The sequence below is a fragment of the Nicotiana tabacum genome, chromosome 23 (assembly GCF_000715075.1).
Source record: "Nicotiana tabacum cultivar K326 chromosome 23, ASM71507v2, whole genome shotgun sequence".
Classification (NCBI taxonomy): Eukaryota; Viridiplantae; Streptophyta; class Magnoliopsida; order Solanales; family Solanaceae; genus Nicotiana; species Nicotiana tabacum.
The window spans coordinates 33,157,944-33,230,032 of NC_134102.1; the positions used below are offsets into that span (position 1 = coordinate 33,157,944).

The 72,089-nt window shown below is 37.9% G+C and overlaps 2 protein-coding genes and 1 non-coding gene across 3 annotated transcripts; 2 read left to right on the forward strand and 1 right to left on the reverse strand.

Moving 5' to 3' along the window:
• The first annotated feature begins 11,760 nt into the window (after positions 1–11,760).
• On the forward strand, positions 11,761–22,105 carry LOC107774770 (ATPase GET3A). Its single transcript, XM_075246411.1, has 7 exons — positions 11,761–12,281; positions 13,227–13,351; positions 19,696–19,846; positions 20,040–20,150; positions 21,220–21,358; positions 21,469–21,584; positions 21,762–22,105. The coding sequence occupies exons 1-7, from the start codon at positions 12,018–12,020 to the stop codon at positions 21,942–21,944; spliced, it is 1,089 nt and encodes a 362-aa protein (XP_075102512.1). The 5' UTR covers positions 11,761–12,017; the 3' UTR covers positions 21,945–22,105.
• A 12,134-nt stretch (positions 22,106–34,239) lies between these two features.
• TRNAL-AAG (transfer RNA leucine (anticodon AAG)) lies at positions 34,240–34,320 on the forward strand. Its single transcript has one exon. It is a non-coding gene; the product is annotated as a tRNA-Leu (tRNA).
• A 166-nt stretch (positions 34,321–34,486) lies between these two features.
• LOC107774768 (phospholipase D gamma 1-like) lies at positions 34,487–41,742 on the reverse strand. Its single transcript, XM_016594413.2, has 10 exons — positions 39,695–41,742; positions 38,787–38,903; positions 37,984–38,178; positions 37,389–37,637; positions 37,227–37,295; positions 36,998–37,145; positions 36,574–36,722; positions 36,313–36,477; positions 35,818–36,015; positions 34,487–35,056 (listed from the first exon to the last, which is right to left on the reverse strand). Exons 1-10 carry the CDS (start codon positions 41,372–41,374, stop codon positions 34,763–34,765), a joined length of 3,264 nt encoding a protein of 1,087 aa, XP_016449899.1. The 5' UTR covers positions 41,375–41,742; the 3' UTR covers positions 34,487–34,762.
• Between the last annotated feature and the right edge of the window lie 30,347 nt (positions 41,743–72,089).

Below are 72,089 nucleotides of genomic sequence, written 5' to 3' on the forward strand. Positions count from 1 at the left end.
CCCATGCGTTCTATTAAAACATTGGACAAACATTGATATAGTTAAAAAGCCAAAAGGACTTGAAAAATGAACAATGTAATATTATTGTTTTTGATAAATTCAAAGATTGGTAGATTTTATTTTTGGTTTAACAATAAGAATAAATATGTGATTTTACTGAACTTCAACTGTTTGAAACTTGGTAAATTAATAAATTATTATGGTTATATATACTAACGGTTCTACTTCCCTTAACTTTTTGCACAGAGAAAAAAAATTACAACTCAAATATTCAGTCTCAACTAATAGGGAAAACCTTCATAAATTAAAGTTACGTGATGCAAATTTCAAAATGCCTTTGTTTGCATGATGCATTCTATTTTTTTGAGTGATACACATACTCAAATTTAAGTGCATGTATTTTGAACCCAAGTAGTGTATGCAAAATACTCCTCTAATGTATTTCTACTTGTAGGCTCGTCCTGATGGGATAGATAAGCCATTTGCACGGCATAAACAAATAGTTTTGAGAAAGCTATGTATGTAAGAGATGTTATTTGGTCAAATTATATTGTAACTTTTACACTACTAGAAATTCGCTAAAAATCGACCAAAAATACGGACCAACGTTGGTCGGTTATGGCAAATTACCGACCAAAATGCGACCATTACGGTGTGGACGGTGTTTTGATGGTCGGAATGGCTTACCGACCAAAGTTGGTCGAAAATTACCGACCAACTTTGGTCGATATATTAAAACGACCATCTGACAAGTTTAATTACTTACCGACCAACTTTGGTCGGAAACATATTTTATTAATTTAATTTTACCGACCAAAGTTGTTCGGTTTAACTAAATTATATTTTTTTATTAATTATTAAAATTAAAAAAAACCGACCAACTTTGGTCGGTAATTAAAAATATATATTTTTTAAAAATAATTAAAATTAAACATTACCGACCAACTATGGTCGGTAATCTCAACAATGCAAGCAAAATACCGACCAAAGTTGGACGGTAGTGTTGAATTCTGGGAATTCAATGTTCATTAACCGACCAACTTTGGTCGGTATTTTGGAATAATTTATTTTTTTTAATTAAAAATCGACCAACTTTGGTCGATTTTTTTGGGTTTAATTTTGGCATAAAATGCATGTTTTGGCAGCTAAACCACCTGCCAGCAAACACAATAACAACAACAACAACAACAAAAACACAACAACAACAACACAACAACAACAACAACAACAAAAACACAACAACACAACAACAACAACAACAACAACAACAACAACAACAACAACAACAACAACAACCAAAACATTCAATAAATACTTTAAAACTAACAAATTAAAGTTCAATTGAACATAAAAATCCAAAACCAAGTTAAAACTAATTACAACTAGTTCAAAACTGGTTCTATTTGTCTAGTTCAAAGTATATAAAAGTCAAGGGGTGTTTTGTACAATATCATCATCACCGTCTGATGAACTTTCATCTACAAGACGATATAGAGAACGGTCTTATGGAGTACGGGAAGCACGATCACGGGGAGGACGGGAGGAACGATCACGAGCAGGGCGGGAGGAACGATCACGTGGAGGTCGACCCTCTGGAGATGACTCACGAGATCGGGGCAACGGAAAAGCTCCACTAGATAGGAGAGTTCTGATCTGAGCTTGCATGCCAAGGAATTGAGCATCTCTAAGCCTTTCTCTTTCCTTGGCCGCTTCTAGCTCTGATGTGAGCTTTGTCACTGTCTCCCGCATAGCGGAGAGGCTCTCCCTATTAAGTTGCTCGCCTTGCGAGGAAGTACCTATTCCTCGCATTCCACACTTATGGCGATGAAAGTTTTTAGTAGGAAGCCCGTATACCTTCCCCCATTTTGGACCGCCAACAGACTCCAACTATATTCTTTCAGCATCCTCGTCCGAAGGTTGTATTGGCTCACCCGATTCACCAGCTGGATGACAACGGATGAATTCCTCCACGTTACTTTGGTAGCGACCCTATATTATTTTATATTAAATCAGTATTTCAAGTTTTTTATAAAAGTAAATTATAATACTTAAATAAAATTGAAAGCTTACATATGCAGTCGAGGCCCGCTCCTCGACCCACCTATCTTGATCCCCCTATTTCTTCTTCTTCACAATATGTGTCTCCTTGAATAACTTATCATGACTTATTGGACGCCCATACTTCTTTTCCTGAAAACAAATTAATTTAGTTAATAAACATAATAGATATACTTAGAAAAGTAAAATAATTTAAGCAATTACGTACCAATCTTCTTTTTACTGTCCCTAGGCTGATCGCACCTCCAGTGTGTAAGGAGCCTCCCTTCTCGGATGCGCGAGCTTTCTTTCCTTTTTCGCTCCTCTCTAAGAACTCTGCGGTAAGCCATTGCCTTTGCAAATCATTCCACAAATTCTCAAGTAACCAGCCAGGCCTCTTGTTCTTCTTTCTAGCATCCAAGAAAGTATCCACCAATCTCTTGCGAGCTTTATGATGAAAATTTGTAGCCACTTCCGCGCTATAGCGGTCTTCCCATACACACTTGCTCTGTATTTCAAAAGTTAAATATTAGATGGAAACATCATAAATATAAATTATTAAACTGCTTAAAAGAACATTTATACCTTAAATTGATTGAAAATTTGCTCCTTCAGTGAGAATGGGCAATCAGTCCAAGTCGCATAAGGGCCATCATAAAGCTTTCTGATGGGATTGGTGATTATCCTCGTAGTCTTATTACCCGGCCTGAACCTGCAATTTAACAATAAAAATACATTAATATCTTAGTAAAAATGTTACAAATCAATAGATGCAAAAATAATGAATAACACTTACCCATCACCCTCAGGGACTATGATGATCCTGCCATATCGATCATAATGCACTACCTCGTCATCACCATCCGAAGCATGTGTATCAGAGGCATGTGAAGACGGTGTAGGCGGGTCAGAGCTAATGCCTCCCAGGCGAAGGCCTGCAATAGATGGAGTCGATGATGAAGATGGTTGCGATCCCTGTGACTGCGACATAGTTGGATGCAACCCAAGTGGATGTGATACCGATGGCTGTGACCCGAGTGGCTGTGACCCGAGTGGCTATGAACTGAGTGGCTGTGACATGGGTGGATGCGATCCATGTGGCTGTGATATGTAGGGATGTGATCCATGTGGATGTGATGCAGATGGCTGTGAGGCAGCTGGACTGTATGTCGGACGTATAGTCCTGTGGCCCTGTGATGGAAGACTGGGTGTCTGAATGAAGGTGTACGGCTCGTGATGCTGTGGCAGCTCAGTATAGCCGTGTGGTGGAGGATAAGACATAGGCATCTCTGAAAAGGGTGGACAAGAGGGAGTATTATTTTCTACCCTCCTCTTTCCCTTCCTACCCTTTTCTCGACCCCGAGAACTAGTAGGGTCATTGTTACCTTGACCCTTGCCTGCCATCTGCATAATATAATACACATTTAGATTGAAACATATAAGAAACTAGCTATAAAACGAGAGTGCTTTAAAAAACCAACTTTTTAATCCTCATCGACGTATTGTTCCTCGTCCGAGAATTCTTCGTCCTCACTTGTTTGAGCTTCATCAGTTGATTCTTCGTCCTCATTTTCTATAATTGTTACTTCATTTATATCAACTTCTTCCAATATGCGTTCAGGATGTTCCAAATCATTTTCTAACTGATCGTCCACTATTTGGTGAATATTGGAGATATCATTTTGATATGCAACATCTAACACATTCTCGACTTCCACCCTACCTACAGGCTTAGTTTTTATTACAACCCACCAATCGGACTTATTCCGCCGCAATGGATAAGGAGCATAATACACTTGCCTAACGTTATGTGCAATTATGAAAGGATCATAGCGATCATACTCCCTCGTATGATTAACCTCAATTATGTTGTATTGGTTGTGTACTCTTGTACCTCTTGTTGGATTTGGGTCAAACCACTTGCATCTAAAGAGTATCAATTTCTTATATGGCCAACCTGTATATTCTAGTTGTAATATTTCTTTGACCACACCATAATAATCAATATCTCCAACTTGATTGCCATCACCACCTTGAACCCACACCCCGCTGTTGTTGCTATTTTTATTTTTAGAGCAATCCTCTGTATGAAACTTATAACCATTCACTACGTACTTAGACATTGTTGTGACCTGAAGCCCAGGTCCCCAAGATATATCTTTCAAAAATTGATCTACACCATTATTTGGAATATTTACCTACATAGAGTTAAAAAAAAGTCATAAGTTAGCACAACTTATGAATCAATTTTTATACATTCACTACATATGTATGTATATATATATACACACTTACAAACTGTTTGAACCACGTATCAAATCTCGTATATACAGCATCATAGCCAAATTGACCCACGAAGTGACTGTGACATATCAAATATTTTTAGTAGTTGCATCAATATGTAGTCACAGTAAATTTTACATTTTGATAACTAATAAATCAATACTTACTTGAGAAATGGTACAACTTCGGGATAATTTAGCAACACATGAAGTGTAGCTGACTTGTACTCCATATCACTCAAACTTCTCTTTCTAATATCCTTAGAACATCGGCCTGGTTGATTGAATATGGATATTGGTGGATATAATGGATCATTCACACATTCGACCGTGTGCCTATTGGGCCTATTCCTAGAACATGGCACGTTACTCTCAAAATAATAAGAACAAAAATGTGCAGTTTTTTTTGCAAGATAGGCTTCGCATATAGATCCTTCAATCTTATTCCTCTGCTTAACAAATTATTTGCATTTGCCAATTGTCCTACATAATCTCATGTTAGCCAAGAACATTCAAATAAAATAGAATATTATATCAAACTTATAATATTACCTCTCAAAGGGATACATCCATCTGCATTGAACATGCCCTCCAAGTCATGCCTCGTGTACAAGGTGTATTGGAAGGTGTTCCATCACATCAAAGAAATCACATGGGAATATTTTTTCCATCTTACTAGAAATTACACGGATGTTCTGGTCCATCCGAAGTAGGTTTTCTTCCCTTAATGTGGTAGAACACAAGTCTTTGAAAAACAAACTAATCTCTGTGATGGGTTTCCAGATTCTTTCAGGCAAACCACAAAATGCAATAGGCACTAAGGTCTCCATGAAAACATGGCAGTCATGACTTTTCAAATGGCTCAACTTCCCTACCTCCATATCTACTTTTTTTTTCAAGATTCGACGCATAACCCTCAGGCATCTTTAATTTCGTAACCCAATCACAAATTTGTCGTCTTTTCTCCAAAGTGAATGTGTAACTTGCTTTGGGCTTGAACACCTTACCATTGTTTGCTGTCTGCAAGTATAATTCAGGCCGCCTGCAATATTCTTGTAAGTCCATTCTAGCCTTCGGGTTATCTTTTGTCTTACCTTTAACATCCATCACTATGTTGAACAAATTATCAAAATAATTCTTCTCAATATGCATGACATCAAGGTTGTGTCGGAGAAGATTATCCTTCCAATAAGGCAACTCCCAAAATATACTCTGTTTCGTCCAATTATGATTAACACCATATCCGGGGAATCTATAAGGTGGAGCCTCAGTAACTTTACTGAAGTTCTGGACCCTCTCCCAAATTTCCTCACCTGAAAGTATCGGAGGTGGAGAATCATATTCCACTTTATTCTTTTTGAATGCATTTTTCATCCTTCTAAACTCATGATCATCAGGCAAGAATTGACGGTGACAATCAAACCATGATTGCTTTCGGCCATGTTTCAAAGTGAACGCTTTACTATTTTCCATGCAGTAAGGACAAGCTAGCTTCCCAACAGTCATCCACCCAGACAACATTCCATACGCAGGAAAATCATTAATAGTCCACATTAAATTAGCACGCATATTAAAATTCTGCTTGGTTGATATGTCATATGTTTCAGCACCATTATACCACAATTGTTTTAGCTCATCAATCAAAGGTTGCAAATATACATCAATCAAACTTTTCGGCTTACGTGGACCGGGGATAATACAATTTAAGAATATATATGGACTAGTCATACACAACTCAGGTGGTAGATTATAAGGTGTAAGAAAGACAGGCCAACATGAATATGGTGTCGCAGATATAGAATAAGGCGTGAAGCCATCGGCACACAGACCTAACCGAATGTTCCTTGGTTTACTAGCAAAATCTGGATATGTCCTATCAAAGTGCTTCCAAGCTTCTCCATCTGAAGGATGACACATAACACCAGGTGGTTTTCTATTTTCAAAATGCCATCTCATATGAGGAGCAGAACTCATCGACGCATATAACCTCTTTAACCTAGGTATAAGAGGTAAATAATGCATTGCCTTGACAGCGACCATATTCCCGCTGGAAAGCCTCTTGAAACGAGGCTTTTCGCAAAATTTACAACTGTCTAAAGTTGCATCGTCTTTATAATATAACATGCAACCATCTTCACAACAATCAATTCTCATTGACGAAAGTCCTAACTTAGAAACCAATCTCTTCGCCTTATAGAAATCACCAGGTAAGTTGATATTAGGGTCAACTAGTTCACTCATAAGGTCAATGAAATAGTCCATGGCTGCTTGAGAAATATTCCAATTAGATTTGATACTTAGTAATCTAACTGCAACAGACAGCTCAGAGTGCGGACTTCCTTCACGTAGTGGACGACTAGCTTCCTCTAACTATTCATAAAAATGTTTTGCGTCATCATTAGGAGTTTGTTCAACATTTTCATTGGGCTCACCCCCAAAAGCATCCGCAACCATATCCTGAATTCTAGAATCAAGATTTGTATTCTCCACCGACCTACTACTTTCACCAACAACCGTGTTATAAAATATCTCACGGCTACCATCGATCTCTCCATGATTAGTCCACACAAAGTAATTCTCTATAAACCCCTTCCTATGAAGATGAAGCTTAACTTCCTCCGATTTTTTAAACTTCATACAATCGCACCTGACACAAGGGCACCTAATTACTCCTTCACTTTGGTATGGTGGAAGTGACATTGCATGTCTAATAAAATCATCAACCCCTTCTACAAAATCCTCCCGCAATCCTCGCCGATTAGGATAATTTCTATTGTACATCCAAGTACGATGTTCAATCTATACAAATAAAACAAGAACAAATTAATTTATTCTACAATTATAAATTAATTATATCTTTTTTAGTTAATTCAAGATAATTATTTTTTCCTAATTACACCAATTTATATCCTAAAAGTTCAATTCATATCCAAAAGGTCCAATTCATATCTTAAAAGTTCAATTCATATCCTAAAAGTTCAATTCACAAGAACAAATCCTAAAAACTAAAATTTCAATTCATATCCAACGATTTTAAACATAAACTAACTAAACTAAAGAAATTCAACCCATACCCTAAAAGTTCGATTCACAAGAACAAATTAATTTATTCTACAATTATAAATTAATTATATCTTTTTTAGTTAATTCAAGATAATTATTTTTTCTAATTACACCAATTTATATCCTAAAAGTTCAATTCATATCCAAAAGGTCCAATTCATATCTTAAAAGTTCAATTCATATCCTAAAAGTTTAATTCACAAGAACAAATCCTAAAAACTAAAATTTCAATTCATATCCTACGAGTTTAAACATAAACTAACTAAACTAAAGAAATTCAACCCATACCCTAAAAGTTCGATTCACAACAATAAATTAATTTATTCTATAATTATAAATTAATTATATCTTTTTTAGTTAATTCAAGATAATTATTTTTTCCTAATTACACCAATTTATATCCTAAAAGTTCAATTCATATCCAAAAGGTCCAATTCATATCTTAAAAGTTCAATTCATATCCTAAAAGTTCAATTCACAAGAACAAATCCTAAAAATTAAAATTTCAATTCATATCCTACGATTTTAAACATAAACTAACTAAACTAAAGAAATTCAACCCATACCCTAAAAGTTTGATTCACAAGAACAAATTAATTTATTCTACAATTATAAATTAATTATATCTTTTTTAGTTAATTCAAGATAATTATTTTTTCCTAATTACACCAATTTATATCCTAAAAGTTCAATTCATATCCAAAAGGTCCAATTTATATCTTAAAAGTTCAATTCATATCCTAAAAGTTCAATTCACAAGAACAAATCCTAAAAACTAAAATTTCAATTCATATCCTACGAGTTTAAATATAAACTAACTAAACTAAAGAAATTCAATCCATACCCTAAAAGTTCGATTCACAACAACAAATTAATTTATTCTATAATTATAAATTAATTATATCTTTTTTAGTTAATTCAAGATAATTATTTTTTTCTAATTACACCAATTTATATCCTAAAAGTTCAATTCATATCCAAAAGGTCCAATTCATATCTTAAAAGTTCAATTCATATCCTAAAAGTTCAATTCACAAGAACAAATCCTAAAAACTAAAATTTCAATTCATATCCTACGAGTTTAAACATAAACTAACTAAACTAAAGAAATTCAACCCATACCCTAAACTAAACTAATTCATAAATAATTGACTAATTAACAAAACTAATTAGTTAATAAAACTAATTAACAAAACTAATTAAAACAAGACCTAAACCCTAATCCTCAATAAAATGCAATGTTCAAATAATTAAAACACTAATCAATTGAAACTAATTCATAACTAATTAACAAAACCTGGAAATAATAAATAAATGGGTTGTAATTCAAACCTATAATTTTTAGGAGATGGAGAAGGAGATCGAGGGACGGCAGTGGCAGCGGCAGCGGTGACGGCGACGTCGAGGGGGAGGGCTGGACTGTGAGGGGGGGCTGGGAGAAGGAGAGAGGGGAATGAAGGTTTAGAGGAAGAAGAGGGATTTTTTTTAGAGAAATGGGGGTTTCCCCCGTTTTTCACTTCTCTGATTTTAGAATTACCGACCAAAGTTGGTCGGTAATTTTGGTCGGTACATTAAGTGCTGACCGTTTGACCAAAAACCGACCAACTTTGGTCGGTTTTTTTAAAAAAAATTTAAATTCTTTAACCGACCAACGTTGGTCGGTAATTTTAAATATAAATTCTTAAATATTATAAAATATTTTAAATAATAAAATAATTATTAAAATTTAAAAAATTGGATCCAGATTACCGACCAACGTTGGTCGGTAATCCAAAATTTTCTTGTCTGACCAGCTATTGACCAATTTACCGACCAACGTTGGTCGGTATTTAGTTTAAAAAAATATAAATATTTTTTTTCCCCAGTTTGCGTCCAACCTGGACGGTTTTTGGTCGCATTTTTTGACCGACCAACGTTGGTCGGAAATAGTTGGTCGGTTTTTAGCAGATTTTTAGTAGTGTTATTTCCTTTTTCCTTATTTTTGTAAGATTTAATACAACTTTGAGTTCGTACATATAATATTATTTTCAGAGTGGAGTACATTGCATATATATATATGATGAGAATTAGGCTTTGTTTTTCTTGGTGTTGTTGCACATTTTCTATTGTTATTCCCCATGCGTTCTATTAAATCATTGGACAAACATTGCTATATCCTCTCACAAAAGCTCTGCCAAATTAAAGCATCATTTCTAGAAGCGGGATGGAGTTTGAGATTATGAACACGAAACGTTGTCCTTCAACCCCTTTCTCATGAACTATACGTATGGTATGACTTCTATTTTTTTTTGTAGTTCTTTTATCTTTTTTGTTATTAAAAAGTGACATAACTTTATTTTTAGGTATTTTATTTTTATCATGCATAGTTTTGAATCGTCTAAAATGAATTGCATTTTCTGATTTGTTTTAGCTTTGCTTCAAGTTGAACAACATACCGTAGGATAGTATATATTGTAGAACTTTCAATTGCAAATGGTAGCACATCAGTCTATTGAGCTTTAGTTTTCTATTTAAAGGGGGAGTAAAAATTTTAAACGTAACTTCAACGATCTTCTTTACGGAAATAAACTCAATTATTTGTAGCTTTTAATATTATGGAAGTTGTACATTTTAAATTTAGTACAAGGGGTGGCATGGATTTCAAATTCATATGGCATCTTCAAGATGTTTCTTTTGCAATTTTATTGCATGACTTATCTCAAGGCCATGACCGTATAGATTGTATTGTTTTTAGCAGGGGCGGCCGAAGGATAAGGCTACTAAAGCCTTGCCTTAGGCGCCCCAAAACTAAAGGCCCCAAATATATTACTAAGAGTATACTATATTATTAAGCATAACATATACTTAATTTTATATAATAATTATTAATATGAGATTTCAAGTTTTAACAACTTATCTATTTTGTTGAGGTTATAAAGATGAGTTAGAAAATAATAATAAATGTTTTCTCTTAGTAGTTAGCGTATTTTGTCTTCCTCATTTCTTTTCATATTTTTTACTATTTTATTTTCTGACTTTAACTCATGGTCTCTGACTTAGCTACTTTATTTAGTCATAGCTTGATGGATCAATAGATCAGAAGGCAAATTTTTATGTGTCTCATTATTATATGAATTTTACGAAATAAATTTAACAGGCCTTTTAATATAGCTTGGCTTTAGGCCCCTAAATCCGTTGAGCCGCCTCTGATTTTTAGTTTTCTTAGTTAATTATTGACCAAGCGATGTCAAGGAAAAAAATAATGTTCTCCATTTCATTTAGTAACACATTTAATTGATTAGCAAAGCTTGGTTTTGCTTAGCAAAAGTTCTGATATTAAATATTTGGTCATATTTTGATTTCCTCTCATAATCGCGCGAAGCGCGCATATTCACTGGTTTATATATTAAATGTCGAATGTCTTTCGCTTATTTGCATATTAACTTTTTATTTTTATTTTTTTTGTTTCGTTTCCGTCTCTCGGACGTCCTATACCTAGTTTATTAAATAACCATGGAGTATATAATGAATCCATGGCAAAATACAAAATTGATTACTTTACCAAAAATAATTACATTAGTTAGCCAAAAAGTATATATATATATATATATATATATATATATATATATATATATATATATATATATATATATATATATATATATATATATTTATATATATATATATTTTTTAGGGTGGTTAAAATAAATATTTCTCTAAAAATTTTAATCATGTACTTGATTATCAGAATAAGTGTATGATTAATATTTTATTGCTTTGAATACGATAAAGCAGTAATAATTTTATTCGAGTTATATACGATATAATTTAAATTCGACATAACTTATAAATAATTTAGACAACCCTCACAAATATGTCGAAGTAAAATAGTGAAAACGTAATACTTTTTGGAGGTTATTCAAAGAGGGACAACTATATGTTTTACTTTAAGCCAAAGTTATAAAAGGAAACATACACCAAAAATGTCATCTATTTCGGGTCGTGACAGATTCTACCTCACCGAATATTTATATACTATAAATAAGATACTTTCTAACTTAACTAAATTGATCATCTTTGTATTCTGTTAATGTTATTACATTAATTTTTAGCATTAAAATGATTGTTGTATTTTTATTATGTTAATTACTTTATAATGATCATTGTAAGTAATTTGTTACTAAATTTAGTTAGTTGTTCTTTCACCTAAAAGTTTTGACTAAAGATTTACGTGCAACATATATATATATATATAGTAATTAGTATATTTATATTTAGTAAAAGAAATCATGTGACGCTGCTAGGTACAAAGTGTATCCACTTGCGGTCAATTGCCTTCGGAATTTGTTTTGTTATATCGAAAATATATATCCTAATATTTGATTGCATTAATTCTTTTGACACCTCAGACAACCTTTCCATAAACTATTTCCTTTCTTTGCTCCTAGAAAGTTTTACTCCAGTTTAAGCCTCCAATGGAAGGCCTAATACCTAAACATATCCAAGAATAAGAACTTTTTGCATCTGATCTGCAGGATCAATCATAAGACCTCGTATCAGTTTCTCTCTCTGTCTCTCTCTTTCCCCTCTCTCAACAATAATAAATAGGGGGAAGGAAAAATAAAAAACCCAACGTAAACAGTTGTGTGTGTATCAATGGCTTCAACTGATCAAGATTTACCAGAAGGAACAGTAAAGAATGTGCTAGACCAAGATACCTTGAAGTGGGTATTTGTAGGTGGAAAAGGTGGTGTTGGGAAAACAACATGCAGTTCCATATTGGGTATTTTACTTTCACAGGTCAGATCCTCAGTTCTCATCATATCCACTGACCCTGCTCACAATCTCAGTGATGCTTTTCAACAGCGGTTTACAAAGGCTCCTACCCTTGTTAATGGTTTCACCAATTTGTATGCCATGGTAATTAATTTTCTTACTTTGCCCCATGTTAATCTTGTTGTTTGGTCCCTCGGTTATCTGGTCAATTGTAATTTTAATCCTTTTGATATTTGACTAAGCATGTTTAACCTTCAATTAGTTGAAAAATATGTTTTTGGTCCCTTATATAGGAAGTATATTATATTTGGACTACATTTTGAACTATATTACCGTCAAATATGGAGTAACATCACAAACTTAACATAGTCAAATGATGTAATGGTAATTAATTCGTTAAATTTTTGAAGATTCATAAGCAGATGGATTAGAAGTGCACATTTCAATTAATTGAAGGTTAAATGTGCTAGTCATATATCACAACAACAATAACAACCCAGTATAATCCCACTAGTGGGGTTTGGGAGGGTAGTGTGTACGCAGACTTTGGGTAGAGAGGCTGTTTCCGATAGACCCTCGGCTCCCTCCCTCCAAGAACTCCCCACTTTGCTCTTGGGGTGACTCGAACTCACAACCACTTGGTTAGAAGTGAGGGAATAAAGTGAAAATTTCCCTTCTTTTTCTTTTTGGGGAGAAAGAAAGAGAGGTGAAGGGATTGTTTATGTGGGAATGAATTTTAGTTAAACTCTTATGTGTATATCACTGTAGTCAAGGAGTAGGTAACTGTAAGTTGAGAGAATTCTTAGTTTTAACGAACCCCTAATCTGTCCAGGAAAATAAATTGTTGAGTATTGGAATGAAAAGGCAAAAATAGAGCTTAATGATTGTTGAATATTCATACTTTTGAACAAACTAGTTAGCGAAAGAGGTGTAGTTACTGTAATGTGTAGGTCTTGATGCACTATACTCATTGGCTGATGTCTAACCTACTATGGTTATCAAATTTGTAGCATTCTGAATTTAAGGCCAATTTTTTTCCGGATATGCTGTAAGGCATCAGGATTTTATGACTGAAATTCTGTTCTTTAGGAAGTTGATCCAACCGTGGAGAATGAAGACACAATTGGTTCAGATGGAATGGACGATTTTCTGTCTGATTTGGCGAATGCAATTCCTGGAATTGATGAAGCTATGAGTTTCGCTGAGATGCTCAAGTAAGTGATTATTCCTTTGTGACAGCTAAATCCCATATATGGCTTCCGCTCCGAAAAGAATAGCATGGTTTATGAACTTCCTATATCAAGTGTTAAAGATCTTGCTTTCATTAATCATTGTTTGATTTCTAAGCAAGAAGAATTAGCATTGGATTATATGCGGATAAATGAGATAGGATTTGTCTATTGTATGATATGCCATGAAAAATGGTTCTTTGGATGGTATCAGAATAAACGCGGAATGAAAGAAGTTAGCTAATTTTCCATATTAATTGCAGTTATGGCATTAGATTTTAGGTTCAGCAGGAACTTAGTAACTAAACTTGAATGGTTCCTTGGACTTCTATAGTTATTTGGCAAAAAAGCAACTTGAAAAAGGAAGACAGCAGTTATTTCAATTGGTAGTTGCTCATAAGTTGTTACAATTTTGAAAGATCAGGTTCTATTTTCTTGGTAGTTATTACAGCATCTACTGACTTTAGAAATTCAGGAATTCGGCTAGATTATTGTATCATTTAATAAACTCAATCATATAAGGCTGAACTTTTTAATTCTAAATTTAAAGGCGTGAACTAGAATGTGGACTATTCTTACATATTGGTTCTCCCTTTCTTATCTGGATTACAGAGAAATAACTGGTGGTGGTAAAAAGATGTCTGTTTCAGGTACTGTTTAAGTTTTTAATGCACTTTTCAGAATGAGGAAATGAGGGATCTAATGTTTCTAATTAGGGCATTAGTTATCACCTTCAATATCATGAGGTGCAAATTGTGGCTACGGATCTAATGTTTCTTTGTTTGTTCTTTTTTGGGTAAGTCAAATGATTTTGTTAATAGTACGAAAAGATGGAGTTAACTTGTGAGCATATCAAACTTCCCAAAAATCTAACCAACTATTTATGCTTGTCGATATTTCCATTTTAATCCAAAAAATAAAAGACAGTAAGAGAACTTTTAACCTGTGATATAGTACTTTTGATCAGTTCGAAGACTCTCCCTTTCGTCTCTCTCCACAATACCCCAAAAAAGTACAAAATGGATTTGTCATCAGTCACTTCCTTTTCCAGAGTCCAATTATCTTAATTTTTTAGTTATAAGCATTTTTGCAACAGAACTAGGTAATACTTACACCACTTCAATAGATTTGATGGAATTCTCCACCATTTTATACTGAATACTGCATAATCTCCGCAACTCCGAAGCAAAATCAATGCAATACTAGGTGGTTTACATCTTCTCCATATAATTTTCATAAGCAACACCATTTAAAAACGATACAACCTTTCCTTAGATTGTATGCAATTAGAATGGTTTTCCTCTCATTACCATATAGAAAAATAAATACTAACAATTTGGCTAAACAAAAGGAACCTTTTTGTGAACATTAACTGTGTTTGTGTTTGTACAGATGCACATATACACTACATCTAGATAAGTAAGGATTCTTGTATAGACATTACGTGCAGTTTAGAGGTTTCCTTTACAAGTTTTGAGAGCGAAACAATTGATTTTCGTGCAGAATTGAGGAAAAGGAAGGGCGAGGAAGGTAAGCAATTTTAGAAGGAATGCTGATTCCATATCAGAAAAGTAATTTCCTTTACAAGCTTTGAGAGCGTAACAATAGATTTGTCGTGCAGAATTAAGGAAAAGGCAGAGTGAGGAAGGTAAGCAATGATAGAAGGAATGCTGATTCCATATCAGAAAGGTAAGGAAGATTTGGACCTAGTCACGTTGTTTCAACTGTGAACTATGATAGAAAACTAGGGTAAATGAAAGAAGGGGGAAGGGAAATATGCATTTTAATTTATACCAATACGCTTCTAAAATTTATGATGTGGAACACTAGTGGTCTAAATGATCCCTAAATGAGGGGGTTGTTGAAGGAGCAAGAAAACAATGAAGGTCACCTGATGTTTGCTTGCAGATGGTTCCAGTCCAGAAAAGATGAAAGGAATTACAGAACAAGTGACTCGTATTGTATGCAAAATTTTTAGAGGGGCTGCAGATTATATATTGATTTTTATGGGAATGGGATAAAAAGGTAATCTTCCTTCTTGAGGAGATACTGACTTCACAAGCTTTATCTTGTTGTGTCAAAGTGATTGGAGAAGTTTAGAATCGGCTTTATCCGCGTAGACATGGAATGAAGAACAGTATACAAGTTCTATAGGAGATAAATTGTGAAGTAGGCAGCAAGGGCGGCAACTATGGCAATTTAATGCGTGATTGCAGGGGATTGCTATGCTACCAGATTTCTCGAAGAAAGAAGTGGTTGACAAAGTGGGGAACATGTAACCAACGACTTTTTCGAGTTCATGCAAAACTGTTGCTATCATTGATTTGGCACTCTGAGGTGCAACATTACTTGGAGAAAAGAATAACAACATTATGCATTGGTAAAATTAACATCAAGCGATTGGCAAGAGATATCTTTCCATCCAGTAGGGCTGTCAAAACTTTTATCGTACACTGTCGTCTTTCACTAAATAATGGCTGAATAGATAGGTTATTATTGCCCTTTGGTTTTAAAAAAAATTTAATTTCAAAAAGTTGGTTTCAAGGACTTGATGACTTGTGGGATGGCTATGCTGTCAATAGGGACCGAGCTTTAAATTGTCTTTTAAGATAAAACTGTTGAAGAAGGATCCAAGATTTGAAATTGGAAGGTGTATGATGGGGTGGACACTTAAAATTGCTAATCTCATGCGTGAATTGAATTCCTTGAAAGGAAAGGACAACTTAGATAATCGTTTTGAAGATGAGGAACTTAAGTTCAGATGAATTGTCATTGCTTAGGAAAAGAAATCTCACATTAAATGGCTGAAAGAGGGAGATAATAACACCAATTTCCGCCAAATGGACAATTATCACATAAAGGATAATTTAATTGAAATTTAGAAATTAATGAAACAATTTTGGGAACATGACGATAAGAGTCATGAAGATATGACATAAATACAAGTGAGCTTTATATGAGGAAAATGAATATTGGGTACCACCCTTAGATGGCACCTGTCTTTCATAAATTCATATATTAATTTAATTGACAAGGGAATGCTGAAACGACAATTCGAGGTTGAGGAGGTGGAACAAGTTTCGAACTGTGCGCCAACTAGCCCTTGGGGTTTTCTCAGTTATAAAAAATAAGTATTTTTGTTGTTAAATGAAAAAAATCAGCCTTTGACTTTTGCAGACTTAAGGCAGGGTTATGTGTTCATATTCTTTATGTGAAGTAACTCTATTCACAAACTACCAGCACCAAGAAAGTTCTTTATCTCTACAAAAAAATATAGGACTTAAACTCCTTTCTCGATGCAGAGAATCAGTGAAGTCAATGAAACTTTCAGAACCATGTACGTTTTTCATATTATACCAAAAGGTCAATGATCTTAAGAAGCTATATAACTAGCTATAAAGTGCCTCTGATCTTCATTTTATTTGTAGTTCCTGGCCTTTCAAACAGTCCATAATATGCTCATGAGAGTTGTAATCCAGAGGGCTTTAAGATGTCTTGTTAACTTCAGCCGTTGCCAGCTGATTATAGCTTCTTTCAAGGTACTTGACATGACCCACTGAACTCGAAAAAGATTAAACAACGTACGTATGGGGCTTCTACGCATTGTTAACACAAAGAACATCTTTTACCCATGATGAAACCCCTGTTCTGCAGATTGTATTGTTGAAGACATGCCACACGTACTAGCCATCCAAAGCAAGGCACTTTTAAGCTAAGTTGCTCAGACTCGGGTACGGGTACCCGATACGGGTACGGATCCGAGAGTTGGATTCGGCAAAATCTAAATTTTAAGATTCGGGGGTGCGGATCCAGGTATGGATACGAGTGCTTGGATTCGGCTAAGAACATTCAAAATTATAAAAAAAAAAAAAAGAGCTATAAAGATATTCTAAATTTGGGGATATTATGTGAAAAACATACATGTATACTGTAGCAGCGAATATAAGACAAAAGGACTATAATATTGAAGCTATGCCATTGCCCATGTCTTAAATCTGTTTTATATTTTATTTTGAGAAATCAAAATCTCAATTTTCCCCCCAAATCTGTCCACGGTCTCCGGTCTAAGTATCCGAAGTTGGTTGACCGAATCCGAAACGTATCCCGCACCCGCACCTGTCCCAGAATCGCGTCGAGACAGGTTCGGCATAAAAATTGAAGAGTCCGCGCAACTTAGCTTTTAAGGGAGCATTAGATTTCGAGAACCTATTACAGAGCTGCTGCCTGTCATCCTTACCTGCATTTGTTAGCAGGTTGTAAGAGGATTAAACAGTAAAGTTGCATTCTTTATCTAACCAGCGGATCAGGTTCAGAATATAGCTCCTTTACCCTTCTAAATCATTTGCAGTGACTTTTACTGTTACTACTTCCTTTTCTCTACTCCTTGTAACCAAAAAGTATATTATCATTTACAGAAATTTCTGAAAAATTGGGTTAATCTATACACTTCCTAAACTTGGAGATTTCTTCTAAATCTGATCCATATATGTCACCTCTGCAGTCTGCAATTACAAAGCGGTATAAATCTGGATATATTACCTTTACCTTTTTAAGAAAAAAAATCTGGAAATATTATCTTCTGAGGGGCGTTCTCTATCCACTATCCTGCAAAATTTTCTTTAAAATCTGGAAATATTATCTTCAGAGGGGTGTTCTCTATCCACTATCCTGCAAAATTTTCTGTTTTGGCCATCTCCAGCCTTCGGTTCAGTGTTAACCATATTCTGAAATCTGCAGATAATTGTCAATGAAGAGCAATCCAATGTGACCCTGTGACTGGATTAGTGCACCAGTAATCTGCAATACTACAATTCATCTGGATAACCACCTTGCACAATCTTGATCATTGTTGAACCTCCAGTACTCAAATGATAAACTCTTGTGTTGCAGCCTCAAGTTCTTGACACTCAGTCCCCTTTTTCTTCTGATGCTGGTACTCTTGACTATTTCAACCAAGTATATTTTTCTTTTTCTGCTTTCCCATGCCATAAGAAGTCTCATCTAAGTCGGTGTAGTTTGTACTTGCTGTGGTGGGGAATAATGACATGAAATATAAAGTTGGTAAATTGATAATATTCGTGATTTAGTTCCTTATCAGACAAATTATGATTTAATTGGAAATTGTTAGTAAAAGCGGACATGTTGGTTGTTTTGTCATGATATGACAATCAAATGTTAAGGAGAAACGGTCAGAGAGTAAATGGCCAGGTTCACAAGAGAAAAGTTCACCATATCTAACTGCAGTAGTAAACAGGCTATTGAATCTTTCAGATGAGGATGGGTAACTGATAAAAGAAATGCGACTTGCGGATAATTCTTCTGTTGCAACTCCCTTGGGTTTGAGTTATGCAACCCTACACATAAGTTTCTTACCTAAGGGATCTGGGACTGATATTGAACATGCTATATTTTTGTTGAATTTTTTCTTTTTATTGGGCATATTCTCTATCTGCTCTCGATTATGAACCATTATCTTCCGCATCCATCATGTTAAGATACCCTCGCCATCGTCTACATCACTGATCAGTGGTCATCAACATCCTGACAGCCTCATTGTCTTTATCATTTCTCAATATTCTTTTTTCCTGTTTTAATCCCGACTTCTTGCCCATAATTCAGCATCCGAACTTGCCACTAGATTCCCACAAGTAAAGTCGATAACTATTCTATTTGGATCTGGCATCGGATGTTTCCTTTCTTGTTCCAGATCAGACAGGATACATTTATGACACCCAAATTAAATTCAAAATATGAGGGAGGAGAAAGTTTTAGTAGCATGTTTTACCTAAGTTACTAAATTGGGTGCTTCAAATTTCTTGGTTACTGTATTTCTCTGTCTTGTTTTCTTAACAGTATTTGGAATGGTTTAATGATATTGAACTAGTGTTCGGAGTCTGCGCTGGAAAATCTTGGGGATTAAACTCTCTTTCACTTGCTTATGAGGCGGATAAAGATATTAAGGTCCTAGGAGATTAAGGTCTTGGGGGGTAATTTATAGTATTTATTGAAAGAGCTCTGTAGTTGCACTAGGTCCGAATTTGGATTCAAAAGTGATTTTCTTTTTCGGTAATTCCAAATTTTTTGTCACTATAGACTTATTAAAAAAATTATTTTATCACTACAGATGCTTTTAACATGCCCTATTCCCAACCTTATCCAAAAAAAAAAAAACCCTATTCCCAACATTCATTTACTTATGGTACATTCATATTACTTAGATGCTACTATTTGGTAGATCATTCAAGGCCACGAAATGTGCTGGGCTAATATTTCTGGTGTGTTTTCTTTATCAGTTAGACTTAAGTTCATTTGCATTTGATTCTTTCTAGATTGGTGCAAACAATGGACTATTCTGTCATAGTGTTTGATACAGCTCCAACTGGACATACTCTCCGGTTATTACAATTCCCATCGACACTAGAGAAGGGGCTTGACAAAGTGCTGAGTTTGAGGAATAAATTTGGCGGCGTAATAAGTCAGGTAAATCCCTTCCCCTTGCCTGAAAAAACTTATTTTCCTATTTTCTTCCCTTTGAGCCTCTAATATGATGATTTTGGGGGGGGGGGGGGTTGCTACTTTTGCTAGATAAGGATCATTTGGAAATGTTCCCAAAAAGATCGTTCATCTTCATCTGCCAGATAGAATTTACTAAAAGATCATGTGTCTATTGCAGATGAGTCGAATCTTTGGTGTTGACACTGAATTTGGTGAGGATGCTATCCTAGGCAAGCTTGAAGGCATGAAAGATATAATTGAACAAGTGAACAGACAGTTCAAGGATCCAGTAAGATTTTACCTTGAAATGGTCGTCCTTATAATGAAGAAGTTGTTTTTATGTTGTGATTGCTGGATCATAGTGTAAATAATTAGTGAAGTACAGGGAATCTTCTTTTTGGACCTTGGAAAACTGGCGAAAAGTTTGAATAAGCAGCATCAACAAAATCAGGAAGCTGTGGTAGATTTAACAGTAGCCGCACTACTTAGATGTCATAGGCTCATAGCGAAAGTAGTGACACTTGTCGATGAGACTTTAGCATTTAGCACTAGAATTCTGTATGACTGAGCATTTGTATCGTTTCTTTTGCATTTTTTCTACTCCTGCCCACAGCGCCCCCCCCTCCCCCCACACCCCCAAAAAAAATTGAAAGAAGAAAAACCACCAAAATGTAGCTTTCTTCTCAATGTGTTGTTTTGACGAAGGGGGTTGGCAGTGGCAGAAGAGGTACTATTTAGCTTGAACAAGAACTAGAAATTTTACAACTTTCGCATGAATGTCTCTGTAGTTGCGTGACCATAACTATAAGGGGGTGCGATATTAACTGAAAACTGAAGTAATGGGATTAAGGACTAGTCGTGAATTTCCTCCATCTGCTGCTGCTGGCATCTGCTGTTAAGAAGATTCCTTTGCTATTCCTGAATAGCACATTAGAAGTATTCACCATAGCTTTAGAAGTCGCATAATTGCAGGAAGCCAGATATGTAACTGATGTGCTGTCTAGTTCCCATTCTTTTCCTCTTTGCAAACACTTGCATTGTGGCAGAAACTTAGTTTGAACAGTTCGTTAGTGGTTCTAGCAACTATTTATCTGAACAGTTTCTTTACGACACAACGCATATTTTCTCCTTGCCTTTTAGTTTTAATTGTGGAGGTGGAGTAGTCTGTTGCTGTTACCTGGTAATCCATTTGTTGGCTTCTGCAAAACTATTACTTGTCCTGGGAAAGGCAGGGGAAAATTCCTTACAGATAATCTTACTGAATGGCTGAATAAATTTCCTTCTTTTTTTTTTGTTTACTTGCACCTTTTGGAGTACTTTCAAGCCATCATTATCATTAATGGTACTTGTTTTAACAGGACTTGACGACATTCGTTTGTGTTTGCATTCCTGAATTCCTCTCTCTATATGAGACTGAAAGACTTGTTCAGGAACTCACTAAATTCGAGATTGATACACATAACATTATAATTAATCAAGTGCTTTTCGATGAAGAAGGTACCAGTCTCATATTTTTTCTGTAGAATAGTTGATTCTTTCACTTTTTACCTGATGGCTGTTCTTCTAGGAGGGAAAATTTGATTCTTGGAACTTGTGATTGTTTTTAGTTGTTGAATCGAAGCTGCTAAAGGCTAGGATGCGGATGCAACAAAAGTACTTGGACCAATTCTACATGTTATATGACGACTTCAATATTACCAAGTTGCCTTTGCTACCACAAGAGGTTTGAAGATGCTGTTGTAGATATCCTGGATATCCACCCCACCCCCACCTCCACAAAAAAGAACAAAGAAACGAGTTCTGCCTTCTTTGGAAGACGAAATTGATCATATATCTTCTAAACTATACAATAAACAAAGATTTTCCAGTCTGATTACTGATGTTTCTCACTTTTTGATAGGTTTGTGGTGTTGAAGCTCTGAAAGCATTTTCACATCGCTTTCTGACACCGTATCAACCTTCTCTCATACGAGGTTCAGTGGAAGAGCTGGAAATGAGAATAGCCACATTGAAAGAACAATTGAAAGATTCTGAAGAAGAATTAGAAAAACTTAGAGCTGGCCAACAACAAGGTATAATGTAGAAAGCACTTACTGGATGGAGGCCATTTTGTTGCCTTCAATTTTTTTCATCTTACTTTTTCTTAGGAAACAACATCATCTGAAAAGTCTTTTTTGTTTGGAGAGATCCATTTTGTAGAATATTTTTTCATTCTTTTAAAGTGAAGTTATTTTGTACCTTCAATAGCACAATAAATCCGGTTATAATATTTTATGAAGTAAACTTGGTGCCTTTTCAAGTGGACTTTGATGTATTTGTGGATAACTAAGATGCATTTCCGAATTTCTCCGATCATTAACTTCTAAATCCTTTTACATTGGAAAAAGATGTTTATGTTTATTTTGATACCAAAGTCAATGTTATCAAGGAGTAATATGTTTTACTTACTTTTGGATTTGAACTAGTTACTCCCATCGGCTATCGTCGAATAAAAGCTGTACTCTAACCAACAACAATAACAAACTCCGTAACTTCCACAAGTGGGGTACGGGAGGATAAAATGTAGCAGCCCTCTAACCACTGAATTAAATAAGTTATTAATCATCCCAAGGAGAAGATACTTGACGGAGCAACAAAAAGCAAAGTTATTTTCCTGGTAAGTGACGTAGCAAAAGAATTTTAGAGCCCGTTTGGACATAAGAAATTTTTTTCTTTTTTTCAAAAAAAAAATTATTTTTTTTCGAAATCAGCGTTTGTTCATAAAATTTTCAATTTTCACTTGAATATGCATTTTGAAATTTTCGAAAATTTGAAAAACTCAAAAAAACTGTTTTTCAAAATTTTCATTCAAATCACTCACAAAAATTCAAAAACAACCTGTAAACAATAAATTGCGTCGAGAAAATAAAATCAAGACCGAAAGATATTGCAACAATCGTAGTATTTTATTTCAAATAATTGAGTGTTAAAATCTCTATGAATCCTGTAATACTTCTTTTCAATAGTAAATAAAAGAGCCTCCGAGCTTAATCTTGAATTTTATTTTATTTTAATCCAGGTGCTTGAAGCTTGATCTTGATCTGGACGTATTTTTAATCCAAGGGCTTGCAGCTTGTTCTTGAATCTTCGTCTTGATCTTTTAATCCTTAGAACACTTGAATGCTTGTAGCTTTTAGACAAATCCGCAGCGTTTGATCCACGAGCTCCCTCTTGCTTCTTGTTATAACTTCTGGTGTCTTTATGAGTCATGAAAACCCCTATTTATAGTTGTGGGAGGGAAGAGTTGTGATGAGAACAAACTCTTTCCGACCAATCAGATTGAAGAGTGACAAGGCCGTATTTGATTGGTCAGAACATATCACTTGTACATGTGGCACATTTTCATTGGCCTTTCAATTTGACTTGGCATCCCTTGCTATTTTGATACGTGGCATGATCCTATTGGCTCTTTCGTTTGACTTGGCATGCCACGTCATTTGACACGTGGCACCAAACTGGCCTCTAGGAGGATAACATTTTGGGCTTAATGAAGTGAACTCATCACTTTAGCCCAATTAAATGGGCTAGCCCAATGGATTACGACTTATTTATTTAATCCATTTATATTGGACTTATACAATTAATTCAATTATATTAGCCCATATATTTATTTGGACCAATATATCTTGAATTCAAAATATAGTCCAAATTATTTTATGGATTTAATTTTAATAAATTTAAATGCCTAGAAATACCCCTACTTTAAATCTTATTGGGGTATGAAATCACTTACCCCGTGACGAGTTTTGAAGTATAACGTACATAAAACACACATATCCTTTATGTGCGTATATAATACACTGGGAATATACATTTGTCCAACAGTAATTATTAGGCTAGGATAAGTTGAATTCACGTGGTTTCATTCCTGTGTCCACGTCATTCAATTTGCAATTCATTTACATTGCTTTAGACTCAAACTGTCAAACATAGCTATATTAGGAACTTTTTCCATGATTTACTATGGAATCTCAGTTTTGAAACTTATTCTGCCGGTGACGACGTAATCCATGTATATTCCATTCCTATTTGAAGATGGACACCGAGTCCGTGTTGAACTCAGTTTGTTCCAGCCGCCTTAGTTGATAATCCCACATTGGGACTTTATTCTCAATTGCTGACTCGAGAAATCTATATAAAGGGTGCCTATTCTCCAACTTGTGAGCATCAGTTCGCAGTATTTGCAGGCCACTTGAGTTTATTTTTGTAGACTTCTCCCTTTTTTTTTCACTATGTTGCCTCCCTTTTTTTTTTTTAGTAGTAACTTCGTCAAACTACGAAGTATTTTAAAAGTTCGAGACGAAAACCTTTAAAAGTTCGCGATAAATACCTTTAAAATTTACGGGGAAGACTCATAAAAGCTCGTGGTCAAGACCTTTAAAAGTTCGTGGCGAAGACCTTTAAAAGTTCGCGGTGAAGACATCTAAAAGTTCGCAGTAAATACCTTTAAAAGTTCGTGATGAAGACCTTTAAAATTTGTGGCGAATACCCATAAAAGTCCGCGATGAAGAACTTTAAAAGTTCGCGATGAATACCTTTAAAATTTGTGGCAAAGACCCATAAAAGTTCGTGCAAAGATCCTTAAAAGCTCGTGGTCAAGCTCTTTAAAAGTTCACAGTGAAGACCTTTAAAAGCTCTCGCTGAAGACTCTTAAAAGCATGCGACAAAGACGTTTAAAATTTCGTGGCAAAACCCCTTAAAAGCTCGTAGTAGAAATCCTTAAAAGTCGACGGTGGGGACCCTTAAAAGTAGCACCTTTAAAAGTTCGAAACATACGTCTTTTAAAAGTTCGGAATGAAAACCTTAAAAATCCGAATGGCTTTAAAGTTCGAGACGAATACCTTTAAAAGTTCGTAACGAAAACCTTTAAAAATTCGAATACCTTTAAAAGTTCGAGACGAACACCTTTAAAAGTTCGCAACGAAAACCTTTAGAAAAGGTCCGACATAGACATCCTTTCTTTTTTTGTGTGAGGCAAATTTTTTTTTTCACTCATCCATGCTCTCTTTCAAGATTGCGATTGTTACTCTTCCCCTTTTTTTTAGGGCAGTGAGCGGATATGAAGACTAAGAAACTTGAAAGTTATGCGAACATGAAGACAGAGCGAATCCCCAGACTTTGATGCAAATATTGTCATCATTTCAATGAAGACACCATTTTACCATAGCAGCTTGCCCCCTTTAAATCAAATGGGATCCAAGGCTTAACAGAAGAATGGTATCTCAACTCGATTTTCAAGTGTTGATTGAATGGATTACATTCCATCGTACTTCATTCGAACGATGATTGGGGCACTATGTATCTTTTGAACTCATGTGAGAACTTAGAATGAAATTCTAAGCTGCTTACGTACCTCGATGAAGAGGATCAAGTCATACCGTAGTTCAGAATGGGTGATTTTTTTAAAAATTTTAATTTTTTAATTTTTTTTTAATTTTTTATGTCCTAACTTTTGCCTAAGCCGCCTCTTTCGAGATTTTCAACCTAGCAGACTCTTGTTTTTGTATATGTCCTAACTTTTGCCTAGGCCGCCTCTTCGAGGTTTTCAACCTAGCAGACCTTTTTTTTTTGATGGGCCGTACACAGTTTAGACTCATGCAGGCCAAGAATGTAGGAACATGCAGTTTAGGATCATGCGTCAAGGAGAGTTATAACTTCAAGGATAATACTTCTTCAAAAACTTGTCTTTGATAGGGTAGATTCTCATGCCATCTGCATCAACCAGCTTGTAAGCCCCACTTGAATAAGCTTATTGCACGACATATGACCCATCCCATTTTGAAGTGAACTTCCCTACATGTTTATGGGAAGTAATAATGGGTCTTTTTATGGCAAGGACTTGATCTCCTACTTGAAAGGATCTTGGGCGAACTCTTTTATTGAAGGCGCGAGACAATCGAGTTTGATAACATTCAAGACTCTGTTGAGCTTCCAACCTCTTCTCATCAAGAGCCTCCAACTCTGCTAATCGAAGTCAAGCATTTTCTTCATCAGTGCCAAGGTTAAGTTCTTTTAAGACATCAGCTGTTGTGATATAATTGCTGCTTGCCCTTCTTATGGAGATGGGCAATGGTGACGGTTGCTTGTATCCCAAACCTTCACGCGGTTGTCTCGTGTAGCTTCTGATGGTAGCTTCCCTAACTTTGACACTTCATTAAGATTGTATCCAGCTTTGCAAATAGCCTGTAAGCGTTAGGATCAAAATCTTCATCTGTTCGCTTTATAGGGAGTGCCACATTCTGCAAATAATTTTGGGCCACAAACCCTGCAAGCGGGATTGAGGACGACTTTATTGCCTCAATTTGTTTGACCGGAAGAGTTAACCCCTTTAGCATGTTAGTTTGGAGATTAGATGATTCACCTTCATCTTTCTTCTTTTTAGGGACGTATTGGAGCGAATGAGTTACTTTCTTGCCGTGAGACACAATGTTCCCTTTATGAGACTTATTTGGGTTGGGGTGTACCTTCTCAGCAACAACTTTGGTTTTGTCAGCAATCACCTCAGCTCTCTTAGCCGTGGACTCATCATCCTTGTCATTCATGACATCATCAGCTTTTAGCTCCTTCACAATGCAGTTCTTCAAGTAGAACTTTGCATCGGCGAAGTGTGACTCAGCCTCGGTGAATGGCTCGTCATCGACAATTATCTTCTTCTCGACTTCACCTTCGTAGTATTTCAAACATTGATGGTAGGTAGATGGAGCCACTTTATTCTCATGTATCCAAGGCCTTCCAAGCAATACGTTGTATGAAGTCTTTGCATCGATCACATGCAACCATGTACTTGATTGCATATCTTCAATGATGATTTCCATCCTGATCGCGCCTATGTCTCTTTTCCGCCCTTGGTTGAATCCTTGGATCATCACACGCCTTTCTGAGAGTTCATTCCTGGGAATACCAAGTTCTTTCACAATGCGAATTGGCAAAATGTTCACTGAGGATCCTCCATCAACCAAAATTCGATTTACCCTTTCATCACGCATATAGCAAACCGGGTACAATGGGCGGTTATGAAGAGTGTCACCTAGCAGAATATCGTCATTTGTGAACGTGACTTTTTCCTCAAAAGCATTAACTTCTTGAGGAGTGGACTCGATGAGCTTTTCCGAAGATGGTGCCAACGGTAGGTCATCACTCTTTTCTTTACCTTCGTCAGCATGGCAACAAGAGGCATCGATAACCCCGTGGGAAATCTTCATGCGGAACCAACTTGGTAAAAACTCCTCCAAGGTCACTGGATTTAGTGGTTTTTGAGAGTGGTTCACCTCCACTTTTGCTTTCTTTAAGTGCTTAACCGGATTCCATCTTCTTGGTCTTTTTACCATCATTTTCCTTGTTGGTTTTTCTACTGATTCTTTTCGTGGGCTTCTTCTGTGGTGCCTACGACGAGTCACCAATATCCAACCTTCATCATTATCAGGTTGATTGACTTCAGCTTTGTCGTTCTCCGGTAATTCTTCATCTTTACTTTCTTTAAAACCATATAATTTATCCAGACGGAATGAGCCAAAGGTGATAGATACTTGGTTTGTGCTTGCTTTCTCATCTTCAAGCACGATCTTCTTTTCGCGAGCCAAGTCCATAACTTTGTCCTTGAAGAAAAAGCACTTCTCCAGAGGGTGGCTTACAAGTCGATAGTATTTGCAGTAATTTGGGTCATTTGTTTTCCTAGCTTCATTTGGTCGCTTCATCTCCGGAAGCTCAATGAGATTTAACTCGAGGTGTTCTTCAAAAATAGCTGGCACATCAGAATCCAGAAATGGGTACTCTTTCTCTTGCATTCCTTTTAAAGTCAACTTTCTACTTGGCTTATCTTGAAAAGACGTGGATTTCATACTCTGCTTCTTGCTCACCTTCGTCGTTAACTTTGCAAGTGATGTGTTGACATTCATATCTTCTTTGCTTTCAGGCTTGGGTACGAAATTGCCCCACTTCCTGACTTCTTGCTTGTCGTTCCCCTTGCGAGGTTCATAGATGGGCAGCCTTTCATTTCCAGCAGGGGCCATGCTCAATTCCATGTCATGGGCACGAGTTGCAAGTTCTTCAAATGTTCTAGGATTGATACCTTGAAAGATGTAGCTCAATCCCCAATGCATGCCTTGGATGCACATCTCTATGCCTGAAGCTTCACTAAGCCTGTCTTTGCAGTTGAGGTTTGCATTTCTCCAATGATTGATAAAGTCGATAACTGGTTTACCCTTTCGTTGACGAGTATTTGTAAGTTCTATCATACTCATAGTACATCTCGTGCTATAAAAGCGATTGAGGAATTCTTGCTCTAGTTGATCCCAGCTATCAATAGATCCCGCCTCGAGGTCTGTATACCAATCAAAAGCATTTCCTTTTAGCGAGCGGACAAACTGTTTGATAAGGTAATCTTCGTAAGTCCCAGCGTTGTTGCATGTCTCAACGAAGTTCTCCACGTGTTGCTTTGGATTGCCTTTACCATCAAACTGTTGAAACTTTGGAGGTTGATAGCCAGCAGGCATCTTCAACATATCGATCCTTGCAGTGTACGACTTTGCGTATGTAAGGGGGGACTTGGCAGCAACTTTATATTTATTCTTAATGGTTCCTTCAATGAACTCCTTCAGTTGATCGATTGGATTCATCCCTTCAGATGAGACATGGATAGCCTTAGCGGATGCTACTCTATCGGGGGAGAATCAATCTCTGGAACTTCTGGGAGCTTACCAGGTGCATGGGTGGATTCTTCTTCCATCAAGATTACCACCATGTCTGTTAGCTTGTCAATTCTAGCATCTTGATTTTGCATGCACTTGGTCAAGCTAGCGATTGCTTTCGTCAAGTTCTCCAACTGCTCTTCCACAGATGAAGTGTTTGTCACCATAGCTTGCATGATTGTTATAGATGATGGGGAGTTGCATGAATTGTCACACACTGATTGATTCTCTAATGGCTCATGCTACACGGTGTAAGTGGGGAGGATCCATCACTTGAAGCATCATCATCTTCCTTCATAGCCGAGTTCTTGGATCCGGAGAGGTCAAGCAGATCAAGAGTTTTCTTGATCTTTTCAGCAACATCGCTTCCTCATTCAGGTATGTTTATGGAAGATCTTGCTCCTTTTGAGGATGAAGATCCGAAAATAAGGGTTGATGCGGACGGCACTTGGGGTGCTTGTTATCCTAACGAGTTTGCTTTGCTCCTCATAACTGGTCTAACGCTTCCAAAGGTAACATTGAGGATGCTTTCCACATCAGCATAGAACATGGAATTAGCAGTCTTGGTGGAAGTTGAACTGGAGTTGATTTTCTTTGAAGCCATTTCAATGTTCTTGAACTTTGGTGATTTGAAAAGTTGAGATGAGAGGTAGAGATTGTCCCACTGGGCATGCTAGAATTTGTAGACAATAAATTGCGTTGAGAAAATAAAATCAAGACCGAAAAATATTGCAACAATTGTTGTATTTTATTTCAAATAATTGAGTGTTACAATCTCTATGAATCTTGTGATTCTTCTTTTCAATAGTAAATAAAAGAGCCTCCGAGCTTAATCTTGAATTTTATTTTATTTTAATCCAAGTGCTTGAAGCTTGATCTTGATCTGGACGTATTTTTAATGCAAGGGCTTGCAGCTTGTTCTTAAATCTTCGTCTTGATCTTTTAATCCTTAGAACATTTGAATGCTTGTAGCTTTTAGAGAGATCCGTATCGTTTGATCCACGAGCTCCCTCTTGCTTCTTTTTATAACTTCTAGTGTCTTTCTAAGTTATGAAGACCTCTATTTATAGTTGTGGGAGGGAAGAGTTGTGATGAGAACAAACTCTTTCCGACCAATCAGATTGAAGAGTGACAAAACCGTATTTGATTGGCTAGAACATGTCACTTGCACATGTGGCACATTTTCATTGGCCTTTCAATTTGACTTGGTATGCTTTGTTATTTTGACACATGACATGATCCTATTGACTTTTCCGTTTGACTTGGCGTGCCATGTCATTTGACACGTGGCATGATCCTATTGGCTCTTCCGTTTGATTTGGCGCACCACATCATTTGACACGTGGCACCAAACTAGGCCTCCAGGAGGATGACATTTTGGGCTTAATGAAGTGTGCTCATCACTTTAGCCCAATTAAATGGGCTAGCCCAATGGATTAAGACTTATTTATTTAATCCATTTATATTGGACTTATACAATTAATTCAATTATATTAGCCCATATGTTTATTTGGACCAATATATCTTGAATTCAAAATATAGTCCAAATTATTTCATGGATTTAATTTTAATAAAATTTATATGCCTACACAACCCAAAATTATATTCATGTCCAAACACAACTTTAAATTTTAAATACCATTTTCACTTGAAAAATTTTCCCCCTTATTTTGGAATTTTACAATTCTTATGTCCAAACGCCCACTTAGTTTACTCTGCCTAGTAGGGACCTTGATAAAAAAACTGTTAAAGGATAGATCTTTTAGCATTGCTTGCCTTTGGGCTGAATATACACAGCCCCTTAAACTTATCCAGTTTTTTACTTACGGGCATGTTTGCATGGTTGTTACTCATCGTTTTATAATGTATTGTATTGTACCGTTTTATAAATACAATGTTTGGATAGATTGTATTGTTTGCTGTTGTTAAATAATATTTTGCTATTTGGTTTGACTGTATTGTACTGTACTGTAACTGATAAGTTTATCAAAATACCCTCAATTATATAAATATTAAATTTATCAAGAATTACGCATAAAAATAATTTTAAAAAATCCCTTTCTAATAATTTATCACCAAATATGTCTTGTAAATAGATTGAGCAACTAAATTCATGCAAATTCTAATAAAATTAGCAATTTTACGTTGGAGTTGAAAGTGACAGAAGTTTTGAGAAAAAATGGACGAAAAAAAAGTAGGTTATAGATGAGAGATTTGGAGTTAAAATAATAAAAAAAGGTAAAGGATAAAATAAAATTATGGAGTAATAGGTTAGGGTATAATTTGAAAAAAAAATAGGAAACAATCCCACCACACTAAATCGGTTGTTTAAAAAAATGAGACTTTTTATTATTCCGAAATAATAAATTTAACAATACAATACAACCAGTTTTAATGAAACAATCAAAATAAATATTATTTTGGGATAACAATAAAATACAATACAATGAGAGACAACCATCCAAATAAGCCGTTAAACACATGTGGTAAGGCTTGTTGCAATTGGACACTATGAGCCACAACTTCCTGAGTTGGCACATAGCGTGCATCTCACTGAAAATAAAGCGCGTGTCGCCAGAAAATGTGAATACTTCGCCGGAAAATAATTTTCTGGTGACAAATTTTGCAGCCACCTTTTACTGATTCCGGCAACCGCCATGACCATCGCCATTATAGCACCTTCTTCTTTTTCTCAGATCCGACCATCGCCACTCTTCCCCCACCATAGATCTGGCCACCACCGTAGAGACTTGGCAACTTTAAACTGGTCACGATCACCTCTCCCCTCCTCAGATTCTGACCGTTAGAATTCTCAAAATTTACCAAGATTTCATCCTAATATCTCCAAAGCCTTCACCAGCTGAAACAGAGCTATATCCATTTCAAAGAGCACATACATTACATTTCTTTTTCACAAGAAAGGGTCAATTTTGCAGATTGTATCTTCATATCTCCAGCGCCTTCACTAGTTGAACAACGAGTGGCATTCACAGATGGTGGTTTTGTTTTTTCTTCCTTTTTTCAGGCCGGTTGTGTTTCTTTCGCAGATTGATAACGAAGAAAACACCATTCACCTATTTTACAGACTTGGTAACCAAGAAAATATCATTCGTTTCGTCGGCGTTCTTCTTTTTCCCGTATTATTTTTTTATTTTTTTTTCTCTTCATATTTTGGCTCTTTTATTTTTGACCTGGCTTTTTCTCATTGTTAATATTTGGTATGTCATGGTAGGGCTGCTTATCGGGCGGATTGAGCGGTTAATTACTCTTAACGGTTTGACTTAACGGTTATCGGCTTTTAAATGTATTAATCTGCTAGCCTCCCGATAAGATATCGGGCGGATTGGTATCGGTTTAGCTCTTATCAGGCGGTTTATCGGCCTAATTAAATCTATATTGCGTGCATTAATTATTTGTTGACCGCCTAGCATACAAATTCATAATAGGAAATTACACATTGAGTCCCGACAAACATGTCTGCTAACGCCTACATAAGAATGATGTAGTGTGTCATGTGTTGTAGAGTGAAAAAAGTAGAACACATTGTAGGCTAGATTACATCCCAAAGCAGACTACATATGAGTCCAGACATACATGTATGTTAACGCCTACCATTAAATCCCAAAGCAGACTACATTACATGAGTCCGGACATACATATGTCTGTTAACGCCTAGCATACAAATTCAGAATAGGAAATTTCAGTCTATATTCAAAGTGAGTCGAGGATACATATTTCAAAATAATTAATCCATAAGTGAACAGAATACACAGAAATGTTTGGCCTATAGCTAACGCCTAACAGAGCTTGAATTTATGTAGCTTCAAAGTTCAAACAACAACTTCAAATTTCTAACTTAAACTCTCAACCAAGCATTTCACGCTATATCATTAACCATACAAACAACACCGAGCAAAAGGCAGTTATGTATAGAAATAGGTATGGATTATAAGAAGTAAATAATTTACAGGAAACGCAGATGCGCTATTTCCCCAGAACATAATTCAAGACAGTACTATCGTCAATATTGTGGGATAAAAGTTGTGGCAACAACACTGTTGTTCTTCTATTAAACATAGACAGCAGGCATTAGTTTTAAAAAACAAAAGCAGAGGTGAACCATAGACAACAGCTTAAACAATCTTATAGTAGGGTGGGAGAATAAGCTAAGCAAATAGCTGGAAGAAGTGGAAGAGTTTTTGATATTTAATATATATATGGATAAAAACAAATTATATATATATATATATATTCTTAACGGGTTAACGGATTATCTATATATATTCTTAACGGATTAACGGATTATCCGTTAAGAAAATTGAATAATTCGCCCCCAAACCGATAAGCCGTTAATAAAAAAATTTCAATCAGTTCCCCGTCCGTTAAACCGTTAACCCGATACCAATAAACCATTAAGCTTCGATTTCGGTTCGGTTTTCGATTTCGGTTTGATTTTGAACACCCCTATGTCATAGCAAGTCACTCTCACACACTAAACTTTGTTTAGAAATGTAAAATATGTGTTTAATTGACACAGTTTAAATATAGTTGAGGTTTTGGATAGAAACAAGTCTTAGTTCAAGTGTGAAAAACAAAACAGACAAGTTTAAGGTACTGCTTATGTATTCTGCCTTTGTTTAAAGTTTAAACCTTAAACTACCTCTTGTAACGAAAGACCGGCTCTAATAGTAGGGCGGGTAAGGCATGTGCCTTAGCCCCAATTTTGAGGGGTCATATTTTTTAGAAATAATATATACTTCATATGTATTTTAAAAAAATAATATGTAGTAGTACTTTTATGTTTCTCATATAAATTGAAAGAAAATCTTTTAGAGTAAATAAAGTAAAAATTTAACTTACTTAAAAATGATAGATGAATAATTTTTAATTTGAGTTGATTTAATAATTCTATTTTTTACTCTTTCTTTTCCAATGTTTCAATCTTACTCTTCATATTCCAGAACCTACATATTTTCTTCCTTTCTCTTTAGTCCTTCTTGAATTCTTTCTCCAATATTTTTTTCTTTCTCCAAAATTTTATTTTTCACCTTCTTTCTCCAAAAATTTATTAGTTCAAGTGTTCAATAATATTTTTAAGATTCCAATAGTTCTATACTTCTATTACTTTATAAAAACTATAGTATAGTTTTCAAGATTTACAGCAAGAATTTTGAAGTAGACAAGCAATAACTAGATATTTTGGACTCAAAGTTTTCATTCTTCAAACTTCCTGAATCAGTAATCGGGTAATATCTTTCTAGTATTATTTTTATTTGGTATTTTATTAATTTTACTCCATACATATCATTTAATTTTTTTTTTAAATTTAAATACTTAGGCCTCACATTTGACTTTGGCCTTAGGCCTCAAATGCCCCGGAGCCGCCCCCGTTGTAACGAAAATCTTTTTATGATTTTGATCTTCTTTTTCTTTAATTAAAAAGGTAGGAGGATTTTTATGATATTTATACAATATCAACTGGTCCAGATTGACGCGACATAATAGAAAGGAGAATATCAACATATAAGTTGGATACAAAATTTCATTTGATTGTGAATTGATATTAGGTCAGTTATGCTATGTTAGTGATACTAAACCACATCGCAAATGTAATATAATTTTCCATAAATATTAACAAAAATCATTTCATGAGTTGAGATGGCCGAGTTGGTCTAAGGCGCCAGATTAAGGTTCTGGTCCGAAAGGGCGTGGGTTCAAATCCCACTCTCAACAAATTTTGTTATTTTTTATTGCAAAACGTTTCTCAATTACACTATTGTCTAATAAATCACATTTTTGACCAAAATTGACTTAATTTCTGGTCTCAAAATTTCTTCAAAGCAAAAGAAAGCCCTCACCCGTGCCTTTGTGCACAAACGTAAATAAAAGCAGCGAGTCATGAAAGCAAAGAACTAAGTTTCTTCAAAATGAATGGTACAAGCTACAGTCCAATTCATAGAGACCTTGGAAAAAATAACTAACCAATTTTCTGCTACTATTATGGTTGTATGACTAGGAGGTCGCCGTGGAACATCCTTGTCCAAAAATGCAAAGTAAGATTGCAAACAATAGATTGAATGTGGTCGGACTCTTCCACAAATCCCGCACATAACGAGAGCTTAGTACACTTATTATTATTAGTCTCTAAGTACAAGTTAGGGAAGAAATGAGAAATTCAAATGGTAAGATTTTCTTGAATGGCTAGGAATGATCCAATTATATCTCCACCAACATCTGGAAATTGTTCAAATCCAGGAAGATTCTTCACCTTGCCTCTCCTATCAACTTCAACAGGGTACTTTAGGAGATGCCCTCTCATTTCAGTTACTTCATCAGATGCAAATTGTTTCCAGTTTGCTTCACCCATTGATCTAACACGCCTTACGCATTCTAGAGACTCTGGACGTGTAAAGTAGTCATCGACAACTCCAAGATGCTCAGCCCAGAGAGACATTCTATATCTATATATCTACATTACACAAAGACATAACAAAGGGATCAGATAATTGCATTGAGCGAAAATAAAACATCAAACGGTAGCATTGAGCGAAAACCATCTAACAGAAAATGAGTCAAGTTCACATTTGGGACAAGGAAAAGAGGACATATGTAGCAACCTGAACTAAGTTCCAAATGTCAAAAGACATTGCGTTATGAATATATCAATAGCAATTATAGACATTGGATATACAGATCAGTTATATTGAAACCTCCTCCACGATTAATACATTTTAAAACTCGATCTAGCTTTCAAAATATATGATCCTTGTAACCAGTCAGCTAATATTGAAAGTTGTTCTCTTCCCTCAGCGTATTGTGCATACAACTCTAAATATTTGTTACAGAAGTTGATTATTTTTTTTAGGGGGGTTGGCACAGCGTAAGAGACTAGAAAGTACGAATTTTGAAAGTTAAAATACATCCATAATTGGTAAATGGAGTTGGAAATCTCATGACTAAGCTAGTTTTTCATCTATCATTTTCTCAATTGGTTCTCAAATTGGCTGTCTCCTAAAACGGTACAGAAGTTAAGACTTAAGTAATACCTTCTTTTTTATTCTTTTATTCTTTAGGCAGGTGGGGGAAAGAGGTGAGGGATCAGCTCTTACAGTATTAGCTAGAAGTAAAATAGAGAGAAGAATTTCCAAGTTCATAACACACAGCTTCTCCTGGATTTGATATTCCAACTAAATTATTCAGTCCATATATAGAATTTTGCTAATGGATTACCTGTCCGCCAGGACTTGACTGTTTTCTTGCCCATGTATGATGAGGTTGATATGCTCCCATCGCTATCTCTGTGTCTCTAGTGCCTTCTAGCGAGCGTTGGTTGATGTTTGCAGATCCCAGTGTGACATACTCATCATCCACAATCATTCCTTTAGAATGAACATATATCATAAATCTTCTGTATTTTCTACTCAGTGCCTGAAACATCATATTTAAACCATGTGATTAACAATTTGAACTGTGCTAGCTAGAGTCTAGGCAGAGAGTTTTACAACAAATTTAGGAGGAAATTAAAAGGCGAAGCTCCTAGTACTAGGTGGTTTACGAAGACTTATCCTTCAAAAAAAAGCATAAGCAAAGGTTCCATCTTGCGATGATGCGTTTAGGCAAGAAGAGATGAGCAAAGTAAAGAAAAAAGAGAGAATTCCAAAAGTAGATAGAATTTTGGGATTGTTTGGGTTCTTTCGTCGGAGAAGGGACGTAATATGGAAGTACCTGGGGAGTGTTAGCAGCACCGGCATTCTCATTTTCCCCTTCATCGGCCTCACGGTTACCAAGACAGAAGAAGTTCAAATAATCTTGTGGCGAGAAAGCATCCTCGAGTCCAACCTCCACTAAACACTTGTAAATAGTCTCATACATCATTTGCATCGTCTTATGCTACACAAAGTAGTACAATTAGCAAATGTTAGAAGATAGCTTGGTGACTACAGCTTGATTCTTCTTTGTCAACTCAGCCGTTTAGGTAGTTTTTACCTGCCAAAAAAGAATTCTCTGTGTAGCAGCCCCAGTTGGATCACCCTCTGGCCACATGGGGATGACAATATATGCTGCAAACCTTTGATGTGCTCTTATCTTTTCGCAAATTTTAAGTGCAATTTCCATTGGAATCAGATTATTGGCACCTGCATAAAACAGTATGCTCAGGTATCTGAAATGCTAAGGCGACAGAAGAATGAGGAAGTCTAAAGTATTATGCATTCTTCCAATATATGTAAAATTGTCAAAAGGTAAGATCCGTTAACCAAACAAAGATGCAAATATGGTTGGAATGGTAAGATCTCAAACCTATACGTGATGGGCTTACCTACAAGAATTGACATTTATCTTAGGGTTACCTATTCATCATAGGGTGACATTTGATTGCAGTGCTTTACACAGAGAAAGAACAATTTCTTACCCACATCATTATATTGGCTCCAATTGTATGAGGAACCAATGAAGTACTGATTTTCAATGTAAATGAAATGTTGCGCAGCACGAATGGCTTTCACATATGCCGTGTGGATACTCATGTCAATAAGTACATTTTTCCCACATACCAGGTTCTGCAAGATTAAAAAGAGAAAATTAGAATAATTGTAAATAAACTATATTTTGACACCCCCTTCTCCAGCTATCTTTCTCACCTTCATTGTAGCTTCCTTAGGATCCTTGGGAAAGCCTTTGACTGAATTTGAGTCAATAGAGCGTAAGATCTGTGTAAGAAAGGAAAGAAAATTTATCCACAAGATCAATGCTAGTCCTCCAGTTAAATCTCTAAAGCTGTTGATACTAAGTTCATAACTCACCTGCACATGCCAATTATCAGGATCGGTGCTGCTGCTTGTAGATGAAGTCTCAGCAATACCAAGAATTTCAGCCATTCTTTCTATTCGGAGCAAAGAATCATCATATTTCTTCGATTTTCTGATACCCTGGGGCTTTGAAGCCTTTAACCAACGTTCCTCGAAATTGGTCAGAACATCATATGCTGCTGGACCATCGATTTTACAGTGCAAGTCATGCCATGGTTCTCTTGGACATCCAGTAGTACTCCCCTGTTAAGTACATTCAGATGGATTACTGTCCAAGAAACACGAAAAGTGATGTTTATTTGTAAGATGGAAAGGGAAATGTTAGGACATGAATTCTTTTCCATCTGTAAAGAAACACGACTATAAGATGGACTAATAGGTCTGAACATATAGTTTTAGACATCACGATTGTGATTGTAAACCCTCGCCAAGCAAGTTAACATATTAGCTTCAGATCAGTATCCTTATGCAAGGAAAGAGATGGTGTTCACATAAATATTATAAATGGTGGAAAGTCGAGAACCAAATGAACAATTCCTAATCAATATATTCGAAAAACAAGCAAGTGATAGCAAGGAAATGAAGTTACTGTATAAGTGGGATTATGATAGTCATCTGAGTGCACTGTCTGCAGGGTTCTAAATATAGGATGTTCTGGAGTATCATATCGCCCATCGCACAAGTCAAGTCCTCCCACAAATGCTATGATCTTTCTCCGATTGTTTCCAGCATCAGCATCCACTATCACAGTTTTCTGATGATGTGTATAAATTACTCCAACTTCCTGAATAGCAGATTTATAAGATGTTAGTCTCGGGGAAAATTTAAACAATTAATTTAGATTGAGCAGTATCTGGCGGAACAACACCAAGATATAAACTTCTTATACACTTTGCCTCATGAGGAAAGACCTGCAGTTTTAAACTATTAAGACAAACTGGTATATATCATGCAATACAAGAGCCGACAAGAATCTTCTACCACATAGTGGGGCATCAACACACATCCTCAATGTTTGGTACTTGGATGTTTTAGAAAAGAAACATAGAAGAAAGGCAGGAAAATATAGTTAAACAAGCATTAATGTTTGATCATACTTTATTTTGTTGAGAGACTATCATTGACAATAGCTCGCACGAAATTCATCTGTCCATTTAGCAAGGAAGGGAAATAAAGGAGAATATATAGGTACCAAATATGAATCTACAAATGTATTAAGAATAGAGGAGGATTTTAAACAGCAGCAACTCAACATCCAAGCTTGCAGCTCTTCTGATTTCAGATAAGCTTCCTAAAGAACTCAGAATTTTCCCAAAATGCCACAAATTATGCTAAAAATGATGCAGTACATTGCCAAAATAACTATCAAAAGTAACAATATAACTAACATACCCTCTGCTTAGCCCAGCTATGACGTTTTCCTGCCACACGAGGACAAAGCAACACTTGCACAGATGAATGCTTGAAAAAACGACGGGTCTCTTCATCGTGGGTTTGCATTACGCCGTCCTGGATGTTTCAAATTTAAATCATAAAAACTAAAGCTACATTAAGTTGACAGAAGAACATCAACCCAAATGCTGCCAAGTTCACATGAAAATCAAAAAGATCAAAGATTTCTCAACAAGAACAACAACAACAAACCCAGTGTAATCCCACAAGTGGAGTCTGGGGAGGGTAGTATGTACGCAGACCTTATCCCTATATTATGAAGGTAGAGAGGCTTATTGTGAAGGTAGAGAGGCTATTTCTGATAGACCCTCGGTGGCATAATATATTAGCATTATTAAATAAATCCTAAAAAGGTACATCATTAGTTCATCCTATTGGAATGAATGAATATTAACAAATGCATCATCCTTAGATATGATAGAATTACAAGCAATCTTGCAAAATTGATGAATGGATTCATTCCACCTGTATTAGCTGATGCAACAAATTTTAAAGACTGTCATCCATAAATTAAACTCATTCTTCTTTGTAGTTTAAATTAGCTGTCAATTTACTACAATCGAAGTGCCTATGATTGCGAGCATTGGCAATCAATTAACAAACAGCAGATAGCAGATAGCAGATAGAATGTATGTGAATGTGAATACACAGATATGTACTTCTAAGACTTTGCACCATCATCTGAAAAGAAAAAGGATAACTGAAGAAATCTATATCAAACCATTAAAAAAATCCTTGCAAACAACAACCTAAGACACAGATTCATTCGAGTCCCACGAAGATTCTTGAATATGCAATTGCTACACCTAAAAATAAATTTGCAGTTCATCACAAATACATTGATTTACCGTTTTATAGCCAAGGATGCTTCTTGAAGTGGGGTCATCCCACACGAGAAGCAACACTCTCACTCCTTCTTGTGATTTTGACTTCAAAAGTTCCCCAAGAGAGCTAGATTCTACAGAATCATCATCTCTAACCAGTCTCACTTTATGCCACACTGACCATCCAGTAATGTATATCAATCGTCGAGCTTGGCATATTGCATCAAATATGTCGTGCCAGCACTTTCCATGTACATGTTGCATCCCATTGTCAAGCTTCAAATTTGGAAGACATCCATCAGGCACATGAGCATCTTGATAAAGAGTAACTGATCCACCCATCCTAAGTGGAAAATAAGTCCCTGGAACCCCATAATACTCAGGACCTGCTCCAACTCCATGGTGGTAAAAGCTTAATTGATCCATCGGGTAATACTGAATTGATAGCCTTAAAACAGCTCCGGCCTTGCAAGGTTTTCCATTGTTCAAGATTGGAAAGAACCCTTCAATTTTCCCCCCTCCATATATATGATCCACTGGGACTGCTACTGTCCCTATAAGCTGTGAACCTACCATATCATTATCCTTTACAAGAAATTGTACTTCAGCAGCATAATGTGCAACAGGTACATTAAAATGTTGCATCCACACTGGATTTTCATTATTGTTTATGACATAAGTACGCCCGATAACTGCACCTGCTACTGTAATTGACACGTATGGATCGCTTGTCATGTTACCTAGGTTCCCATCAATCTTTGTCCCCATTTTGTTAAACATATCCCCTATGGTCTTATGGAACATGTCCAAGTTTGGGAGGTTTCTTGCTTCACATACCCAAATATCAAGATTCCCATGTAAGAGCAAAACCTTTTTAGAAGGCATAAATGGCATAACTTGCATACCCCAATTATTTTGTAGTTCACCACTACTTGTTCTTGAATGAGTTGGTTCAGAAGACGACTCGAATTGGACAACAGAAGATGCTTCACTCTTTGAGAATGAGGAATTAGGATGTCCATATATTGTTCCTTGGACATTGTAGTTAGTCACTACAGCTCTTGGTCCTAAGTGATATGTTGCAGTGACATTAGGAACTGATGCTAATGCAGGGGCAGGAGTATGATTATCATACAAATGAACATTTGATAGGTGATCATCTATAGAAGAAGGCTCATTTTTACAATGATCAGAGTTAGCCACAGAACTATTTACAGATGATAAACTACTCGCCGCAGAACTACTAACAGATGATAAACTATCTTGATGCTGGAGGCTAGGAGATTGATTATGTCCTTGGGATGGTTGTCTCTCTAATGGACTTTGATATGAACCAAACTTGAAACTCCCTTGCTGTTGAAGAAAAAGGCTAGAAGAAGATATTTGAGGAGGGTGATATGCATGGAATATATAAGGAGAAGGGCCAATTACATGTGATGGTGAGGGATAATTACTATAGTCTAAAGGGATATTATTTTGGTGGGGTCTAAGTGCTGATTCTGGTGGATAATGGTAGTTAAGGTGACCAGAATGTTGAGTAGTGTAAAGAGGTGGATGATAATGAATGTATTGTGGATATGGAGGAGGAGGATATGTAGAGACGGATCCAAAATTTAAAGTAGAAGTATACGGTTGATTATTTGTCGAAGATGGAGGAGCTGTGTTATATGGATATGTTGGTGAAGAAGACTTGTTATTATCCATTAATGTACTAAATCAGACTGAATTTTACTTATGCTTTTGGGATACATAAACATGCAAACTGATCAAGCGTTGGCTTTTTCAAATATAAAGAAATGACATTGATCATGCAACGAAGAAGAAAATACCAAAGGGATCCTTCAATGGAAGGAATTATAGTAATTAAAAGAAATTGTGAAAGAAATAAGTACCTTTAGAGGTCCATTTAAAGAAGAAGAGAAAGAAGATTTACAGAGGATCAGATGGATATACCAAAAAAGAGCGACAACAATCGTCCACTGTGTCGGAAAATGAGAACATGGGGAGGGAGATCAAACGAACATCTTTAACTATGTGGCATGCAGATCCCTAAATTCTAATGCAACATTTTATTTTAGAAATAATCACAGACCTCCCATGAGGTTTTGAATTGTAACTCATGCCTTTCTATATCATCGTATCATCATCGTACTATAGTAAAAATGGGAATCCTCTAAGTTGAAATTTAAATTAACAAAATACCCATTAAAAGTTAAAGGACCATCTTATCCTTACCTTTTCCCTGTCTCACTCTATCATTTTTTCTCTATCGGCAATTTAAAAAGTTTTATTACATAAATATAGATAGTGATTGTATAGGGTAAAATTGGTCCGTAATAAATGGTCGAATGATAGCATCCACGTGGAATTGAAGACAGGTAAAAGGCGAGTCAAGTAACTATAAGTACCGGGAACAACAAGCAGCAGTTGGTATCGGATAAACCCTGAAGGGAGCATGGTCAACGGGAGTAGGTCGAATATTTGCCATCAGATAACATTCAATGAAGAATATTCTCTGACATTCAATGAGCAGCCGTTGCAGAGAATATTTGCATTTATGGCCCTAGGTATAGCTATAAGTCTTACTTTTAATCTTGTTTATTTACTAGTTTTGGATCAAATTGGTTCGCTTATTTATAAACCACATAACAAATTCAACTGTACCGTTTTACGGGTAAACAGTTTGGCGCCCACCGTGGGGCTTAGACAACTGTGTAATTGAGTTGATCCTTGCGTTTATTACTAACTTGTTTGATTCTTTGTTCCTTAGCAAGAAATCGAAAATGGCAGCTAACAGTGTCAACATCGCACACAACGTTGAGGGACATGAAAATCTGCCTCAACATGAGGATTCAATGGGCGATGCCCGCAATGAGAGGGATGAGACAACCCCGGTCCGTGAAGGACAGTACCCCCGACATGTATGGGAGCCAACTCTCGATGACGCAGAAAAGGAACATGTTGCGGAAACAGTAAGATTCCTAAGAGAGCAACAGAAAGCCATCATGGGCCACCTCTCAAGGCAGGATCAGGTGATGACGGAATTGAAGCAAGCATTATCATGCGCTTCCAATAACGCAAACAGAAGGGGCCCAAAGAGTTGATAACAATACCCCAAGGGGTGAGGTCAGTTCCGATGGTGTCGGGGGGATCGGTAGCGGATCTGGTAACGATAGCGAGAATGATCCCTTCAAAGCTGAGCTTATGAGATTTATGAGAAAAATTAACAAATGGATGGATCAAAACGCGAAGGAGTTTCACGCTTGAATGGATCAGATTCCGGACGCGTCACCAGTTTTGAAGGGCCCAGATTCGAAAAATACACTCAGTTGTCGTTTGAACTAAGAGCAACACCGGAGTTGATTCTGAAAAGGTTCAAAATGCCGGACATACCAAAATACGATGGGACTTTAGATCCACATGAGCACATCACAACCTATACCACAGCTGTAAAGGGGAACGATTTGTCTCAACATGAGATCGAATCGGTCTTGCTGAAGAAGTTCGGTGAAACCCTCACAAAAGGGGCCCTTACATGGTATTCACTCTTACCCAAACATTCGATTGACTCTTTTAAAATGCTTGCAGATTCATTCATAAAGGCCCATGCCGGGGCAAGGAAGGTCCAAGCCAGTACGATGGACATATTTAGGATCACGCAAGGTGAGTCTGAATTGCTGTAGGAGTTCGTAATCAGATTCCAAAAAGAAAGGATCTTGTTACCGGCCGTACCAGACGAGTGGGCAGCGAAGGTGTTCACAAAGGGTTTGAACCCAAGGAGCTCCGACGCCTCCCGAAAGCTGAAGGAAATCCTTCTCGAGTTCCAAGATACTACATAGGTGAATGTTCATAACCGTTATGAATAAAAAATAAGGATACAAGACGATTAGCTCGGGTTCCCGACATCAACCAAGGGACGGGGCCGAGACAAAAACCAGGATAAGTTCGAAAGCAATTTCGATGCGGACTGGCGACCTTCTAAAGGTCGTTTCCTGCCATACGAGAGAACCAAATGACGAGGCAACAAAGGGTTCCGGTCCTCGAATAGATTCTCTCCCGACAGAAGAACTGGTCGTGGCCAGAACAATAGATCGCTACAAGAAAAAGAGATACCTAGGTCCGAGACTCCACATATCCCAGGTTATCGGATTACAACTTCAACATCAGCGTAGTAGAGTTGGTATCAGCAAAGAGGAATGTCAAAGAAGCACGATTCCCAAAGACAATCAGATCCGATCCCAGCCAGAGGGATCCTAACTTATAGTGCGAATATCATGGGACTCACGATCATAGAACTGGGGACTGCCGGCATCTGTGAGAAAAAGGTGGCGACGCTGTTGAAGAACGGCCATCTCAAGGAGTGACGAGCGCAAAACACACACTTAAATTATGCTCGCTAATCAAATATAGTATAGTATACTATCGTATCCATATGAATTGGATTTAAACAATATTCTCGTAGTTTCTAGCTTGATTGCTATCCAAGATGATCAACAATTGAGATTTATATGATTTCTAACTAAACTTAACTAAGAGTCTAAAGCTATTGACTAATGATAATCGAAACAAAGATAAGCAAGGAAGTTATCAATGGGAGAAGATAAGGGTTGATAGGATAGGCGCAAGATAATTGTTTGGGATCTAACTCTAGATAATTCACTTATAGTGTTCAAGTGAGTCTCTCGAATTTACTCAATTATTAGTTCAAACGTTCCGCAAAAACTCCTCTCTCGATTAAGTCTTAACCTCACAAGATGAACCAATTTAAGCACGTGAAGATATGCAAGAATGCGTAGTGGATTGGTCTTTATGAAAAACTCTTTCGATTATTCTCATAACTAGGTTTAATCAATAATTCAACTAACAATATGATGCAAAGATATCACAAGTTATGCCTATCGCGATTACATGAACAAGTGAATATAGATGCAATAATTAAATCATTCAAAAACGCTTCAATACATAAAACTAGAGTTATAATCCACAAACAATCATCAATACACCAAATCCATCAAACCCTAAAGAGAACTACTCCATAGATATGGAGAAATTCATCACAAATAAAGTTAAAGTATAGGAAAACATAAATTCAATCCAAACTCGTGTCTTGAGTGAGGAATGAATGATGAAATCCTTGTACTTGTGTTCTTCCAACTCCTCCTTAGCCCCTCTCAGGTCGAATATGTGTCAAAAATCCAGAAAATAACGTTTTTCCATATATTTATGCCAAGTAGGGTCGAGCCCAAACGAAATAACCTTTTCCTAGCTGAAATAGGACATTTACTCTGTAAATATTGCACAGGCGTGCCACATGGGGCGACGCGCCATGTGGGGCATTAGTGGGGAAATCCAGATAGCTCTATAATTCAACATGCAACAAAAATACACTGCTGCCTCGCACCCTGCGTCGCACTAGTGCAAATTTCTCAGAGTGCAACTCAAATCTTGCGTTTTGACGTCCAGACTTAGTCCTCGACCCCCAAACACGATCCCGGCTTAATCCCTTGGGCGTTTACTCAGACTTCAAATCTCCAAATCGCTCGAATTCATTCCATAACATCTACATAGCTTGGAATCACTCCTACAAGGCAATAAACACACAATAAGTGCAAAACACTACCAATTAAATCTCAAACACGAATAAAGTGTAGTGAATTGGAGTACAATAAGTGACTAAAATACGTAATTATAGCCTACCATCAACACCCCACACTTAAACCATTGCTCGTAATCGAGCAATCAAACTACACTTCATATAGACACGACCTTTTTCAACAACTCTCATAGTTCATCACACCAAGAGTATTTAAAACAGAATAAGCACAATACCATAACATCCTCGCCTCAAGATTTGACTCACAAGCATCATACATTATTTATAACCCTCTCACTTACACTAACACAGAGGTCAACAACATTACCTTTCCTTCATGAATCAAGTGCCCTCACACAACAATAAAGAGTAGTTCCACACACAATAGAAATTAAGAACATTTACGAACTCAACATAGAAAAAATTTGCTCACTCTCAGAAACAACATTCATGTACCACAAAAGACGTACCATAATCTTCCCCATAGTGTATTACTCAACTAATTGAGCTCATTCACTCAAGGATCAAGTAGGACTTTATTTGGTTGTAATATAGGCCGCGGGATGGGTAGGATACATTTAGATATAAGAGTGACTACACCTCCCTAAGCACTTTAATACATACATTTCATTGTTCAAAACCCTACAATTATGTCAAACCATAACTCCAACTTCACATCAATATACATTAACTCCCTACTTCTTTAAGCACAATTACATCAAGTTACCACTATCAAGGAATATTTTGCACAACAATACAACATTTTTTTCCAATTCAAGTAGCTCTTAGTTTTTTTCCCAATGCAGTGTACCTTCTTCCTTATTTCAATAGTTCCACTCAAAATCCAAACCAACTACCTCACACTTCAACTTTTACAAAGTTCATAACAAATTCAAGTGCTCACGAGAGGTATAAGGTTCAAATAGATGGTCAATTCAAACAAATGGGTAAGTCTTGTAATGTGGTTGCCAAAGAAACAAGGTTATAGTCTCAAAGGAGTTAACTACGATACATAACAATTATGTGGGCAAAAGCTTATAACAAGCTCAACAAATAATTGGCTATATCACTTCCAAGACTGAATAAAACTACTGTTTCTCTTTGTAAATACACGGGGCAAGTTCTAGATATCAAATGCAATGCACAAAATAACACAAAACCTCACACACACATGGAACATAACTCACTCAGGATTGGACTCTCCAGACACTTTACTAAAAGCAGTTAAGCAAAGTTAAGATCATACAATTTAAGGTACTTATACAAGAGTCCAAAACTGAGCCTAAGCGTCACAACTAAAGCACTTACTATTCTCAAGGTATAATAAAGTTAAGAGATATTGCCTTCAATTCAATTCATAGCACAAGGTTTCCTACTCCTACCAAAAATAAAAACTAACTACACCCGGTTCAAACAAAATCCTTGAAAAAGAATTGCGACACAAAGAAAAACCAAGGGGGAATTAATACACTACCTAACAAAAGAATTTTTTTTTGTCTTTTTCTTTCGATTTTAATCCCTCAAGAAACCCGTCGCATGATATCCATCGTCGGGAAAAATCAAAAATTTTAAATTTTTAAAATTTTTTATGTTTGTTTTTCCATTTATTTTCTATCTCTAACTACTACAACTAACAAAAAGAAAACTAATATACATACGTACAAATATCCCCCACCCCACACTTTAAGTTGTGACATGTCCCCCATGACACATAATTAAAAAGTGTAAGGTAAAGGAAACTTCCCTGAATTTTTTTCTTTTTCGAGAACTTATGAACTCCACCCCTAATTCTGAATTCATTCCTCGTTTTCGCTCCTTGGGATTTTTTTGTGGAGTTTATTAAGCCCAATTCTTCTGAGGATACCTACAAGACCCGCTCTTTTCTTTCTTTCTTTTCCTCATCTTGAGCGGTGAATTGCTCGTTCATGATAATCCTTAACTTGTTTCTGCATTCTTTCACATGATCAATCCATACATATTCCAGTAAATCCCCAAATATAAAATCCACATGATCAAGGTTAGAATAAGAAAACAAAGAAGAAAGGTTAAGTGAATATTCCTTTGGTATGTCCAAGACCATTTGTTTCTCATTCTCTTCTACTAAAGGTTGCAAATGCGGAAAGGTGGATGAGGGGTTTGAACTCTTCTTCCGTTGCTTCACACTCAACCACAACCTTATTTTCAATTATCTCAGTTGAATCAGAGTCCTCTTGAACAGTTGAAAGCTCTCTCTGTGGATGCTCATCCTCTTGAGTAGGCTCGTTCTCACAAGGTATCTCCTCCATATATTCACCATCACAACACAATGAGATTTCTAAAAGTATACTTACTAATTGACTTACTTGCGTTGTTAGGTTCTTAATAGCTTTATCCTTTTGCATAAACCCTTCTTCAACACTATTCATGAACCTATGCATAAGCGCTTCTAAACTACCATTCTCCTCTTGAGGTGGTTGTCTCACTTTGCTTTCATTCCAGTCATAATAAGGGTATTCATCCCAACCAGAGTCAGAATTGTGCCCATATGAATCCTCATACCTGTACGAACTAGAAATAGAGTGAGACTGCTCAAAATACAAATCATAGGAAGAATATATACCTTCTTGATAGTCAACCCATAGATGATTTCCACTGCATTTAAAACACATAGCAGACTACTGATAATGTTCAGCTGCTAACTCTTCAACCGTTTTCTTAGACTGGTTGTACTCCATCTTCACAATATTTAGAGTTCAAAATCTACAATGTCTTCTCCAACTTGTTAGGTACTACAAAATAAATCTTGAAAAGAAGTTAACTAATAAAGAAAATAAAATAGAAAAGGAAAAAGAAAAGAAAAAAAACTAAAACCTAATTCCTGAATTAGCACCAAAAACTATTTCAAACACTATTGATTGCCAATCTCCGACAACGACGCCAAAATTTGACGAGCGCAAAACACACTTAAATTATGCTCGCTAATCAAATATAGTATAATATAATATCGTATCCACATGGATTGGATTTAAACAGTATTCTCTTAGTTTCTAGCTTGATCGCTATCCAAGATGATCAACAATTAAAATTTATATGATTTCTAACTAAAATTAACTAAGAGTCTAAAGCTATTAACTAATGACAATCGAAACAAAGATAAGCAAGGAAGTTATCAATAGGAGAAGATAGGGGTTGATAGGATAGGTGTAAGATAATTGTTTGGGATATAACTCTAGATAAGTCACTTCTAATGTTCAAGTGAGTCTCTCGAATTCACTCAATTATTAGTTCAAACATTCAGCAAAAACTCCTCTCTTGATTAAGTCTTAACCTCACAAGACGAACCAATTTAAGCACGTGAAGATATGCAAGAATGCGTAGTGGATTGGTCTTCAGGAAAACCTCTTTCGATTATTCTCCTAACTAGGTTTAATCAATAATTCAACTAGCCTTTTTCGATTACTAAGAAGAATTAATGAACTCAACCAACAATATAATGCAAAGATATCACATGTTATGCCTCTCTCGATTACATGAACAAGTGAATATAGATGCAACAATTAAATCATCCAAAAATACTTCAATATATAAAACTAGAGTTATAATCCATAAATAATCATCAATACACCAAATCCATCAAACTCTAAAGAGAACTAATCCATAGATATGGAGAAATTAATCACAAATAAAGTTAAAGTAGAGGAAAACATAAATTCAATCCAAACTCGTGTCTTGAGTAAGGAAGGAATGATGATATCCTTGTGCTTGTGTTCTTCCAACTCCTCCTTAGCCCCCCTCAAGTTGAATATGTGTCAAAAGTACAGAAAATAATATTTTTCCATGTATTTATACCAAGTAGGGTCGGGCCCAAACGAAATCACCTTTTCCTAGCCGAAATAGGATATTTACTCTGTAAAAATTGCACAGGTGCACCGCATGGGGTGACGCGCCATGCGGGGCATTAGTGGGTAAATACAGAGAGCTCAACAATTCAACAGGAAACAAAAATACACTGTTGCGTCGCACTATGCCTCGCACCCTGCGTCACACTAGTGAAAATTGCTTAGATTACGACTCAAATCTTGTGTTTTGACGTCCAGATTTGGTCCTCGACCCCCGAACACAATCCCGGCTTAATCCCTTGGGCTTTACTCAGACTTCAAAGCTCCAAATCACTCAACTTCATTCCATAACATGTACATAGCTCAGAATCACTCCTATAAACACACAATAAGTGCAAAATAATACCAATTAAAGCTCAAACACGAATAAAGTGCAGTGAATTAGAGTGAAATAAGTGACTAAAATACGTAATTATAGCCTACCATCAGGGAGTTCTTGAGCGATTTGGCCAAGAACAATTACGGCTGTAGCCGGGACACTGCGGAGCCTTCGAAGATAGTAGAAGATCCTCCTCAATTGTCTATCAACATGATTTTCTGAGGGAATAAAATTAATGGCATAACCTTCTCAGTGGCCAAAAAGACAAAGATTTCAGTGAATCACTGCAAGAGACTCCGAGAAGTCACTGAAGATGATATCACCTTCACAGAGGAAGACGCTGACATACTTCTTCTCCCGCATAACGATGCTCTGGTAATCTCTCTCAATGTCTTAGATTTCAAAATTAAGTGTGTTTTGGTTGACTCAGGAAGTTCATCCAACATTATTTAATGGAGAGTGCTGGAACAAGCAAAGTTGACCGGAAGCATTATTCCGGCGACCAAACTCTTAGCTGGGTTCAACTTGACAAGTGTGATAACCCGAGGAGAGATCCTGCTGCCCACGAACGCCGAAGGGGTAATAAAGACCACATTATTCGAAGTGATAGACATCGAGATTGGCTATAACATAATCCTTGGAAGACCGTGGATACACGAGATAAAGGCTGTGCCATCAACATACCACTAGCTGTTGAAATTATCGACCCCGAAGGGAATCAAACAAATCAGATGAGATCAACCGGCAGCAAGAGAGATGAATGTAGTATCGATTTCCAGAAGCAAGCGGAAGGATCCCAGCAAATAGCAATTACCAAAACCGACGCCTTCTCCCTTGTCAAATGAAGATGATAAAGGCGAGGAGCTGTCAGAATCCCACCAGGTACCAAGATACTTTCAGATACCAGAGGAGACAAATGCAACCATGTCTACCGCATAAGAACTTGAGCAAATGGCTTTGTTCGAAGAGTTCTTGGAAAGAAAGTTTCACTTGGGAACAAGACTCAATCCCGAACTCAAGTTGGGATTTATTAATTTCCTTAAAGAAAACGTTGATTTTTTTTGCATGGACGCACTCAGATATGACATGTATCCCATTAGAAGTGGTCATACACAAGCTAAGCTTGGACCCAAACTTCACATCGGTGAGGCAAAAGAAACGCCCAATAGCCAAGGTCAGAAACAAGTTTGTTAAAGAAAAGGTAACTCGACTACTCGACATTGGTTCAATCTGGGAGGTAAAGTATCCCGAATGGTTAGCTAATGTAGTTGTAGTTCCAAAAAATAATAACAAGTTTAGAATGTGCGTAGATTATAAGGACTTAAACACAAAGTGTGCCCTAAAGACTTGTTCCCATTGCCAAATATTGACCAAATAATTTATGCAACGGCAGGGAACGAGTTAATGAGTTTCCTTGATGCCTAATCCGGGTATAATAAATTAACATGAACCCGGAGGATCAGGAAAAAACTTCGTTCATAACGAATTTTGACACATACTCTTACAATGTGATGCCATTCGGGCTTAAAAATGCCGGAGCCACTTATCAAAGGCTCATTAATAAGATGTTTGAAAGATAAATAGGCAAAACAATGGAAGTATATATCGATGACATTTTAGTCAAGTCTTTGAGTGCAGGTGATAATTTAAACACCTCCAAGAAACCTTCGATATCTTGAGGCAACATAACATGAAAATCAACCCGAAAAATATGCGTTCGGGGTAGGCTCTGGTAAGTTCTTGGGGTTCTTGGTCTCACAAATAAGGATCGAGGTAAATCCCGATAAAATCAAAGCCATCAAATACATTACGGACCAACTAACGAGCATAAAGGAAGTACATAGGCTAACCGAAAGATTGGCCGCATTGAGCCGATTTATATCTCGATCCTCGAAAAACTATCATCACTTCTTCTCACTTATGAAGAAGAAGAACAATTTCGAATGGACTACGGAATGCCAGCAGGCCTTGATAGACTTGAAACGCTACCTATCAAGCCCCCTACTACTATCAAAATCGGGGGAAGGTGAGCAATTGCTGATATATCTCGCGGTCTTGGAAGTAGCAGTAATTGTCGTCTTAGTCTGAGAGGACGAAGGTACGCAATTTCCTGTCTTTTGTGTTAGTAAAATGTTGTCAGGAGTGGTGACTCGCTATCCACACCTCGAAAAGCTGGCCTTAGCCCTCGTAGTTGCCTCTCGAAATCTTAGGCCTTATTTTTAGTGCCACCCAATAGCCATTGTGACAACCTTCCCCTTGCGGAACGTTCTTCACAAACCTTAGTTGTCAGGCCGGTTGGCTAAATGGGCAGTCAAAATTAGTGCATTCGACATTGAGTTCAAACCCTGGACTGCCATTAAGTCACAGGTTTTGGTCGAATTCGTGGCTGATTTCAGTCCTGGGTTAATACCCCTAGCTGCTAAAGAAGTAGTGCTGGTGTCGGAAAAGATATCATGAGTTTGGACCTTGATCACGGATGGAGCTTCCAACATAAAAGGGTCCGGGCTCAGGGTGGTTCTAATCACGCCCTCGGGGCAAACCCTGAGGCAGGCCATTAAGATTGTTCCATTAACTAACAATGAAGCTGAGTATGCGGCTTTGGTTGCAGGACTCGAACTAGACCAAGGACTAGGTTCCGAGGTCATAGAAATCAAATGTGATTCCCAGCTGGTATTAAACCAAGATGGGATCTTCGACATAGAGGAGGAACGCATGCAACAATACGTGAATAAAGTTCAAGCATTGTTTGCACGATTCAGGGAATGGTCAATCACACACATTCTGAGAGAAGAAAACGTGGAAGCAAATTCATTGGCTAATTTGGGGTCGTCTACGGAGTTGAAGGGACCTGACTACGGTACTGTCGTTCAATTTCTACATTCGGTATTGGATGTGGATGGTTATTGTGAAGTTAATTCAACCAATTTAGTATGGGACTGGAGGAACGAGTTTGTTGAATATCTTCGACATGGAAAATTACCTGAATACCCGAAGGCGTCCTAGGAACTACGCACCAAATCGGCTCGTTACTGCCTCATGGATGGGTAATTATATAAGAGATCGTACCAAGGCCCGTTGGCCCGATGTTTAGGGGCCTCGGAGGCAGACTATGTATTGAGAGAGGTCCATGAAGGAATTTGCAGGAACCATTCCAGTGCAAACTTATTGGTGCAAACACTGGTTAGGATAGGATACTATTGGCCCCCGATGGAACAAGACGCAAAGACGTTCATTTAGAAATACGACAAATGCCAGCGCTATGCACAGTTGGTACACCAATAGGCAGAACTCTTGCATTCGGTACTGTCCCCATGGACATTCATGTAATGAGGGATGGATATAGTTGGTCCGCTACCACCCCCGGAAAGGTAAGATTAATTTTAATTTTAACCGATTACTTCACTAAATGGGTTGAAGCAGGTCCTTACCAAAAGATCGGTGAGCGCGGAGTGGTCGATTTTCTATGGGAACACGTAATCTGCCGGTTTGGGATACCGAAGGAGATCTCTTGTGATAACGGGCCACAGTTCATAGGATCAAAAATCATGAAATTTCTGGAAGATCTGAAAATCAAGAGAATTACATCTTCACTATATCATCGGAGCGCTAATGGACATGCAGAGTCAATCAATAAGGCAATTATCCAAAGCCTCAAAAATAGGTTAGAAGCTGCTAAAGGCAAATGGCCCGAAGAGTTACCGGTTGTGCTATGTGTGTATCGAACGACAGAAAAGTCAAGCACGAGAGAGACACATTTCTCTCTTGTATATGGCGTGAAAGCTCTGATACCGGTAGAAGTAGGGGAACCAACCTTACAGTTTTTCTCAGCAAATGAAGAAGCAAATAATGAGGCATTACGGGTGAGGCTGGATCTGCTCGATGAATGCAGGGACTTGGCACATGTGAGGATGGTGGCTCAAAATCAAAGAATGGAAAGATACTATAATCGGAAGGCCAATCTACGCTACTTCAAAGTAGGAGATTTGGTTTTGAGAAAGATGACTCAGAGCACTTGGGAAATCAACACTGGGAAGCTGGGTCCAACATGGGAAGGTCCCTACCGGATTTCAGCTGTCACCGGTAAGGGATCGTACGAATTAGAAAATCAAGATGGAGTCAAATTGCCCAACAATTGGAACGTGAATTACCTTAAAATATACTTTTACTGATGGATCCTACCAACACTGAAAGTATGTGCTGCACTCTTTTTCCCTTCGACTAGTTTTTGTCCCAATTGGGTTTTCTAGCAAGGTTTTTAACGAGGCAGCAACAAAAATCATACTACGAAAGAAGGTCATCAGTAAGGACAAATCCTTTAAATGACAAGGCATTAAGGTAATAAACCACTATGGTATGGTTAAGTACTCTTTGGCTCGATGGAAAGTTCCTAATGGGAAGAAAAACTTGCCATCGAACCAAAGACTACTTAACCTTTCACAAGTGTTTCAACAAACGAAGCAAGAATTTCAATGTTCCAATTTGCATATTTCGCATTCGAACACTAGAGGGGGGGGGGAGTAGTATAATATAGGGCAACAAGATTGTCGCAAACACCGGGGACTGCGAGAACCAGGAATAATAATGTCTCATCGGGATCGAGGACTGCATGGCCAGCCCCATAGAAATAAGTTGTACAAGTTAGCCACATGTATTGGCAATTTCTTTTTTTAGTAAACTAATACTTATGTAATTTTAAAGATAGAAGGAATAAAATAAAGTCCTTTTATTTTTATTTTATTTCTTGTCCAAACGATGAGTTGATTTTATCATTTGAAAGTTAACAAAACCAAACTTCAAATGCTTGTGCCGAATTGAACAAGGGATGTCCTCTTCAAGAGCATCGTAAACCTAAGAGGGACCTCTCTTATAAAATACTCATAGTAAAGGGTTTGATCTGGAAGGATTCATGCCCGGAATCAGAAGCTATCGGATGAAAATATACCCAAAGCTTTGACTAATTCAACGCAAAAAGAATGTACTTTGCACTACACTTAATCAAAAATTGTATTCATTTATCAAAATTCCAAACCTAGTAAAAGGTTTGGCATGATTACAATGTACAAAAAGAAAACAACTAAAGAAAAAAAGAATGAGTCTTAGCGTTATCACCACCAGGAGAAGGGTCTGCATCCCCCCCGGTGAAAGAGGGAGGATCAACTGCCAGTTCAGTACCTGGTCCTTCATCACCATTCTCTTCAATTTCATCCTCGGTTCCTAAATACTCGTAACTGATGCTCGAAGAGTCAGTTGCATCAGGCCGAGCAGGGAGGCATTCTCATGCAGTTAGCTCCAGTTCTCGAGCCATAGCGATGCAATCATCAATGTCAACGATGCCCGCCTTGGACTCTTCCAAAGGTTTTCTCCTCATATGATACATAGCATACATCTTCTCAAATACGAGGGAATCTTCTTAATACTGGAGCTTTTCATTAAGATTGTTAATCTCGGCCTGGGGGCCGTCCCTCTCGGATCTCATGGCACCGAGGCTGGTATCAAGATCACGAGTTGTAGATAGATGGATCCAGTTTTGCTTCATGATCTTCTTGAACCTCTCCTCCATTTTGGCCCTCTTCTCCTCCACGGCATTAGCCTCCTTGGTTTTGGAACTCAATGCTGCCTTCAAATTATTCACTTGTTCCTCAGAGGAAGACTCGCGCTTGGCAGCAACAGTCACAGTATCTTGAATCTTAGCCAACTTAGCCTTAGCATCTTGAAGTTATGCATATAAGTGGCTTCTTAGTTGTGGGCCATTAATTCTTTCTCACTTTGCTGCAAGGGGGCCTCAATTTCGCCCGCCTCAGCAGCTTTTGCCTCCAACACCGGAAGGCGCACAACAAGTTGATCCCGTTCGGCCAACAATTGATCTCGTTCGGAGACGAGTACTTGTTTATTTAGAATAAATTTCTGCAGGCCCCCGGAAGCAAGAAAATTAGCATGTAAAAGGAATATCAAGGTTAGAAATCCCGTTTCTGTAGAAAAATAGAAAACAAATGATAAGAAAGCAAATACAGTACCGCTGCTGTGTTATGCATTACATTGTTCAACAAACACTCCCCCAAAAGGGAGCATGTTTTCTTCTTATCTTTCTCTGAATCTAACGGCTTCAGGTAGTTGGCAAGATCCACCGACCTAGATAGTAGATGGCAGTCCTTTGAGACCGAAATAGTGGCACTCATCCTCCCTCAGGGATCTAGGTAAGGGGTGAGTAATTGTGCCCCAAATTCCCATGGACGGGAGACCAGGGAGGAGAAGCATTCCTCTCTCGAGTGCCTATTGCCAATGAAGGAGATACGGTGGGTGCTGGTGGTAAAGGAATAAATGGTGTAGAGGGGCGTGAAGCTGTTGGCGTTGAAGGTTGAGAAACAGCTAAAACGGGAGTAGCACTGCTTATTGGTTGTTCAGTGACCAAAGGCAGAAGAGGCTCGGGGTCTGAGCTCCTGGGACCAGAAATAACAATAGGGGTCAAAAAATGAGAATCAACATCCTCTACTCTCTCCATTTCACACCAAAGTGCTTGGACCTCACCTTCGGTTGGGGTTTGAAGCTCTCCCGTTTGAGCATCCGGTTGAGCTGATGAAGATCATTTTCTCCTTTGAAGGGAAGCCTCTTCATCACTAGCTTTCCCTTCATCTTCAATGACAACTGTGACCGTTGACGGCTCGGTCGTGTCCTTCTTTATTTTCTTATTTTAAGTCCCAACCGAGGAAGAACGCCGCCTTTTTAGCTGCTTGTTCTCTGGCTGGGGACTCCGAGAGGAAACGCCTCCACCAGAAGCAAATCTGTGGGCACTACTTCGAGCAAGGGCGCCATTTGGGGGCCATTTCCTTCCACCGACGGGTTTTTGGTGTTGTAATATCCAGAATCTTCTGAACCTACTGGTCCAGGCCTTGAACTTGTGGTAGTGTCCACCGAGTAGCTGAAACAACGGAAACAAAGGGGTCAACGATGAAGGGAAATGGTCTTTTTACGAAGGAAAGAGAAGAATAAATTACAAACTTATGAGAACGATTCCATGATTCAGGAAAAGATGGAGTTGTGGTCGGGATGATATCCCTGGTAGCGATGATGACAAATCGCTCCATCCATCCAGGGTCACTGTCATCATCCATGCTGGTGAGAAGGGTGTGATGTCCATATTTGCTGAAATTTATTACTCCCCCATGGAAGATTTTGGGGGAGTAGAGATTCATCACGTGTGCCAGGATTAGGGTTTTCCCAGTCTCTGTGCACAACTAGCGTAGGCAAGCCACCGTTCGCCATATAGATGTGCCTACTTGTGCCAAGCAGACCTGGTACCGGTGGCAGAACTCCAAAATCACGGGGTCAAGCTTTTCGCTAAAGGAAAATGGACCCAAGGTGAAGGGATACGTGTAGACATACGTAAAACCTTCCTTGATGAAAGTAACCCGCTCTATCATATCCAGAGCAAGGATGTTAAGGTTTGGACAGTTGCAGTCCTCTTTCACAACAGGAATACTTGAAGGACGAATAGAGGAAGAGTACCTGCTAACCGCCCAAGTCCGTGGGGACGTGGAGGGAAACTTCTCTTGTAAGTCATTGACGGTGCTCAAGTGTTTGGGTATGATAGTGCTTACAGTGGGAGGCTCAGAATCGGCGTCAATTTCTTTATCCTTGTTTCTCTTCGGGCCTCTACCGAAAAAAAGATCATAGTTTCTAAAAGATTCAGTAGAGGAAGCCATGGTAGTAAACAAAGTGGTAAAGTTTTTTAGAGAAAGTTAGATAAGATGAAAGTTTTCTAAGAAGGAAGATGTTGAATGCAGAGAAGATGATAAACTTATGAAGGTTTTGGAAGTTAAAGAGGTAAAGTGATGAGTATACGTAAAGATATAGACGGCAAAAACTATGGTCATGATTACCTCAAGAACCGGCGAAAATATTGCTGAATCATGGGAAAACGCGTGTTTGGGGTATTAAATGTGTGAAGACGTGCGTCCTTTTAATCGTCAGAGACTGTTCGGAAGTTTTCCCGCCAAGAAAGGGATCTTCACCAACTTCTTGGTGACACAAAGATATACCACCGGAAAACAGGGGGACTATCTGTATAGGATAAAATTGCTTCATAATAAATGGTCGAATGATAGCATGCCACGTAGAATCGAAGACAGGTAAAAGGCGAGTCAAGTAACTACCAGTACCGGGAACAACAAGCTGCAGTTGGTATCAGATAAACCTCGAATAGATCATGGTTAACGGGAGAAGGTTGAATATTTGCTATCGGATAACATTTAATAAAGAATATTCTCTGGCATTAAATGGGCAGCTGTTGCAGAGAATATTTACATTCATAGCCTGCCATTACATAACATATTCATCAATGGCTCCTTTATTGTCATTTAAGTGGGGCTTGATCCTAGGATCTTGTTTTTCTAGGTATAGCTATAAATAGCAGGCTTAACAGTCATTGTAAGGGAGGAATTTCTTGACAAAACTTACACTGTATTGTACTTTCGCTCTCAATTAATACAACTTTATTTGCCTTTTATGTTGTTCTTATTTCTGTCCTTGGAGACGTTGTTTTCGGAACCAGACTTGCCATCTTCTTCAATCTTAATCGCTATGTCTTATTTTTCATCTTGTTTATTTATCATTTTTGGATCAAATCAGTTCACTTTTCTATAAATCGCATAACAAATTCTACTGTACTGTTTTACAGGTTATTGATTAGCTGGAGGATACTATAATGATAATAAAACCGATTAATCGCTCAACTTACGTTAAAAGCCCAAAAATCATGCATTCTTTGTAACTTCTGACACCTTTTTGTTTTCCAAAATCATTTAATGATTAATTTAGTATTATTAATATGTGATAATCAACCTTATTTCTTCATCCCAAGCACACGACAACCTCCAACTCTCCCACTCTCTATTTGCTCTTCTTTTCCCATTTAGATATGGAGTTGATGAATGAAATGTTTGCAATTTTTATCCTTGGTGAGAATAAATTTGGTGGAGGGAAGTTCTAGGTTGTCAAATACTATCACAAACCTAGCAGGTAATAAGAATCGATACCTCGGTGATATCTTAGCATCTGTATACCTTCGATGATTTTAAGCAAAAATAGTCATGAGTATAACTACAAAAGTTCTAATTCAATTACTTGTGAGTTTCACAAAAACTGCAGTACGGTTTTGAGAAGAATTTCTTTAAATTCCTATGCATGTTTTTCATCTTGTAAGTGAAAGCTAGCGATCTTTTATCTTAGCTGCGCTAATCTATGTAATATGGAATAGGAATGTGGGATTATTCTTCATAGTTGCATATACAATTCACAATATTATAATTTTTCTGTATGTGTGTATATTTTTTCTTTAATCTTTTTGTTAGTCGAATATGTATAAAAATAAACGCCTTCAATCTTGTTAACATTTGGGTCAAGTTATACATGAAAGATTAATATAGCAGTTGCTCTATGTACTAAGAATAAATAATGATAAAGCAAATGATGGATCATAGATCAACTTTATTGCTTTTGTTTTCATGGACTTTTGTTGGGTATGTCTTTTCCTTTGATATGTTTGTTAATTGAGATTAACATTCAATATTTTTAGGAACTTTATCTTTTTATTTAATTTTTATTTTTTAATTCAAGGAGTAATATTTTTAAAAGAATACTCATAATATATAGTACACGCGTAAAGCACATGCCCATATACTAGTATATACATATACACATCCACCTCATTTAGGACCAATTAAAGCAAAAGTACTCCCTATTAGGTATTTTTCCATTTCAAATACTCAAACTCAAACCTTTGATTGGATAGAAAAATTTCATCCATCCGACCACTTTTTTGATGGTACATGCTTTTTTGATTTCTTGTGATAAAATAACTTATTTTATTTTAATTTTGTATTGTATATGCATTTAATCTTTCATCTTGAAGTGTATCCATACATACAAATATGAAGTGGGAAATAAAATTGAAAAATAAAAAAATAAAAAAGATAATTCTCTCTACTCTTTTTTAAGCTTATTATTCTTTTTTATTGGTAATTAAGACACTTTATTACCAATTGGAAGTATGTACAATTCTATTGTTCTTAACTTCCTCTGGAAAACTCTATTGTTCCTCTCCTATCACACATAATATAAGCAGCCAAGCAAAGACATTCTGTAGATTTCAGCAGTATTGTTCTTCCCTCTGTGATGAGCTATTGCTCAATGATTACCCGAAAAACAGATGGAGTTAAATTTATACGTAGTTCTAAGGATACGTGGCATAACTTGGTACAAATCGAAAAAGTAAGTAGAAATATATCGAATATTGACTGTATAAAAAAATAAAATACGAATCAAATTGAGTAAAGAATAATTTATAAACAAGCAAGATGAATCAATGTCCCAGCTCAAAAAAAGATAATCTCAACTATATATCAATGTAATAATCTTTGTGAGTGTATCAATGTTTTCGTTTCTGGATGTTCATGTGCCCCTCTACAGAAATAATAGCCACTTCTTTATATTGTGGAAGAATCTATGTTGGATATTATTAAAAATACATAGTGAAAATCCCATGGTAGGTTAATTAATTATCTTTTCCTTAATTCCCGCCGAAATTCTCTCCCTAAGTGCGGCTGCAACGACTCTTTGTCTCTAAGCTCGATCTTGGTCGGTCCTGATATCGGTCGATCTCTGAGTCTCGAGCTCGATACCGACTAGGCTCGGTACTGATCTGTCTCTGGCTCTTGAGCCCTGGCTTTTGAGCTCGATAACACTGCTTCATATCACAACTCGATATTGATTCGAACTCGATATTGACTCGAGCTCGATATTGATGGGTCCCGAACCTTGAGCTCGATAATCTGACTTTGCTTCTTATCCCGATGTTACAATGACGACCCTCGGTTTATCATGTTTCAATCTCGATCAATTTACACGGAGGCAAATTCGGATTTGACCGTATACAGATAGTCCCCTCGTTTCTCGAAAATAATATAGCGAGTAACGATATGACTTTCCAACGATATGACTAGATATACACTGACGTCTGCATCATGCCCGACCATGACATACGAGATAAATGTCCCATCGGTTCAGTTACCAAGGCATTAAATGAGTGTCAGTCGCTGTCGGTCACTGCCAGTTTTGAACCGTCATTGTGCAACCTATAAATAGCCTCCTTCTTTCATCATCTCAAACTTTTACTTTCAACTTTTCTTATTCTAAATTTTTATAGTTCTTCGTCTTCTGCAAAATTACCTATTTTAAAGTTGTGAAAATTTCTTTGCTTGTTCTTCACCAACCACCAAAGTATTTTAATTTTCCGTCTTCTTTGCTCTTTAAAAATTTAGATGGCCAAGATATCTAAATCTATTCCTCAAAAAGAGGCTGCTTCCCCGTCTCGGCCGGCCGTTGAGAAACTGGTGGTGGAACCACGCCTTGAAGAACTCATTCCCGAGGGATGTGTTATTGATTCTGATTTTAAAGTTCATAAACCCTCTTCGGTTGCTGGTCGATACGAGACGGTATCGAGATACATATGCTCGATACTAGTAAGTTTCCTTGATGTGGTGAAGAAAGATTGTAATTGGGTAAACAAATAGGTCATGATACCGACACTAGAGGAATCGATCACTACTCACGTGAAAGGGTACCTGAGTGTTTATACTTATCCTTTTACGTTGGGTCCCCTCGATCCAATCATCATCGATTTGTGCAAGAAATATCAGGTGACTCTCGTCCAAATTCATCCTTCTTTCTGGAAGATCGTGATCTTAATTCGTTTCTTTGCGAGTAATATTGATGGGCTCCCCTTCACCCTCAATCACCTTATAAGATTGTATAGTCCTTGACTTTACTGAGGGGGCTAATAAAGCTTCAACATCGTGCCACCAAGGTATTAACGTTGAGCATAGATGAAGATAAGGATCGGGGCTGGATGGGGCGATTTGTTCGAGTGAAGACCTCGGACCTGATCCCGGTAGAGAGCATGCCATTTCTTGAGAAATGGAATATGAAATGTAAGTACTATCCCGTTTTAAATTTCTATTTGTCTTACTTCTTCACCCTTTATTATTAGTGTCTTTCTCGATGTAGTCGTTGCTTGGATGCTGGGTGCGGTTCCTCACCTCGAGAACTAGGTCAAAAACCTGATCTCGGCGTCAACATTGTTCGAGTGCTCATGGCACGATTTGTCGAAGGGTTGATGGGAAGTTCGTACTCATGGTAAGCTTCATCTTGGTTTACTGATTCATTTGTCATTCGAGGTGACATATTTACTCGAAGCATGAATTTTACTTATCTTCTTCTTCCTTCGTAGGTCTTGGAAAAGATGCGGTCATGAGGCCCCCGACCGGTGGTGAAGAAGTTTTACCGCCTGTTTCGAAGCCGTTGAAGGAAAATAAGAGAAAAAGGACTTCGGACCCCAAGTGTAAAAAAAACCTAAGAAGAGGGCAGTCCGTAAGCCCAAAGGAACTACAATCCCACTGACTATGGAGTCGGTCCTGCATCTGAGAGATGAAGAAGAAGAAGGCAACTCTGGGCTGGTGGCCCGTGCACAGGCTAGCACCGATATTGGTAAAACTTCGGGATCGGTGGGGACCGATTCTATTTCTCCTAGGTCCGACAAGGTCAAAGAGAATACTTCGACCCAAGTTCGATAGCAAAAGGGAACCGAGGACGTTATACTTCGGGGCAAAGAACCCGTCGAAGAGGCGGTTGACAAAGATGCGGGGACTGGGCTTGATGTTCCCCGAGATAGAGGCGGTGCCTCGAAAGACATGATCAGGGCAATAGAAATTAGTGATTCCCCTTCTTTTCCTTCATTTTCCCAGTCTATGATACATGACGCCCAATCCATGGAGGTTTATCAGGGGGAGGGGTCCATGGAGAGGAAGACCCTTTCAATGCTTATTTTGCTGGGATAAAAGATACTGCCGGTCCGAGCGATTCAGAGGCTTTGAAGAAGAGCTCAGGCAAAGCAGGGATTCCTTGTATTCCGACAAAGCTCAGCAGGCCCTGAATCGGGTAAACTTGCTTTCCCTTTATCAATTTTCATACTTGTATTTTTCTCTTTTGTGTAACTCATTTTTATCTTTTGTAGGCTTCTGCGTGCTGTCACGAAGTGTTTTTCCGATCTCGAGGGGAAATAAGCCATCCCGAAGCCTAAATTTGAAGTCTTACTGAGGAGAGAGCACCTTCAAGCTTCTCAGCGAGCAAAAGGAAGGAGAAGCAAAAGGATTTTGGGCCGAGCTAGAAGCAGCTCGGAAAGAACAAGCCGACTTGTCCGAGCAGGTAAAGAGTAGCCTTGAAGTTACTGATACTGATTTGGGTGTGACGGCTAATAGTTCGGTCTTGCAGGTTCAGCAAAAACTCAATGTGATTGGAAAACTTCGTGCTGAGGTAGACGCAGTGAAAGCGGGAGCCGAAAAATGGAAGAAGAACATGGATCACCTTGTCGCTGATAAAGAGACTGCCCGGGCTCAACCGGCATCGGTCGAGGAATAACTTTGGATCTCTAAAGAGAGAGCCTTGGTGCATGCCAAGAATATCGAGGACTTCCAGTCTCGGTTGGAATCAATGACTTCTGATAGAGAAAGATTGGCCTCGGAACTGGCAGCGGCCAAATCGGGGGCCAAAATAGCCATGGCTAATGCTGATGCAATGGTGGATGTTTATCAATCCGATGCTGAAGCCGCTCAAGTTTGAGCAAAGGAGGTTGCCGAGGCTGCTCAAGCTCGATCAAATTGGGTTGCCGAGCATCCTAAATTCCAATCTCGGAGGGAGACTCTAGAGGAGATCCATGCTCGTGGCTTCGATCTTTCAGCCAAGATCGAGAATGCAAAAGAGCTTGAAGCCGAAGCCAGAGTGTTGGCCTTTACCGATGATGATGATACCAGGAGTATGAGTGGTTCTGAGAGCGGAGGCCTCGAGGGTGAAAATGCTGCTCCTGGAGAGGACTAAGCCTTTTTAGTATTTTTCGTCTTCCTTTTAAGACCGTTTTGGTCCTTTTGTAGTAACACTTGATTGGCCATGGTGCCCTTGTAAATAATTTTGGTATATAAAAGCTTAGTTTTTCTTTTTGTGGCTTCCGAATATTTTGCCTAATTTATACAAAGGCCAAAAAGTGCCTCAACATGAGATAATTATTTGAAAGTCCGAGTAAGTGTTCGAACTCAGTCATTTCTTATAGGTAGTCCCCGAGTGGATGTTCAAATTTGAATTGAGATAGCCTTTTTAAATAGGGTTCAAGTGAAATGATTTGTTCGAACTCGAGTTAGGGTAGTTCTTAGGCTTTATGATTGAGTGAGAATGATTTCTCGAACTCGAATTAATGGCAGCCCTTGGGCTCAATAGATAGTCTCCGAGTGAGAATGGATGCTCGAACTCGAGTTAGAGTAGCCCTTAGGCTTTTATGGTCGAGTGAGTATTTGCTCGAACTCGAATTAAGGTAGCCCTTAGGCTTTTCAGTCGAGTGAGAATGATTTCTCGAACTATAATTAATGGCATCCCTTGGGCTCGATAGATAGTCCCCGAGTGATAATGGTTGCTCGAACTCGAGTTAGGGTTGCCCTTAGGCTTTATGGTCGAGTGAGAATGATTTCTCGAACTCGAGTTAAGGCTGCCCTTAGGCTTTTCAGTCGAGTGAGAATGATTTCTCGAACTCGAATTAATGGCAGCCCTTGGGCTCAATAGATAGTCTCCGAGTGAGAATGGTTGCTCGAACTCGAGTTAAGGTAGCCCTTAGGCTTTTATGGTCGAGTGAGTGTTTGCTCGAACTCAAATTAAGATAGCCCTTAGGCTTTTCAGTCGGGTGAGAATGATTTCTCGAACTCGAATTAATGGCATCCCTTGGGCTCGATAGATAGTCCCCGAGTGAGAATGGTTTCTCGAACTCGAGTTAGGGTAGTGATCACGCCCAACTATGCCTTGTAAAAAGGACTAAGCGGTCACTGCAAATATAATCTAGTTCAAGTCCGGAGTGGAATCCCCTATGGAAATAACCTATTTACTACAACTTTTAACAATGCTAATAATAAGCTCAGACAATTTCTGGATGCAAGATTTTTAATAGAGCATAAGTGGAATTTATTTATCTAATGAAAAATGACAACAAAATTAGCAATAATCAAGAATAAGGTTGAATTCAAAGGTAAAAGGATCTAGGGCTATTGATTTCCCCAATTGCCGGACTAATTCCTGACACGTTAGCTATAATCTCGCTGTAATACTCTATGAGAATTATGAGTTCCGGTCTATCGTAATTATCTCTTGATCAATTACGATAATTTACTAGAAGCATTCTCTCGAACTACTCTAGTTAACAATTTATGCAACTCAGAATTGTCCCACCAAAGCTTCATTATCTCTAACTCCGCTTTTAAATTCAAGTAATTAATCTCTTAACTTACCCAAAAGTGGTATTGTTCAACAACAATCTAACCAAGTGTTCTTTCTCAAGTAACACAAGGTAACTAGACACGATTAATCAAGGGCCCTTTCAATTAATCACAACACAACACATAGTTGAACAATCATAGAATAAGAACGACTCAATTATATCTAAACATAGTCAAAACTTCATCCAACAATTGGTTCCATCAACCCTAGATGATGGGTTTAGCTACTCATACTAATGGATAAAAATTCACTATAACAATTCATAATCAACAATGGTAGTAAAAAGAAGAAGATGAAAACTCTTAGGAAATTCTCCGTCGTCTCTCTCCTGTTCTTGCCTCCAAAATCTCCTAAAAACAACTCCCTCTCTCTTCTAGGCGAATTTTAGGTTAGTCGCCTTAGAAATTACATAATTGCCCCTGAGTTGTTGGCCTCCGTCCGCCCGTCCGCGATCGCGGATCTGGCCGTGGATTTCAGCCAGTGTTCTACCTCCAGTGCGTGGTCCAATTCGTGGTCAACTCCACGGCCGCACACCTGGAGGAGACCTCCCCGCTTGCTTTTCTCGCTACTTTTCGACCGGGCTAACCTTCGATTGGCCTTCCACACTCCATATTGACTACAAAACACTCTTTAGCTTCCTTCTAGCTCGGAGTGGCTCCTGCAAAGCATAAAATTCTTAATTAGAGCATTTTGTTATCTTTTTGCATTCAAATATCAATAAAGTGCGGCTAAATTAGAGTAGAAATAGTGTCTAAATTGCATAAATATAGCCTACTATCAAGTAGCCCTTAGGATTTATGGTCAAGTTAGCGTTTGCTCGAACTCGAATTAAGGTAGCTCTTAGGGTTTTCAGTCGAGTGAGAATGATTTCTCTTACTTGAGTTAATGGCAGCCCTTGGGCTCGATAGATAGTCCCCGAGTGAGAATGGTTGCTCGAACTCGAGTTTGGGTAGCCCTTAGGTTTTGTAGTCGAGTGAGGATTTTCTCAAACTCTAAATAAAAACAGCCCTTAGGCTTAGTGGTCGAGTGAGGACTTGTTCGAACTCGAAATAAGGTAGCCCTTGGTCTTTGTAGTAGAGTGAGAATGATTTCTCGAATCTTGAATTAAGGTAGCCCTTAGGCTTTCAGCCGAGTGAGAATGATTTCTCGAACTCGAATTAATGGAAGCCCTTGGGATCGATAGATAGTCCCCGAGTGAGAATGGTTGCTCGAACTCGAGTTACGGTAGCCCTTAGGCTTTATAGTTGAATAAGGATTTTCTCGAACTCAAAATGAAATAACCCTTAGGCTTAGTGGTCGAGTGAGGACTTGCTCGAACTCGAAATAAGGTAGCCCTTGGACTTTGTAGTAGAGTGAGAATGATTTCTCGAATCTCGTATTAAGGTAGCCCTTAGGATTTTTAGTCGAGTGAGAATGATTTTTTGAATTCGAATTAATGGCAGCCCTTGGGCTCGATAGATAGTCCCTGAGTGAGAATGGTTGCTAGAACTCGAGTTAGGGTATCCCTTAGGCTTTATAGTCGAGTGCGGATTTTCTTGAACTCGAAATAAGAATAGCCCTTAGGCTTAGTGGTCGAGTGAGGACTTGATCGAACTGGAAATAAGAGTAGCCCTTAGGCTTTACAGTCGAGTGAGGATTTGCTCGAACTCAAAGTAATGTAGCCCTTAGGCTTTACAGTCGAGTGAGGATTTGCTCGAACTCAAAGTAATGTAACCCTTAGGCTTAACGGTCGAGTGAGTGTTTGCTCGAACTCGAAGTAATGTAGCCCTTAGGCTTAATGGTCGAGTGAGTGTTTGATCGAACTCAAAGTAATGTAGGCTTATCTGGAGCTTGATATCGTTGATTGTTCAGTTGGCAGTCCCCGATTTACGGGGTAATTTTTCAAACTCTAGTCATGGTCGACACTTAAGCCTGTTTGCATAATAGATCACGAAATAGAAGAATCTTTCTGAGATATGAGATATCGGTAAAGAAGAAATTTCTCTTTATAAGTCGTTATACACGTGTTCATATTTTGTGCCAGGGCTCGAGCAAACTACACGGGCATGGTTTGTTTTGACCATTTGGCCCTTACAATTTTCCCTATCGAAACCCTGTTGCCATGAAGTAACTTTCTTGCATCGAACTTGATATATTCGAGGGTAATGCCCCCCAGTATTCGAGTTTGATTATAAAGAGGCCTCGGATACTTTTAAATTGTTCTAAGTTAGCACGATTAATAGTTGCCTCATTAAAACCTTGCCAAAAAACCCATTTGGGATAAAACTGGTCTAAGGGAAAAAGAATGCAACGCGTGCTTTCAGACCTAAAGGCTTCGAGTTGAATAATCCATCCATGTTTCTGGTCGAACACCTGCAAGGGTTAATTTCGAAATATAAATGAACATGGGAGGGTCGTATGTTAGCAGCAATATCGTTTTAGGTGCGAAACGTTCTAATTGCTCGGTAGTTGTTTGCCGTTTATCACGCCAAGCTTGTAGGACCCCTTTCTAATGATTTCGAGGACCTGATATGGTCCTTCCCAGTTCGGACCCAGTTTTCTTTCATTCGGATTTTGGGTGTTGGGGGTGACTTTCCTTAGTACCAAGTTCCCGATTTTAAAATATCAAAGATTGGTTCTTGGATTGTATTATCTTTCGATCCACTATTTTTGGGCGGCTAATCGGACGAGAGCGGCCTCTCGTCTTTCGTCCAATAATTCAAGGCTCGTGTTCATGGTCTCGTTATTAGACTCCTTTGTTGCATATCGAAACCTGATGCTAGGTTCTCCGACCTCAACCGGGATTAAAGCTTCGGTGGCATAGACCATGCCATAGACCAACGAGAATGGCGTTGCTCCTGTACTGGATTTCGATGTTGTGCGATATGCCCATAGGACCTTGAGCAGTATTTCTTTCCATTTTCCTTTGGCATTGGTCAATCTCTTCTTAATATTTTAGATAATGGTTTTGTTGGTCGATTCAACTTGTCCGTTTCCGCTGGGATGGTACGGTGTTGATAGGATCCTTTTGATCTTGCGATCCTCGAGAAATTTAGTTATTTTTGTTGCCAATGAATTGTTTTCCATTATCACATACAATCTTGGCTGGCACCCCGAATCGACATATGATGTGGTCCTAAATGAAGTCTATCACTTCCTTTTCTCTGACTTTCTCGAAAGCCTGTGCTTCAACCCATTTAGAAAAATAATCAGTCATAAACAAAATAAACTGAGCTTTACCTGGGGCCGATGGGAGGGGGCCAATGATGTCCATACCCCATTTCATGAAAGGACATGGAGATAGGACCGAATGGAGTAGCTCCACAGGTTGATGAATCACGGGCGCATGTCTTTGGCATTTGTCGCATTTTCGAACGAACCCCTTCGCATCTTTGCTCATTTCGGTCCAATAATACCCTACTATTTCTTGTAGTATGTAATAGGTATCTTCTAGTCCCAAACATATTGCCAATGGTCCATCGAAAGTCCTTTTGAATAACATTCTGTCTTCAGATAGGGTGAATCGTGCTGCCTTTGTGCGCAAAGCTCTCGATTTCTTTGGATATGATGGAAGCTTCCCATTCTTGAAGTACGCTATATATTTGTTTCTCCAGTCCTAGGTTAGACTTGTGGAATATATCTCGACGTGATCTTCTTCGGTCACCGATTTTATGAGTTGTACGACAGTCCCCGAGTTGAGTTCGTCATCTTCGACCGATGAACCTAAGTTCGCAAGAGCATCGGCCTCGCTGTTCTATTCTCGGGGTATATCTTGCAAAGTCCATTCTTTAAATTGATGTAGAGTCACCTGTAATTTATCCAAGTACCTTTGCATTCGATTTTCTCAGACTTCAAAAGTTCCGTTAACTTGGTTTACCATGAGGAGGGAATCATACTTAGCTTCTATGATCTCTGCTCCCAAGCTTCTAGCTAGTTCGAGACCTGCAATCATGGCCTCATACTTGGCCTCATTGTTAGTCAATTTTGTAGTTCTGATAGATTGCCTAATTACATTACCCGTGTGTGATTTTAGTACAATACCTAATCCGGACCCCTTCGCGTTCGAAGCACCGTCTGTGAAAAGGGTCTAGACTCCCGAAGAGGTTCCGGATTTTATAAGTAGCCCTCTTTTAATCTCGTACACGAGGGTTGGTGAAAAGTCAGTGACGAAGTCTACTAAGTTTTGAGACTTGATAGCGGTTCGGGGTCGATACTCGATATCGCACCCACCGATTGCTATGGCCTATTTGGCCAATCGACCCAAAAGCTCGGGTTTGCATAAAATGTTTCGAAGAGGATAAGTTGTTACAACATGTATCGAGTGAGATTAGAAATATGGTTTTAAATTCCTATAGGCGCTTATTAAAGCAAGCGCTAATTTTTCTAAGAGTTGATCTCTAGTTTCGTCCTCGCCTAAGGTCCGACTGACATAATAAATAGGGAATTGCGTACCTCGTTCTTCTTGAACCAGGACTCCACTTACCGCTATCTCCAAGATAGCTAAGTACAAGTAAAGTTGTTCATCCACTTTCGGGGTATGAAGCAGAGGCGGGCTCGATAAATACCGCTTTAGATCTTCCAAAGCGTGTTTCCGGAGTCCATTCAAAGTTGCTTTTCTTCTTAAGCAGTGAGAAAAGTTGGTGGCTCCTACCTGAGGATCACAAAATGAATCTGTCCAAGGCGGCTATTATCCCCATTAACCTTTTCACGGTCTTCACATAATCTACTATCGTGATGTCCTCAATAGCTTTGATTTTATCGGGGTTGATTTCGATTCCTCGATTGGAAACCATGAAACCAAGAAACTTGCCAGAGCCAACCCCGAATGCACATTTTTTGGGGTTGAGCTTCATTTTGTACTTCTTTAGCACGTCGAAAGTTTCCTGCAAATGTTTTAAATGGTCCTCTGGTCGTAGGGACTTAACTAACATGTCATCAATATAAACTTCTATTGATTTTCCTATTTGTTTTTCGAACATTCGATTTACTAGGCGTTGATAAGTTACACCAATATTTTCTAGACCGAATGACATTACGTTATTATAATAGGTACCTTACTTAGTGACAAATGCGGTCTTTTCTTGATCCTCCGGGTTCATTTGTATTTGGTTGTACCCAGAGTAGGCATCGAGAAAACTGAGAGTCTCGTGGACGGCCGTGGCATCGATTATACGATCGATGCTAGTCAAAGGAAAGGAATACTTGGGGCATGTTTGCTTCAAGTCTTTATAGTCTATACACATTCTAAGTTTGTTTCCTTTCTTAAGGACCACCACCACATTTGCTAGCCATTCGAGGTATTTAACTTCTCGAATGGATCCTATTTTAAGGAGTTTGGTTACCTCGTCCTTGATGAAGGCGTGTTTGACCTCGGATTGGGGCCTTCTTTTTTACTTTATCGGACAGAATTTTGGATCCAAGCTGAGTCTATGAGTGGCTATATCCGGTGGGATCCCTGTTATGTCGAGATGGGACCAAGCGAAACAGTTCATGTTAGCTAAAAGAAATTGAATAAGCTTTTTTCTGAGCTCGGGATCTAACCCCGTGCCCAGGTATACCTTTCGTTCGGGCAGATGTTTGACTAGCATTATTTGCTCCAGTTCTTTGACCGTTGACTGGGTAGCGTCAGTATCATCGGGGATCACAAAGGATCGAGGGATCCCATAGCCATCGTCTTTGTCAGTCTTCTGAATCTCTAGTTGGGTCGAAGCTGACGTTTGTGATTGCTATTTGGTATCATGTTCCTCCTTCGAATCTGATCCCTTTGTCGATGATAGTGTAGATATCGGAATCACCTCGTCGATGGAAAACATTTCTTTTGCGGCCGGTTGCTTTCCGTAGACCGTTTTGACTCCCTCCGATGTTGGGAATTTCAGAACCTGGTGGAGGGTCGAGGGTACAACTCTCATATTGTGGATCCACTATCTTCCAAAAAGAGCGTTATACCTCATGTCGCCTTCGATCACGTGGAACTTCGTTTCTTGGATGGTCCCCACAACATTTATTGGCAGTATTATCTAGCCCTTAGTAGTTTCACATGCCATATTGAATCCGTTTAGAACCAGGGTTACGGGCACGACCTGGTCCTGTAGACCGAGCTGCTCTACGACCTTCGATCTAATAATGTTCACCAAACTACCTGGATCAATTAACACACGCTTAACTTGAGTTTTATTAATAAGTACAGATATTACCAGTGCATCGTTATGGGGTTGCATGATTCCTTCTGCATCTTCTTCACTAAAGGACAAGATTCCTTTAGGTGTGTTATCCTAAGACCGAGACCGCTTCTCTCTTTCAATCGACATCTTAGTGCGTTTAAGCACTGTCCCCCGGGGGATATCGATCCCAGCGATGATAATGTGGATGATGTGTTGTGTCTCTTCTTGTTCGTTTTGTCTTCTAAAATCCCTGTTTTTGAAATGGTTTTTGGCCCGGTCACTTAAAAATTCTCGAAGGTGCCCTTTATTGAATAACCGGGCTACTTCCTCTCTCAATCGTTTGCAATCTTCTGTTTTGTGGCCATGAATGCCATGATATTCACACATTCGATTGGGATTCCTCTTGATTGGATCGGTCTGCAGAGGTCGAGGCCATTTAGTAGCTTTGATGCGTCCGATAGCCAGCACAATGGCGGATGCATCGATGTTGAAGTTATATTCCGATAACCACGGTGCTTCCTTAGGTCCAGTATGCCTGTCGAACCCATTCTTGTTTATCATCCCCCGAGACCCTTGGCCTCGATCACTTATTTTATTGCTTTGTACGAGGTTATGTCTTGGTTCGTTACCCCTATAATCTCCACTATACGACCGATATCGGTCCTTGATTGGCCTTTGTTCTCTCTTGATGTCCCTTTTAATAACGGACCCAGAACCTAACTGTTCGTCTTCGACTCTAATCTTTGATTGATACCGATTGTGAACATCGGCCTAGGTAACAGCTAGGTACTCGATCAGGTTTTGCTTCAACTATTGTGAAGCTATCGAGCTTCGTTCGTTCAGACCCTGAGTGAAAGCTTGAACAGCCCAATCGTCTGTGACTGGTAGTAGGTATATTCGTTCCATTTAGAAACGAGATACGAATTCTCTCAACATCTCGTTATCCTTTTGTCTTACCTTGAAAAGGTCCGACTTCCTGGTTTTGACCTTTATGGCTCCAGTGTGTTCTTTTACGAAAGAATATGCAAGCATAGAAAAAGAATCGATAGAGTTAGATGGTAAATTATGATACCATATCATTGCTTCTTTTGACAGGGTTTCACCGAATTTTTTCAATAATACAGAT

Coding starts and splice junctions, on each gene's coding strand:
- LOC107774768 (XM_016594413.2), bottom strand. CDS start 41,374: ATGGATAATAACAAGTCTTCTTCACCAACATATCCATATAACACAGCT. Junction 38,904..39,694: donor GCATCCTTGGCTATAAAACG/GTAAATCAATGT, acceptor TGAAACATCCAG/GACGGCGTAATGCAAACCCA. Junction 37,638..37,983: donor ATCATAATCCCACTTATACA/GTAACTTCATTT, acceptor TGTACTTAACAG/GGGAGTACTACTGGATGTCC.
- LOC107774770 (XM_075246411.1), top strand. CDS start 12,018: ATGGCTTCAACTGATCAAGATTTACCAGAAGGAACAGTAAAGAATGTG. Junction 12,282..13,226: donor TCACCAATTTGTATGCCATG/GTAATTAATTTT, acceptor TCTGTTCTTTAG/GAAGTTGATCCAACCGTGGA. Junction 20,151..21,219: donor ACAGACAGTTCAAGGATCCA/GTAAGATTTTAC, acceptor TTGTTTTAACAG/GACTTGACGACATTCGTTTG.